This window comes from Astatotilapia calliptera, chromosome 10 (assembly GCF_964374335.1).
Source record: "Astatotilapia calliptera chromosome 10, fAstCal68.1, whole genome shotgun sequence".
NCBI classification, from domain to species: domain Eukaryota; kingdom Metazoa; phylum Chordata; class Actinopteri; order Cichliformes; family Cichlidae; genus Astatotilapia; species Astatotilapia calliptera.
Window position 1 is genome coordinate 3,890,107 of NC_137431.1, and position 72,089 is coordinate 3,962,195.

General features: G+C 41.8%; 2 protein-coding genes across 3 annotated transcripts; one reads left to right on the forward strand and one right to left on the reverse strand.

Annotated features, from left to right (window-relative positions):
• Positions 1 to 11,456: 11,456 nt before the first annotated feature.
• On the forward strand, positions 11,457 to 15,061 carry ckma (creatine kinase, muscle a). The gene is made up of 8 exons (XM_026181071.2): positions 11,457 to 11,734; positions 12,923 to 13,130; positions 13,254 to 13,408; positions 13,571 to 13,703; positions 13,796 to 13,967; positions 14,078 to 14,201; positions 14,295 to 14,484; positions 14,569 to 15,061. The coding sequence occupies exons 2-8, from the start codon at positions 12,938 to 12,940 to the stop codon at positions 14,745 to 14,747; spliced, it is 1,146 nt and encodes a 381-aa protein (XP_026036856.1). The 5' UTR covers positions 11,457 to 11,734; positions 12,923 to 12,937; the 3' UTR covers positions 14,748 to 15,061.
• Positions 15,062 to 15,159: 98 nt separating this feature from the next.
• Positions 15,160 to 49,267, reverse strand: mark4a (MAP/microtubule affinity-regulating kinase 4a). Of its 2 annotated transcripts, XM_026181067.2 has the most exons (18): positions 48,636 to 49,267; positions 46,061 to 46,258; positions 44,621 to 44,674; positions 40,793 to 40,841; positions 40,478 to 40,543; positions 33,461 to 33,531; positions 33,311 to 33,367; positions 32,644 to 32,880; positions 28,873 to 28,992; positions 28,691 to 28,790; positions 28,478 to 28,587; positions 27,601 to 27,787; positions 27,129 to 27,340; positions 26,335 to 26,438; positions 23,428 to 23,712; positions 21,350 to 21,432; positions 20,733 to 20,777; positions 20,431 to 20,633 (listed from the first exon to the last, which is right to left on the reverse strand). In XM_026181067.2, the coding sequence occupies exons 1-18, from the start codon at positions 48,687 to 48,689 to the stop codon at positions 20,569 to 20,571; spliced, it is 2,097 nt and encodes a 698-aa protein (XP_026036852.1). In that variant the 5' UTR covers positions 48,690 to 49,267; the 3' UTR covers positions 20,431 to 20,568. The 2 variants fall into 2 exon arrangements, with proteins under 2 accessions (XP_026036847.1, XP_026036852.1); XM_026181062.2 differs by lacking the exon at positions 21,350 to 21,432 and having other exon boundaries at positions 15,160 to 20,633.
• Positions 49,268 to 72,089: the final 22,822 nt, after the last annotated feature.

Genomic DNA, 72,089 nt, shown 5'->3' on the forward strand with positions numbered 1-72,089 from the left:
TACTTTGCTCCTCACTGTCTTTGAAAAGCAAGAGCTGACAAAACAAGTCCGGTAAATGCACTTTTATCTTTAAGTTTGGAACAGTAATCTGTCTAATCTATTTTGTGTTTTAGTTATTATATGGGGAAAAGTCCTTTGGGTCATCCATCCTTCCTGTTCTAATAAACCCAAATTTCAGGAACACCTTCTTTAGATCTGTTCAGTTTTAGCACCACTTAAACGGTCAAACTTTTTTGACTCAAAGTATGTTATATTGCAAGGTAAAGACCCCAAAGAGTTCAGACAAACGTTCAAAAAAATGTGAATTACATTCACTTCATTAATGAGGTGAATGTATTCAGTCATCAAAGGTGAGTGGCTATAACTGACTACATGTGTATACTGTATCATAAGTGGACAGACATGGATGTAAACCAAACTCTGGATATTATTAAATGTGAACATATCGTTAAATATTACATTTTTTGTTTGTCAGGTGTCTTGCTTGAAGAAAACACTTGGAATGTAAACACATTTACATGAGGGCAAACAGATTTCAAGGAAAATAAAAATGCTCAAATTTGAAAGCTTGTGAGTTACTTTGTTCATGTATCAGCTGTTTAGTTGTTTATGACGAGATGGATGCTGTCGTTATATTTTAGAATAGTTTTTGAGTTGAGGAGAATAAAAGAATATTTAACATTAATTGTATGTTGTTGTGTACTAAGCACAGATTAATTTAAAAAGTTTTAATTTATGAATTTTTTGAGCACAGGGTGTACTACGTTGTAGTTGCATAGAAATGTACGTTTAAGGATATAAAGAACTTTATTTAATGAGTTACAGTGAAAAGAAGTGCTTGGAAATAGTAATATAAACAGAAATTTACATTTTTCTATTAATGGAAAATATCAGTTCATGATACAGAAAATATACTGTAAATCTACAAAATTTTATGTTTTATCATTATCATTTACAGAAAAGTCCGTCAAACTTCCGTAGAAAAAACAGAAAGTGGAATGACAGAAAATTACCTCATTTGCACCAAGTGCAAATAAGTATCCTAATTTATATATTATTGCTCATAGAACAACAACATTATTGTCAATTTCACTAACTTCACACTGTCATGGGCTGGTGTTATGATGTTCTTGTTTGTATAGTTTAGACTTCAGTTCTGTTGATAGTGAGTTCTGCTTCCCTATTTAGTTCTCGTCTGTCTAGGTTCGTCCCGCGTCTGTGTCTTCCCCACTATGTTGGTTATGGTGTGTCTTCAGTGTGTGAGTCTGTCAAGTCCCCTGTGTATCAGTCTCCCTCGCGCTTTGTATGTTTCTGTCATGATCCTGGGTCCTTTTCTCTTCGCGATTTTGGTTCTGTTCTCTAATTGGTGTTTACCCTGTTCCCCCCCCCGTGTGTTCCTGTTTTATTGTGAAGGTCTGCGTCTTATGTGAGTGTTTTCAGTTTGCCTCCCTGGTCTCGTCATGTTAATCACTCCCAGCTGTGTCTCCCACCTGTGTGTAATCTCCCTGTGTTCTCTGAGTATATTTAAGTTGTATTTTCTGTCTTGGTAATCGCTGGTTCGTCTGTGTTGTTTCCCCTCGGTCTCCCTGCGTCTCCCCGTATGTATTTCTCCGGACCTCCCTGCATCCTCATTCTGGTTTGTCTTATTAGTTTACCCAGTTTAGGTTTCCGGTTTCATGTTTTGTCGCCACCGCTGTTTGTACTCACACCCCTGTAAATAAACACTCATCTGCACCAGAGCTGCCGCATTTTGGGTCCTATTTCATATTCCACACGGCTTGCCCCGGCAAACCGTGACAGTACGAACCAGCCACCATGGACCCAGCGGCAGTGAATTCGTCCGAGGAGCTCCAGAACGACATTGCGTACAATGTGGAGATTCTCCTCGGGCTATGGCTGGAGAACCCTCCAGAGGAGCTTCGTCGTGCCGTGGAAGGTCGGCTACAACGGCTCTTTTCTGGCCTGCCATGGCTTCTGCAGTCGCTTCCTCCGACCATGCAGGCTTTTCTCCGGCTCACACCGCACCTTCTCTCAGCCACTCCTGCCTCGCTGCCCGACTTGCCGGATGTGATCTTGCCCGGCCCGTCGGAGCCGTCTGCGGGGAGGAAACGCCGATCGCGCCGCAAGCGCACCACCCCACAGCCGGACGTTCGGGCTTCTAAATCGCCGGCTGTGGTGAGTGAGGACTCTTTTTCATTTTCGGACTGCATGACTGTTCATTCAGGGGCTGCGTTTTGTGTGGCGGATGTCAACGCGAGCTGCTTATCGCCTGTGCAGCTACCGGCAGCTAAGTTAGCTCCCCCGCAGCCACTCTCAGCTCGGTTAGCTCCCCCGCAGCCACTCTCAGCTCAGTTAGCTCCCCCGCAGCCACTCTCAGCTCGGTTAGCTCCCCCGCAGCCACTCTCAGCTCGGTTAGCTCCCCCGCAGCCACTCTCAGCTCAGTTAGCTCCCCCGCAGCCACTCTCAGCTCGGTTAGCTCCCCCGCAGCCACTCTCAGCTCGGTTAGCTCCTCCGCAGCCACTCTCAGCTCGGTTAGCTCCCCCACAGCCACTCTCAGCTCGGTTAGCTCCTCCGCAGCCAGTGCTCCTCTCAGCTCAGTCTCCTGTGCCTCCTTCAGTTCAGTCTCCTGTGCCTCCTTCAGTTCAGTCTCCTGTGCCTCCTTCAGTTCAGTCTCCAGTGTCCCCTTCAGTTCAGTCTCCAGTGTCCCCCTCAGTTCAGTCTCCAGTGCCGCCCTCAGTCCAGTCTCCAGTGCCACCCTCAGTCCAGTCTCCAGTGCCACCCTCAGTTCAGTCTCCAGTGCCACCCTCAGTTCAGTCTCCAGTGCCACCCTCAGTTCAGTCTCCAGTGCCGCCTGTAGCGCAGGCCCCAGTAGCTCCAGTGCCCCCGCTACCCGTAGCTCTGGCTCCAGTATCACCGGTTTCACTCATTCACTCCATGCAGGGAGAAAGTCTAATTTCACCTCAAGGTGCTTTTCATGGTTCAGCCGCCATTGGCACAGTTTGCCGCTCCAGGGCTTCCCCAGAGGCTAGGTCTCAGTCCCCGGCTGATTCTGGACCCCTGAAGTTTATGCAGCCACCTGAGAACTGCACCATGTCAGCGTTGCCTGGGCAGAGCCAGTGCTCAGTGCATCGCCAGTTGCCTTCGTGTTTGCCAGAGGACTCCATGACTGCTGGCTTAGTGGTGACTTCTGCTGGAGGGTCCGTAGGACCGCTCCGGCCTTCGTCTCTAGTCTCCGCTGGGGGGTCCGAGAGACCGCTCCGGCCTTTGTCTCCTGTCTCCGCTGGAGGGTCCGAGGGACCGCTCCGGCCTTCGTCTCCTGCTTCCGCTGGGGGGTCCGAGGGGCCCGTTCAGCCTCCTGCCTCCGCTGGAGGGTCCGAGGGGCCCGTTCAGCCTCCTGCCTCCGCTGGAGGGTCCGAGGGGCCCGTCCAGCCGCCTGCTGTAGCTCCATCATCATCCTCGCCTGCTGCAGCTCCAGGGCCTTCAGCCTCACCTGGTCCAGCCTCCGTGTCTTCAGCCTCGCCTGGCCCAGCCTCCGTGTCTTCAGCCTCGCCTGGCCCAGCCTCCGTGTCTTCAGCCTCGCCTGGCCCGGCCTCTGCCTGTGCTTCGCCTGGTCCGGCCTCTGCCTGTGCTTCGCCTGGTCCGGCCTCTGCCTGTGCTTCGCCTAGTCCAGCCTCTGCAGCCTCGCCTGAGTGCCTTCCGCACGGCCGGCCCCCGGACCGCCATCGCCTGAGTGGCCGCCATTGCCGTCCGCACGGTTGGCCCCCCGAACTGTGTCCACGTCGCCGCCGTTGCCGTCCGCACGGTCGGTCCCCCGAACTGTGTCCACGTCGCCGCCGTTGCCGTCCGCATGGTCGGCCCCCTGAACTGTTTGGACTCCTGTGCTGTCGGCCCCCTGAACTGTTTGGACTCCTGTGCTGTCGGCCCCCTGGCCGGCCCCCTGAACTGTTTTGGACTCCTGTGCTGTCGGCCCCCTGAACTCTTCTGTTTTGGACTCTGTTTTTTCCTGTGTTCTGGTGTGCTTCGTTTCTTTTGGTTTTGGACTCGTTTTTTGTTTTTGTCTTTTGGCCTTCCGGTGCTCCGGTTTTGTTTTGCTTCGAGCCCTCCTTCCTGGGCCCCCGCCGCCCGCCCTGGTCGGGTTGTTTTCTGTTTTTTCTGGCTGTTTTGTTTCTTGTTGGGCTGTCTGGGGCCAGCCTTTGAGGGGGGGTACTGTCATGATCCTGGGTCCTTTTGACCCAGCGTTTGGTGTTTTCTCTTCGCGATTTTGGTTCTGTTCTCTAATTGGTGTTTACCCTGTTCCCCCCCGTGTGTTCCTGTTTTATTGTGAAGGTCTGCGTCTTATGTGAGTGTTTTCAGTTTGCCTCCCTGGTCTCGTCATGTTAATCACTCCCAGCTGTGTCTCCCACCTGTGTGTAATCTCCCTGTGTTCTCTGAGTATATTTAAGTTGTATTTTCTGTCTTGGTAATCGCTGGTTCGTCTGTGTTGTTTCCCCTCGGTCTCCCTGTATGTATTTCTCCGGACCTCCCTGCATCCTCATTCTGGTTTGTCTTATTAGTTTACCCAGTTTAGGTTTCCGGTTTCATGTTTTGTCGCCACCGCTGTTTGTACTCACACCCCTGTAAATAAACACTCATCTGCACCAGAGCTGCCGCATTTTGGGTCCTATTTCATATTCCACACGGCTTGCCCCGGCAAACCGTGACAGTTTCAGTGTCTTTGTATCCTGTCGTCTCCCCTGTTTGTCATGTGTAATCTCGTCCATTTAAGTTCCCTTTGTGTCTCTGTCCTGTGTCGTGTGATGTGTGGGAAAGAGGACTCGAATGCAGCACTTACTGAGATGCGATGGTGGTTTATTATAAATGACAAAGAGGGGATGGCAAAACAGAAACTAAACTGGGAGAAACTAAACTATAAAATGGCAAACCTGAACACGAAAGGAGGACAGCAGGGAGAGCACACAGTGGATTCACGGAGAGGTTCACAGACAGTTTCTAGGAGACGAACACAGAGTAATGCAGAGTACACGGAGTAACACAGACGACGCAACGAGGAACACAGGCAGACACACACTATAAATACACAGAGGGACACTGGGAAATCACACACAGGTGGGAGACACAACTGGGCCTGATTAACCTTGCTCTTTGTTAAATTATAGTTTTGTTCCAAGTGTCTGCATTTGGGTCCTCCTCTCTCCACATGGTCTGCTAGCATAGACCCTGACACAGACACTATTAAAAAAACAACAACAACTTTAGACCCACCTATCTGCCCAGGTCTCAGAGATCTTCCAGGAATGGTGACACTGTTTTCCAGGGACTTGGCTGGTCAGTAGAAGTGATTTCACCTTTTCACCTCTAATCTGGTTTGCAGCATAAGTTACCATGGCAATAGGATCTCTGGCTGTGCACCGTGGCATCTGTTACTAGCATTGTAAGGGAAAAGGGCCTTTGGTGGGGCTCCCAAAGGAAAAACAAACAGAAAATAAAAATTCCAACAAAAATAAAAGCCAAATCTCTCTCTAAGGCTCGACGCACACAGGGAGATCAGACAGGCAAGGAACACAGACACAGTGACAAAGGTCAAAGAGAAATTTGAAGTTTTATATATCACACCCAGAAACAAGAGGGGCAATCAGAGGGAGTGGAAACACCTGGCAAACAAAAGATAGGCGACGACATTCCATACAATGAGACGCGAGGAAGATGCATAAGGATGGATGCCACTTTGCCACATTTGGAAGGTATCATTTGTGAAACCTGGAGCTCAGCATTTGCCAGCTTAGCATTTTAATACCAGACAACAGGGCCCTATACTACAAAGTTAATCATACCCAAGTAATCTGCTACTGACCAAGTTATGTGTTCAGCATAGGTGTTAGGAGACCTTGGTCGTTGACCCAGAGTTTTGAGTTTTCTTTACTATTGTACTTTAATTTTGCCTTTATTTATCATTTATAGTCTTTTCGTTTGTTTGTGAGAGTTCTGCCTTCTGGTTTCTGTTCTGTGTTCCTTAGTTGCTCTTTCTCCCCTGTCTGCTGTATCCCCTTGGCATGTCCGCATCTGTGTTATTTTTTTCTGTTTTACTTTGAAAGTCCGCGTCTCATGTCAATGTATCTGGTTTTGCTTCCCTTGTCTCGTTAGGTCTGATTTGTCCCAGTCGTGTTTCCCTCCTCTTTCCCATTCCCTGATTGCTCCCTTTGTGTATTTAAGCCCTGTGTTTTCCTTTGTCTGTGTTGTGATCTCCCTCATCCCACGCTGTGGGTTCTGTCCATCTGCCTGCCAGTTTAAGTTTCTGTATTCCCAGTTCAGCCAGTTTTCTGTTTTTTCTTTGCCATCCACCATTAAAGTTGCATTTGAGTTCACCTTTTTGCTCTGTGTGTCTGCACTTTGGGTCCTCCACGCCTGCCTGCACGCAGCCACACATGACAATAGGAGACATTAAGCTGGACATTCAATTCAATTTTATTTATATAGCGCCAAATCACAACAAAAGTCGCCTCAAGGCGCTTCATAGATACAGAGAAAAACCCAACAATCATATGACCCCCTATGAGCAAGCACTTTAGTGACAGTGGGAAGGAAAAACTCCCTTTTAACAGGAAGAAACCTCCGGCAGAACCAGGCTCAGGGAGGGGCGGGGCCATCTGCTGCGACTGGTTGGGCTGAGAGAAGGAAGACAGGATAAAGACATGCTGTGGAAGAGAGACAGAGGTTAATAACAGATATGATTCAATGCAGAGAGGTCTATTAACACATAGTGAGTGAGAAAGTTGACTGGAAAGGAAAAACTCAATGCATCATGGGAATCCCCGGCAGCCTACGTCTATTGCAGCATAACTAAGGGAGGATTCAGGGTCACCTGGTCCAGCCCTAACTATATGCTTTAGCAAAAAGGAAAGTTTGAAGCCTAATCTTAAAAGTAGAGATAGTGTCTGTCTCCTGAATCCAAACTGGAAGCTGGTTCCACAGAAGAGGGGCCTGAAAACTGAAGGCTCTGCCTCCCATTCTACTTTTAAATACTCTAGGAACAACAAGTAGGCCTGCAGAGCGAGAGCGAAGTGCTCTAATAGGGTGATATGGTACTACAAGGTCATTAAGATAAGATGCCATACATATGACATACATCACGTCATGAGTGTATACCCTGGTAGGAAGTGAACCACCTTTGTGCCACTGTATTTAGTAAGGCTTGAAACTAATGACTGCATTTAAGAATTTTAGTACAGGTGGACTTCTTTTGGCACGAGTACCTTGGTGGTCAGTAGAGCAAATGCAGATTTAAGGTTTTATTCTCTAGACCCAACCTATGACCCATCTTTGAAATAAAGCACATGGCTTCCCTACTTACCTCTCTTTTGTGAAAACAAAAGGTAGAAAGGACATACCTCCTCCACGATGGTCCTGGACTAGGTGTGGATTCATGTTGGACAGCACACTCTTTCATTTGGGATCATTAAACATGCAAAGGTCCATGGTCACGAATTGTACTGGAAGGTTCTGGGATCCTACTGACAGGCTCATTTGTTTAGAACAGAACCTGGAAGACTCAGTTGTAAATGCTTTGGTGAGCAAATGGAATAACTCTCTCGCTTCGCCCACTTCCATGGACGTTTGGTACACTTATTCATACTGCTTATTGCAGTCAGTGTTTGGGGTGTTTAGCCAAAGCAAAGGGACCTCGAGTCCTGTCTGTGATGGACAGACAACTGACTCAATGAAATTGAATCAGGGTTCTGGGTGTACACATGCTGCTCTACCAGGATGGACCCAGCAAACCTGGTATAATTATAGCCTCACCCATGCACGTGACGCAAATGGTTAGAATTTAAATGAAGAAAGGCCAACCAGAAACCAAGCGCTGCAACAACTGCGATACCTCAAACCTGGCTTCCATAAAATCTAATTTTTCCAGTTGATAATTTGCATAATCGTCAATCAAAATAATTATTTTTTAAAAATGGTGCAATTTGGGTTTTCTTTTGTGAAGTCAGGAAAGTATAGTATAAAACACATTCGTAACAATGTAGATATCTGGAAATTAAGTAATTAAGAACAAACACATTACATATTACATGCAGCTCATACTGTGGGCATGAGCCTGCTGGTTCTGTCCAGACAGGTGCTGAGGTTAATGTGTGAAAGAAGCTTTATATATAGCCTGCCATAAAGGTGCTATTTTTAGCTGCTTGCTCCATCATTGTATTTGGTTGCAAAGCATCAGAAGTTACTTTTCCAATCATGATTTCTTGAAACTGTTTTATTATGAATGAACTGCAGATAAGCGTCGACACTGGAATTAAAATGACCCATTTCCCATTCCTAGACCAAGTGACACAATTTGCCTCACCAATACTGAGAGTGTAGCATTACACGCAGCTGCAGCTTGACACTGTGCTGTTCTGACATGGGTCAGTGCAGCCAGCACAGATTCCTTTCAAAGGCTCATGCTGTTTCAAAAGTGTGTGCGAGCCTGCAGATTAATGCTCACTTGTTTGGACGTATTGAAAGAACAAAACACCAAAATTCCAGAGAAATGTAAGCAGCCATAACCGGTGAGCCCAAATCATAAAACATCTTGAAATTCTCATAACTATAATTTTGGACTAGAAACATACTTCCCTTCGGTTAGCATGTGCCCAAACACAATAGGTGACTATTTCTGTAATATGATGGTGATTCCAACTTGTTGTGACGCTGGAGGAACTCCATGAGCACCGTTTGTAGAAGGCAGCTTATGTGATGTAACCGCCCTGTTGCATAGCTGCTGTAGACCAGTATTATCCAGTAGCTGTGTGTAGAAGCAGCTAGGGTCTGCTCATACTGCTTCCTCCTGAAAATTAAATGCTAAAACCTGTTCTAAGTTTTACTAACACACCCCCACACACATATATATATATTATATATGCCAAAAATATATTTTTTTTACCTGAGGGAAAAAACAAACAACAAAACAACCCCAGCCACTTACAAAGTACCTAAATATTCTGCACAGACAAAAGTAGCTGCTCTAGTTAACAGGGACAGATTGGTATGTGGAGAGATAGAAGAAACCTGCACTAATTTGGTAACATCTGACTTGTTGAAGGACAGGCAGGGGACAGCTGAGAAACATGAGAAGTGGTTTCAATTCAGGGCAAGGGCACGGTGACCCTCCTCTACAATACAACAGCAGGCGAATTAGAGTGCAAAAATGAGAGGGGAGCTAGGAAAGCACGCATGCAAGCCTAAGGAGTCTGGGATGGTTGAATTGGATAGCTGGATATGTCCTTTCTGTGCTGTGGTTCACAGACATGGTGACATTGAAAGAGCAGCTGTGAACTGTCAGTTGCCAGTCAAAGATGGGTGGGCCATCCCACAGAAAGAGCTGCATTCTGGGATGCTCCTCTCTCTTGGAAAGATGCCGGTGTTATAGCTATGATGGATTCTCTAAGTCACAGGTGGCATCGATTTTCTTCCTCAACATTCCATCGCTCAGTATTCCCATCAAAGATTCAGCATCTGATAATTATCATATCAGTTTTGAGTCAAGGGTTTCAGATGTCTGTGGTGTGGGGCAGCACTGGTACCAACAACATCTCAAAACATACGTGAGAATCTTTCTCCCTTCGGTCTTCAGAGAAATCATGAAGATTGGGCTGTCACAGAAAATATTAACACACTCCCTTAAATACATGCACAGCATATTTGAACTACCCTCATTTTTTGGACTCTTGGGTCTTTAAGTTTCTAGACAGTGACACAGTTGTTGTAGGTTTTCCTCTGTACACCATTTTACCTGAAATATGACTGAAGTGCAAATTTTCATCATCATTTCATGGCCAGGTGAGACCTGTACCCTTGTTATTTCATGAAATAATAAGCCGATAAAGAATATAGAGTTAATTCCAAGTGTTAAGTTTGCATTTGTATTGTTTTGCTGAAGAGCAAAACAAAACAAGATCATAAAGATAGCAAAAAAGTTTAGAAGTGACCAAATCAACAATCTGATGACTTAAGAAAATAGTCATTAGGAAGAGATAGGCGCATCACTGTCAGACTCTGCAAACCACTGGCTCCAAGACAAGAAGAGAAAATTAGACTTGTGGAAAACATCTATAATAGGATACAAAGACCTGGAAAATGTATTGACATGAATATTTGAAATTATTTGTCTACCGAAATATCTGTACATAAGGGTAAAAGCTGGAAATCAATATTAGATGGTTGTGATCTTTGCAGCCCAACACGACACTGCAATAAAAGCAGGTGTTACTCTGTCATGGACATCAATGCATGGGCTCAGGAACAGTTCCATACATTGGAACACAGTTCATCATGCCATCCACAAATCAGGGAAAAGTTTTGTATTTTTTTCTACATGATGAAGAAATACTGTGTTGCACATAAACTGCACGAAATAAAAGTGTAGAATTACAGAAAATGTTCTGTTGGCTCATTGTGCACACAGTCCTATACTGCGAACCCACCGTAGAAATCATACATTTCTACAGTAGTTATTGAAAAGGGAAAAAATGGGAACATTCTGTAATTTAATTTTTTAAAATCTATTACTTAATTACTTTGGTTAGTATGAATGGCCATGGAGGAGGATCTTCATCGGCAGGAAAAGATACAGGAGTTGTTAAAATACAGTGAAAAGTTTATCAATTGTCTTCTCCTTCACATTTTCCAAAGCCACACTGCGGGCCAGTTACAGTCTTTGGGGGGCCTGTTCTGGCCCCCAGGCATTATGTTTGACACCCCTGGTGTAGATCAAAGAAATGGTAAATGGCCTGCATTTGTATAGCGCTTTTCTAGTCCCTAAGGACCCCAAAGCGCTTTACACTACATTCAGTCATTCACCCATTCACACACACATTCACACACTGGTGATGGCAAGCTACATTGTAGCCACAGCCACCCTGGGGCGCACTGACAGAGGCGAGGCTGCCGGACACTGGCGCCACCGGGCCCTCTGACCACCTCCAGTAGGCAAACACGGGGTTAGTATCTTGCCCAAGGATATTTGGCATGCAGCCAGGAGGCAGCCTGGGATCAAACCACCTACCTTCTGATTAGTAGCTGTCCTGCTCTGCCACCTGAGCTACAGCCACCCCAGAAGAAGTGCAATGATCGAAACCTGACCAATCACTCTGTTTGATTCAGTGTGTTTATGCCTTCCATAGCATAAACCAGCTTCGGTGGGTGGTGGGACATTGCTCACCATTAAGATGCGAGGAGCATTTCTAGATAACAGCCATTTGATAAGTGAAGAAAATACCAACTCTTTCTAACCTTCACACCTACAGTAAGGAACCCTGACCTCCAAAGTGTGTTTGACAAAAGTGAAACTCAGCTTATTTCAGTGGCCTTTCCCCATTACCACCCCAGCCTCACTCATGTGACCTCCTCCTCCCCTTTCACATGCTCCCACACTCCAACTACAGCTATGTATGGGCCAAGGGTTGGTGGGGGGGGGTGTGCGGAGGCTGACGGGGGTGAGGTTACAGCTGCAGCACCCGTCTTGAATGACTGAGCTGTAAATGTGTCTCTTTCATAAACTGTGCAGTATCAGTGCAGAGGCTCTGGCCAATGAGGCTGCAGTAGGCACTAAAATGGCCAAGCCAATGGCTAGTGTCTGTGTGGTATATAAAGAGGGGCCAGAGACCTCCAGAGTTGGGTGACCCCTATTTTGGCTGTGGTGAACAGGATCTGATCCCAAGGACTGTTACCTCTGTACTTGTCTGGTGTGCAGGTAAAGAAATGATTAGTTTTGTGGGGTTAAAGAAGAGCAGACGTGGAGATATGGATTGGGAGAACAAGCAAAGCATTTAAAATAGCACAAACAATTAGTTCTGGCTACTTTTTCTTTTAATGAAAAGCTGTGGACATGAAGTCCATGATGAAATCAAAGGATAATTGTGCAACAAATCTGGTACATTTGCATCCATATGATGCATTAAAAAAAGAGCTAATTTCATTGAATTGTTCTCCGTTAAGATTAAGCTTAAAGATCATGCTTTAACAGACAGGCTGTGGTTCCAGTGATAACTTGTGTCACTCCACTCTTTATTCTCGCTCTCTGCATATGATTTTCTTTTGGACAGTGATTTATGTGGACAGGTGCTTCGCAGTTTGATACATGTAGGAGAGACAGACTGAAGTCCCCCATGTGTCATCTGCGACTTTTGCTGTTTCAAAGTTACACTTTTGGAGCTTTTTGGCTGTAAACTAATCAGAAAATTGTCACATTGAAAGGGATTACTGATTTAAAGAACGGCTAATTTTGTAAATCAGTTTGGGACTGAGGTGCAGATCATATTTCATGTGATGTAACGAGTGCGTCATTGCATGCATCATGTACGTACTCATGTTGAACAGCTTATCAGGTAATGAGAGTAAGAAGAGTATATATTGTTGGATCGCAGTAGCTGGACAAGTGTGCTGCTAATCAGGCTTCTTTCAGCATTGTGACAATTATACTGTTGCAGTAATCCTGTACAGTGACACAAAGACCTTGTAGTGCTTTCAGTGAAAACACGCCTGTGCTGGAACTGACCAGTCAAGTTTTCATTTATGTGCATTTATGTGTCAATGTGCAATCAGGACAGTTGTGATTGTACGTATAAAGCTTTGCTTGTAGATACTGAGGACATAAAGGGTACACATTCAGATGTACTTGTGCTAAAAATACCCAGCCAACAGGCACTCCTCCCTGTACTCTGTTTCAAAATGACATCTGAGCTGCTGGAAATTGAGTGACACTTGTTACCAAGATTCCTCTGCCGACACCGCTCAAAACTTGCAGCTGTCACACAGAATATCCCGTATCTCCAAATGCTGCAGAAATTTTGTGACTATTTCGATCACCTCCACAATCTCCAGATGAAACAGTTTATTATCGTTCCAAGATTTAGTCAAAGGCTTTTCCCTCATTTTGCAGTGTTAGAAAGCAATCATGCCTTTCGGAAACACCCACAACAACTTCAAGCTCAACTACAAAGTTGAGGAGGAGTTCCCAGATCTGTCCAAGCACAACAACCATATGGCCAAGGTTCTGACCAAGGAGATATATGGCAAGCTGAGGGACAAACAGACACCCAGTGGCTACACTCTGGATGATGTCATCCAGACTGGTGTAGACAACCCTGGTGAGATATGTTTCATATCAGATAAAGAAATCTGTTTCATTCCTGATTAACATTAGCCATAAAAACTAATTCTTTCATTTCTGTTCCCCCTCCGAACACACACTTCTTACTTACATTCTTCAGGTCACCCCTTCATCATGACTGTTGGCTGTGTTGCTGGTGATGAGGAGTCCTATGAGGTCTTCAAGGATCTGCTTGACCCTGTCATCTCTGACCGTCATGGTGGATACAAGCCCACTGACAAGCACAAGACTGACCTCAACCATGAGAACCTGAAGGTACCGCAGATTTCATGGAGAAGTACCTTAACAAAAGACTTACTGCACAAGTCTTCAGATGTTGAACTGATTTAATGGTTTAGCACATCTGTGCATTGCTCCAGGAACTCTGTTATTTATTTATCTTTTTTCACCTGGGACTCAAAGTTTATTTGTCTTTAGGGTGGTGACGACTTGGACCCCAACTACGTTCTGTCTAGCCGTGTTCGTACTGGTCGCAGCATCAAGGGATTCACCCTGCCCCCCCACAACAGCCGTGGAGAGCGCAGAATTATTGAGAGGCTGTCCATTGAGGGTAAGTATTCAAAGGAAAAGGACTGCGTCTTTGAATTTAAGCATCCAGTGTCAGTATGGACAATATTATCCCTGCTTTGCTCCTAACTGCAGCTCTGAACAGCCTGGATGGTGAGTTCAAGGGAAAGTACTACCCCCTGAACACCATGACTGATGCTGAGCAGGAGCAGCTGATCGCTGATCACTTCCTGTTTGACAAGCCCGTGTCTCCCCTGCTGACCTGCGCTGGTATGGCCCGTGACTGGCCTGATGGCAGAGGCATCTGGTGAGCACTGTCATTAAGTGTTAATAGGCGGAATGTGAAACATTTTCCTTAGAAATCTTTTGTCTGCATTATCTGTGTGTTCCCCTAAATGTGAAACTATATCTGCTCAGGCACAACGAAAACAAGACCTTCTTGGTCTGGGTGAATGAGGAGGATCACCTTCGTGTCATCTCCATGCAGAAGGGTGGCAACATGAGGGAGGTGTTCAGGCGTTTCTGCGTTGGCCTGCAGAAGGTATGCAGATATAACAGGCCTCGGAAAGCCAGGATGAAATGAAAACAATTGTTCAGGATGTTTCCACGACTCTTCTTCTTTCAAACCTGCCAGATTGAGGAGATCTTCAAGAAGCACAACCGTGGCTTCATGTGGAATGAGCATCTCGGGTACATCCTGACCTGCCCCTCCAACCTGGGCACTGGCCTGCGTGGTGGCGTCCATGTCAAACTGTCCAAGCTGAGCACACATCCCAAGTTTGAGGAGATCCTCACCAGGCTGCGTCTGCAGAAGCGTGGCACAGGTAAACACTCATATGCTTGTGGACCAGCTTGAACAGCCCAGTGAAATCTCCACTGCGACTCTGACTTTTGCCCTTTCTCTTTAGGTGGTGTGGACACTGCCTCTGTGGGTGGTGTGTTTGACATCTCCAACGCCGACCGTCTGGGCTCCTCTGAAGTGGAGCAGGTCCAACTGGTGGTTGACGGTGTCAAGCTGATGGTTGAGATGGAGAAGAAGCTGGAGAAGGGAGAGAGCATTGACAGCATGATCCCAGCCCAGAAGTAGAGAGGGACAATCTTCCGTTTTTCTCGTGACCGTTCATGTGTAATCGAGCCAACTGATGGACACGCAGAGGAAACAGCCGCTCAACTAGAGACTCTTGACTCTGAAAACTTCTTTCTCTTCTTTCCTGCTTTTTCTTTTCTCTGTCCTCTTTTTTTTTTTTTAAGTTCTCCCGTGTTGGTTGGTAACATCCTGGGATCAGCCTCCACTGAGCTGGGCTTGCCTGGCGAATGTGGCATCACCTACTTTTTGTTATAAAAAGTAAAGATTATTGAAGCTGCTCATACTGCTCAATAATAAAGTGCCCTGTAAAACAACTAAACGAGTCGTTTTTGTCTTGTTGCAGTATAATCGACAGATAGAGGTTTTGGAAAGTAGTAGCTTTGAAAACAAGATGGCAAAATGACGGAAAAAATTGCCAACATCAGTGAATTTTATTCATCTTCAGCTCCATGTTCTCCTTACGCATCACACCCACTCATTTCAGGTTACAGTTTGCTTCTGATGGGAGGAATTAAACAGTAGAAGAGAGTAAAATTACTCATACAGGTCAAACTGTGTGTGTTCTTAAGTCTCTTTTGCATGTAACATTAACTGTATCCAAAATCAGTTTTGAAATGACAGTGAATGTTAAATACTGAGCCCCTCGGGTTTCTAATACTGTCATCATCCACCATTTAAACCATTTAGACCAGTGATACACCTTTTCCGAGCAGGTATACAAGCATTTACCCAAACGCTCACGTCACCAAAACCTCTTTTTGAGAATTCTTCACAGTAGAATCCCCCTGATTCATCCATCTTATACTATGAGTGAGTTGTTTAACCATAAGTTATTTGCTTTTCTCTTTTTTTCAACCCATTTAGTTCAAAAGTTCCAGCTGAAATGCTCAGCAAACAACCTGAAACGTTTCTATGGCTTGAATGCAGACAGGGACTTGGAAATTCAAGTTAAAACTGCACAATTTTTTCCAACTGCAGCTGTCCTCGTGCAGGATCTAAATCATTTTTCTTATGTACGAGGTGCACTCAAAGAGTTCACAGACTCCTGTTGTGCAGCATGGTACGGTCATGTGTACGTAAAAGATGTCAAGTAGGACTTTAAGAGACGTGATTCCACATTTTGTCACTCTATCAACATGAAAACCTGTGATAGACAAAGTTCTGTAGATAGGCTTTTGCACTTTGTACCATGGAGCTGAGGCAGCATGTGGGCATCTTTGACCCAACATTCAGACCCAGGATCTGGCATGAATTTGTCCCTCGGTGTCATATTATTGTTGGGTTTTTACCTCACAACATAAAGAGGCGAATTTGTTGTGATCTGGTGCTATATAAATAAAATCAAACTGCACTGAGTATTTCCAATGTAGAGTTCTATAGTAGCAGCCTACTACAGAACAATCAGCTCAAATGCACGTGCAAGTGTTTGGACCATACCAGCTCACCGCCTGCTCTGCTACACAGAGCCTCGTCTCTGCGACCTTGTCTTCTTCGCCGCAACAAGTCTTGTAATTCTTTGACTGCACCTCATACTCTACGCTGTGGTATGTTTTACGGCATATCCAAAGGCTTCTATAAACTCAAGATGCCCTCTTGAATGAGTGCTGAAGCTATCCTGTTGCAACAAGGTGGAGTGAAGTTACTGTGTCTCACATGAGCCCTTCTGTTACTTTTTGTGAAGGGGGGTGGGGGATATTCTGGCATTTCATTTAGCAACTCATATCTGAAAAGTGACTGTGTGTGTCTGCATTTCACAAAGCTTCCAGTCCAAGGTGTGCATCACATTTCATTTTTTCCAGTATAACCCAAACTCTGAACTCATGCAAGATTGCAGCTTGGTTTTGTTCCCCATTATCACTGACAGAAACTGCTTTAATCTAGAATTACTTCCCTTGCTCTAGCTATAAATAAACCTTGAGCTCTAAGATATATACTATATTCATATATTTTATATACAGCCATCAGCTGACTGATATAAATCCTGTTTTTTTTTAATGATATTATTCTAAAAAATAAATAAAGTACCTGTGCAAATATCCACAAATCGAAGTGTTTCACATTTAAGACATTGGCGCCTTCCAGTGGCTAGTTCTGGGTATTACCTATACAGGTACACTGGAAGGAGCTGATTCAAGTCAAAGCAAAGTGCATTGAGGTCTATATTACCTAATGCTAATATACACCACAATGAAAAACGTCCAGGGAGAGGACAAGGACAGACTCCTGATGTCCACTCTGGTGTCTGCTTCTCACCCTGAGGGGGAGGGCAGGTCAACATCGACTTCCCCTGCTGGGCTACGTGAAACAGCAAACACCATACTGGACTGAAAATGTAGAACAATGTGAGAGAGTGGATGATGGCTGACCATTTCCCTGCAATAAAGAAAGACGAATGCTCGACCGGATAAAGTTGGCGGTACGTATGGAGGCGGCGAACAGAAGGTCAGCGATCCCTGTAAAATGTAGGGGTGGGAATGGAATGGGGTGGGGCTGGGTGGTGGGGGTAGGTCACCATGAGCAAAGCCACAACTGAGAGACAGTATTAACAGTAAATCAGCAGCCAAACAATATGATCTCTGTAGCCTACGCAAATATCACAGTACATTATTCACTAAAAACAGGGAGGGAGAATAGAAAGCTCTCGCACTTTTCTCTCTCTCTTTTTTTTGTTTTTTACTTTTTTACATTAAATGTGTATTTTATGAAGGCGCTGGGAGTAGTTCACTTTAAAGGCAACTGGACTAACAAGAAGAAAACACTGTCCACACTGCCTTCGTCGTGCCTTTCCGAATACAGAGCGCTCCCCCCTCCCCTGATCCCCACGGTCATCAGTAATGGACAGAGCAGTTAATACACGTACCACAAGAAAAAGAAAAGAAGAAAGAAAAAGGGCGGGCGTTAGAGGAGTGCACGCCGCCTCTGTGTGTGTGACGGCGAGTGTGTAATCCAAGCGCTTGCGCTGCTGCTTGGCCGATCCACTTTTTGGCGTTTCCCACCGACAGAACTGAGGCGACGACTAAAGTGAGATCACGACTGAGGTGAGATCGCACGGCACAGAATAGAAGCGGCAGAAGAGCTGCCCTGCACTGAAAATACACCAGAAATACTGAATCTCTCTAAGTCTGTGGTGGGGTGAGTGACGGCCCACCTCTGCTAATGACAACTGACTTATTACAAGGCTGCTAAAGAAAAGTGAAGGTTGGTGAAATCTAAATGACTCGGTTGGGGGTCGGTCACAAATACTGAAGGACGTTGATTTTAGCCAATTTTAGCTCCTGTATTTATTATAGAGGGTCATTAAGGACAACTTACTGCACCGAATTATCATATGTAATAATTTAAGAGCGTTATCCCAGCAAACATAGTGAAATATAAATGATGGACATAGCCAGAGTGAAATCAGCAAATGGTTTTTAGCTTTGCATTCTGAAGCCTCAATGGTAGCTTTGTGGCAGCTGCCTTAATAGAATCTTATTGCCCACACATTATTGCAGTGGACTGCATACAGGTCATACAGACTAACACATGGATACAGCCTCTGTGGCTGACCTATTGGTTTTTGGATTATTCGGGCAATTCTATATTATTTGCCAGATTATTTCTTTATAAATTATCCAAAAGGTACCAATACCACAAACATAGTTCAAAGATCCAGTTCAGTAGCTCATATTAACAAAGATTGGCAGACACCAATGAGCTACAGTTGCACATCTGTTAACACATCTGTAAAGGGACTGTAAAGGCCAACACTGTTTCTGTACCACAGTGCAAGCATGCTATTAAGTGCTGTGAAGAAGATGAGAGTCTATGGAGATTGATTCACATTTGGAGCCTGCCTCAAGTGGCCACTAGAAGAACTGCAGTGTTTGGCACTTGAACTTCTTTTCATTACTGGAGGTTATAACTCGGTTACTACCGGTAATGGGAAAAGAGCACCATCTGTCTTCCCTTTTTTCAACCCACGTGATTGACAGCTTAATTTTGACAGTAACTGTTGGCCTTTTGACTTAAGCATAACGTAGTTTGAGTCATAATTTAGGTGTCATAAATTGGTTTAGATTTAGTTTTGACTGGTAACAGTTGCTCCACACCATTTCCAAAGGATTTTTTTCTTTGACATCAAATGCAAAATGTGTCCACATGTCTGATCTTCTCTTCCTCCCAAGTGCTGGATATTTTGATTCTCACATAAGAAACAGGGAGCATGACAGCTAGCTGTGACGTAGTTGTACCATTTCACAGTGGCAGATCATATATGCGCATCTAACCTTTCTACACTTCTACACAACTTCATTAGTTCTGATTGGATCTCATCTCTCCAGGATGTTTTCATATCAGTTTTATCTGTGGATGAAAGTGCATTTCATCACACTTTTTGTCCTCCCGCATTAGCTTTTATTTAGTTATCGCCTTGTTTATGTCTGAAAAAGCATTTTGTTGATGACTCTCTGTGATAAATGATCAGCTGATCAGGATAAGAAATGTTTCCCTCGTGGTGAGAATGTTTTGTCCTCTCTTTGTAATCAGCACATTTTTCCCTTTGGAACTATTTTTCAACCCATGTTGGATGTTTAGAATGAGCACTGATCTAACTCACCACTGAAATGTTTGCTGGGATAATAAAAGGAGGAAATCAGCTGGACTGATTTAGCGTTAAAGAAGGCTGAAAAATGGAGCTTGACCTTACAGTTACTACTGACCGACATTAGCTAAATTTGAAGCGTCTGCTCTCGTCACTCAGAGAAACTAATGTGACTGAGAGGCCATAACTCCGTGCTGCACTCAAGCTTCTGACTGGCTGTTTCAACGGCCCGTCAACCCCATCCCCTGACCTTAATCCGGCGTGTTTGTCACTGCTGTATTTACCCGACTCAAAGCAACGTAACACTGCGGCTGCTCGTCTGATTGCTGAGTTGGACCATTTCCTTGTTTGTGCATGTTACTATTTCAGCAGGATAACTATCGGTGAGGGGGGAATATTAAAAATTTTAAAAACAAAACAGTAACACAATGTAAAGGTGACATATAAAAAAAAAGTGTTAAAAAAAGGATGGATGAGGATGTCAGACAGACAGGAGGTGATTTTCTGCAGTGGTGAAAGTGACAGTGAGTAAAAACAATGACCAGAACAATAAATAACAAAATAAAGAGTCATTATGGCTAGGAGTAGCAATAAAAAATATTCAACTTATTCCATCTGATCCAGGTCCAGTGGGAGCAGTAGCTCAGGGAAGGGAAAGCTGAGCTGTGTTGGGTAGGGTGGAGAGAGAAGGGGGCAGGGGGTAGGAGGGTGGATGTTTTAGTCTGTATGACTTTACGGATCAGGTGTGTGTCTATCAGTGTGTGTGTGTGTGTGTGTGTGTGTGTGCGTGTGTGCGTGCAGGGGGGAGGTTAGTCTTGAAAGAGACAGAAGGAGACATCTTTTCTTTCGGGTCCAGCCCCTCACCTCTTCTCTGTTTTTTTGTTTTCCTTTTTTGATTTCCTTTGCGCACATACATCAACAACACTCACACGGAACCACGCACTCGTATGCAAACGCACCCTCTCGATCAAAGTTCAAGGTCCTTAGAGATTTGGGTGGCAATGTCCCGAAAAGCTAGCGGCGCCCCCCAGAGTCGCGTGTAGCGCACCCCGTTAGAAGTCTCAGAGGTGCCTGTGGAAAGATGGCACACCTCGGCCTCGAAAGCCACGCGGCCCCCTGCCACGCCGTGGGTGCAGGAGAGCAGAAAGGGGCCGGCGTGGTGGACCTGGCAGCCACATCCGAGAGCTGCCTCCCGCAGAGCCAATACCACCTCCGCAGGGTCCCGCCGCCCGCCGCCTCTCAGATCCCAGCCACGTCCGACGGCCCGGGGCTCGGACGCTTTTTGATACCCAGGTAGATGGCAACTGAGGAGAGGGAGGGAAGAACAGGAAGAAAAAGGTCAGACATCTGACATCCTCTCTGTTTCTAAACGCTATCGACACAGGCAGAACTTATGTACTTACCTTGTGACCGCAAATCTCCTGATTCCCTCAGATTCATTTGTGACCCTGTTGGACAAACAGGCATCGTAAGAGGTAATCCACCAGAGCACAACGAGCCTCATGATGAGACGGCATTAACAAGTGGATATTAAATGTGGAACTGAGCAAGCATCAGCAACAACAAGCATGTGATGTTGCAAAACAACTTGTCCTGACAAAGGCACTCCTCACTCACTCACGACTTCTAAAGCATGCAGATATAAACAGTTTCCTTCAGCTTCTGTGTTACGACGTTTTCATTTTACTTACTTTCATTTACTCAACTTCACATGGAGAAAACATTAAATGATTTTTACCCCACCAACCACAAACTGGAAACACTATTCCTACAGGTATACACGGGATGCTAGTGGATAGTCTTTATAGACGATGACACTGATTCTTCCTTGATTGCAACCATGCTTGAAAACAAGTGTGTGGGACCTGGACAGAATGAAGACCATTCACGAGGCATGCAGACAAGCAGTATGAAAAAACATCAGGCATTTCTGAACTTGAGCAAATTCCAGTGTGAGCAGGCAGACAGGAAATGGGCGGCACAGGCAGACAAGAAAGAAGAGCGAGACATGGAAACTTACTAACTGTTTTTGATCCTTGTGGAAGAGTACAACCCGAGACTGATTTGTTTGAGCCCTGGCGCTTGGACGGGTCAAGATTGACCCTGATGCCATGACACGGAGAAAAGAGAACGAGATAAAGATGGAGAAAAAAGAGGGAGTAAAGGGTAAGAGCAGGGGATTTGGGGGAGGAGTAAGAGAGAGTATAAGTGAATCACAGGAAAGCAAGTGGTGGAAAAAGAGTGCAGCGCTGCAGCTGATTGGCAAGGATGAAGCTGAGGTTTGATAAGATTAGACATGTGTGATTATGATGACTGGGAGGGAGAGGGGATAATCCGGGGCCGCAGCAGGGCTTGCTGAAAGGCCTGGGTGGATAAAATGTTTTGATAAGCATGGATCCATCCCAGGCTGTGCTCAAGATGAAACACAGAACTTTACATCAACTCTACATGACTTTGTTTCATGCATTTGACGTCCTTGGTTTGAGTTCATAAGAATCTTACACCAACTGGAACAGCAAAGAAAGCCATAAACAAAAATCAAAAAACAAAAACATGTGAGAGACACTTGTGTCCTTTTTTCAATAACCATATAAGAATATGGAAATTGAATAAAAGCTATGTACATGTAGCAAGGGCTACACTATGAGGTAGTGTAACAGATTCATTATTAAGACTGTTTCCTACTGTGCTCAAAATTAATAAGATCAAGTAAAATGGATGTCTCATGTCAAGCTCTGTAGTGAGCCAGCACAGAGGTTTTATCCTTTTTTGTTCTTCTGCATGTTTATGGATTAACACAACTTCAGTCACGAGTGAGAAGCAGCAGTCCAAGACAAACGGCAGCAGCTGTCTTGAGAAGTGAAATTTCCCAAGAAGTACTCTCACCCAACGTCACATTAACACAACATAATACCAACATAGCGTTAGCTTAGCATACAAACACGTGTATATTGGGGGTGTCCAAATTCATAGGCTGCATCCTCCCGAGGGCCCGGCCTTCACAGTCTAAGTGGGCCGGGTCCTCCGAAGGCCAGGTAGGCGGAAGTGAGCAGCTGTGAAACTGGACGGTCTAGCCTTCAGTTTTGCGTCATCGCTGCCTCGGTGGAGTTTAATAAACTTGGCCGTCTGCTCCTTGCTATCTAAAATATAACAGGACCCTGGTGTAAATTCTCGATCATCTCACACTTCTGTTTAATCAGTTTTCCCTTTGACATTTATTCAGCTGTAATCTCAGCCAAACCGATTTACTCATGAACAAATAAAACACTGAAAGCCAAACAATAACATCCTTCAACTCTGGGGAAAAGGAGCACGCATTTGGAGGAGTCTATGAATTTGGACAGCCTTCGTCGCCTTGCTGTGACGTAATCGGCCTACAAATGTGGCCTCAGGAGGATGCAGCCTATGAATATGGACACCCCTATTATCTTCTTAATAAGTAGTAACTGCTAATGTTATAGCAAGTGGTTTCCACAAATGTATGATGCAGGGAGAAGCTGTGAGTCTGCTTCTGTTAAAAGTAAAAAAAACAAAAACAAAACAGCTCCAGCTTTCTTAAAAAGACTACAGCTTTTGTAGAGTATAGCTTATGTCAGTGCTTAAGGATACAGGTAACAGAACTACACTCACATACTACAAGCTACTGTGTTCAAAGCCTAACCAATGAAAATTTCAAGTCATTCAGGAAACAACCAGCTGGTTGATTTTACTTGAATTTGTAATATTTAAAAAACTTGAAGGCGTTTGGAGGTGAACTGGAGCACAGCTTTTATAACGTGCTTCTAGTCTTTATGCTAAGGTAAGCTAATGTCTCATAGCTCATTTATATTGAAGGAATACATAAGCCATACTATTAAATGTTCTCATCTCGAGCCATTACTTTAAACAATATCATTCTATTGATTATTTATTATCCTATCACTTGCAGAAGAGGCGGCTTGTACAAAGAGCAGTTTTCCCAGGCTGTAAATACTTTCCTGGTTAAATCAAAGAAGTTTTGATTTCATCGCCTAATGAAGACCTACAAAGCTACAGAAACTGTCATGTTTCTTGTATTCAGCAGTACTACTATACAGATCACACGTAGTGCAAGTCTACCTGCGAGTGAGTTTCGAGGTCAGCTTGGTGAAAAGGTTGGAGGTGGCCCTGGTGCGGGCATGGGTCAATGGGCTGGTGTCGTGGTGCGACAGAGTGGGTGAAGTGGGCGGGGCCGAGTAGACCGGGGGACCACGATCCCTCAGCTGTCCCCCGTGAAAGGTGCTGCGGATTGTGGAGCCTCGAGTCAGGCGGCATCGGTCTGAGGAGGAAGATGAGCCTGTAGCTCCAGCTGCAGAAATGCTGAGCGTGGAGGGAGACGCTGCCGGCATGCGGTGGCCCAGGGAACTGGAGCGAGGAAGAAAAATAAACAGGATTTAGTCTTTAGTCTTATTGACTTATAATTTTTGATAATCTGGCCTTTGAGTCTGACGTCATTAGCCGTTTCCGGGTCCAAACTCCGCCTCTAGTCCCAAAATCAAACAAACACTGACAAACTGTCTAAATTCGTCTTTAATAAAATGATCAGTGTAGCTTCTTCACAAGGTGTAACAATTAAGTTTAACATCCAGGCATCCATGAAAGCAGGATTTATGGAGTTTAACGGCGTTGGGAGTTAGCTCGCTAGTTTCCATCTAAAGACGACATAACATGTTCTGACTCAGGGATTTCTGAAAAAATTACACAATTAGAAAGTACAGCAGTGATGTTTGTAAGGTTACTGAGGGGGGACTAGCTGGTATATAATGATGTGCTACGTAGTGGCTAGCTACACGGCTATGGTTAGCATAACATAAACACATTAGCACAGTGAAGCTGGAGGATGAATGCTAACTTTTTTCCACTTGATAAAAGTTAACGTGAGGGTTCCTGATGGTTAAGGACAAACGCAATCGCATTTCAGGATGCTGTAAACGGAACAAACTCCAGTCAGGAGAACAACTGAGATAATCCATCCACAACACAAGGTTAGTCATTAATACAGTGGTTTGCAAAAGTATTCGGCCCCCTTGAACTTTTCCACATTTTGTCAAATTACAGCCACAAACATGAATCAATTTTATTGCAATTCCATGTGAAAGACCAACACAAAGGGGTGTACACCTGAGAAGTGAAACGAAAATCATACATGATTCCAAACATTTTTGTTACAAATAAATAACTGCAAAGTGGGGTGTGCGTAATTATTCAGCCCCCTTTGGTCTGAGTGCAGTCAGTTGCCCATAGACATTGCCTGATGAGTGCTAATAACTAAATAGAGTGCACCTATCGCTTACGGATATTTGCCATGTTAATGCAGTTATGGCGTTAAGGTCATTTTAAAGAGATTAACGCTGACAGCACTAATTGTAAGGTTTTAAAAACTGAGCTTTAAAACATGCTGTTGATGAATAGTGGTAAAAAAAAAAAATCACAGTTAATTTTGCAAATTGGCCACATTATCAACAAGACAACCACGTCATGGTTAAAAGGATGTCGTATTCTTTTCAGAACGTACCAATATGTTGGCATCTTCAACTCCGTCTCCACCATCTCCAAACCATACATCACAGCAGGTCATTACCATCTTCTAAACCTTTTTACTCTTGCTGCTGTCCCACCACACACCTCACTGTCCTCATACATGTCCTGCACCACCCACATACTTTTCTGCCACTCCTGAGTTCCTCATGCTGTACCACAGTTCCTCTCTTGGCACCCTATCACATGCTTTCTCTAGATCCACAAAGACACAGTGAAGCTCATTCTGACCTTCTCTATACTATATCCCAAACCAAACATCCCATCTGTAGTGCTCACTGTTCGTCACCTGTCTTCTTAACCTAGCTTCAACAACCATAGTTTCATGGTCGACCTTTTCCCTCTACAGTTATTACAGCTCTGTACATGACCCTTGTTCTAAAAAAAGCATACCAGCACACACTTCATTCCTCGAGGATCCTTTCACTCAGACTGTGTTAAACAATCTGGTCTCTGCTAGACGTTTTCATATCTCCGCAGGTATGTTGCTTAGACTGATCCCCTTTTCATTTTTCATCCCCTTCAAGCTGCCCTCCTTGCTAACCCCCTTCATTTCTTATTTCACTAATTTTCCTCCATCCTCTCTCTCCCATTTTCTACATACATCAGCTCCTCAATATACTCTTTCCATCTTCTCAACACACTCTTGTCACTTGTTAGCCCATTTCCATCTCTATCCTTAATTCCAGCTCTGTCTCACTGCATAGCCGATTGATACAAGTCTTTTTCTCCGTCCTTAGTGTCCAGCCTCGCATGCAGCTAACTATAAGCCTCATCCTTTGCCACCTCTCTCTTTGCCTCTCAGTGCACCTGTCTACTTTCTTCTTCTTCCTGACTACCTACTTTTTCTTTGCTAACCTCTTCTTTTAAATATTGTCCTGTACTTCATCCTGAACCATCTCAATCCTTCTTGAACTCTGCGAAACGCTCTTCCTTCATCAAATTCCACCACTTAATCCTTGCCTCTGCCTTTACGCACTTCCTCTTCTTGGCCAAAGCGATCCTATAGACCTCCATCCTGACACAGATACAGTATCAGCCAGCTCTCTCCCTTTACATTTACAGCCCTCTCACCTCCACATTCCTGCCTTCTTTTTTCCTATTGCTGCCTACCAACATGCCTTCCACCTCTCCTCTTCCTTTGTCTTTGGTCAACAGCACCACATTGACTGATAGCCTACTGATTTGGTATGGTAATCTCTTGCTTTAGGATCTGCATATTTGATTCAGCCGAGATTTTATGCTGGATGCCCTCCCTGGCATAACCCTCACCCTCACCAGGACACTGACTTGTGGTGCCCTGTGACTCAGTTCGTAAATATTATCAGAACAAAGGACTAAAAACCCCAATCCAATCCACCTTCCTTTGAAGGTTAATGATACCAAATATCTGCTACCCGCTTAAAGTCTCTGTGAATCTGTACGACTACTGACGACACAAAGTGGTACCTGTTGTCTTTGCCGTTCTGCAGAAGAGAGTGTCTATCAGTTCCTGAACGGTCGGTGCACACATATGTATTCCGGCGTGTCATGGCGCTTCCGGGGATGTTATTCTATCCGAGGAGAAGAGTAATTTCAGAACACATATTAGCTTAGAGAGTTGTTGAGGAAATTAAACTGTGATTCATACAGTGAAGCTGTACTGTAATGCAAATCCATGACCTGTACTGAACTTTGACATTTTACAAAGATATCTGTTGGAGCTACATTGGAAGCAGACAGGACCACGGCTGAGTGAATATAAAACACCTAGAATGCATTTTTTAAATGTTACAATATTTATTACAATGTTACAATATTTATTACAATTTACAGACCTCCAACAAACCATTTTAACCTTTTAACAACATGAAAACAAGATTTGTATCTAAAAATCTACCTTAAAAAAAGGTAGACAAAAAATATATATATAGTTTTAAGGATAAAAAAGCCATAGCTTCGCGATTATGTAAATAATTATTTTAGGCCTTTCCTTATTTTCCATTATATATACACATCTATACATATATATACATATAGACATATATATGTCCTTCTGACTATACACAGCACAAGGTTTGTGTTTTTTTAACTTGTCTAAGAAGCTATACAACCTTAATGACTACTTATGTGAGTGCTAACAGTAGTAAAACTATACTTGCTGAGGAGTAGTGAAGACCAACTTTCCGATTCTTGCAGTAAAACCTATGCTCTTGGTTCGATGCCCAGCTTTCTGCTTCTTGAAGAGTAAATGTGTCACTTACCGTGGTGGCAGTCATGTCTTTGCGACGGTCTGGGATTTCAGACTTGTTGGGGTTGTTGGCACTGCTAACCATTGGACTAGAGGGAGGCAGGCTGCGGCTCCCCATCACACTGCAGCTAGCCTTGCGCGGAGGCATCCTTCCCTCCCGCAGTTCTCGGTCGCCCGTGCTGGTTGGGCTCCGCTTGGGGTGCATGACGGGCATGGAGGGCCCGCCTTTGTTGTGGAGGACAGCAGAGCACAGACACATAGGAATTCATATAAGGAATATTCTGTGGATGACTGGGTGAAAGCAGAGCTGTCACAACAGTGCTCACAGACCTAAATAAGACCCTCATTTGAATAACTGCCAATTAGAAAACCTTCCTTGTCATATCAGCCGAGACCCAATGACAGTTTGTGGTCACTGGACAAGGAGGAAGTTCGTGGTTCCAGATTTCATCACAGCTCAGAAAGAGTTTAGAAAAGAGACTCACAGAAGTCACTGTGTCGTCGCTGCCTGTGGTAGGTGGAGGCACTACGCTGAGTCTTGCTATGTGACGAAGAGGTGGAGGAGGAGGAGGAGCCAGTGGCTGAGGAGTGCTTGTTGGTCCCGTTGGTGATAGGGCTGGGTCGTACCCTCGCCAGAGACAGGCTACTAGCAGTGCGGGCGTCACTGCCGTCCTATAATGTCCCAGTGATATTGGACAGAATGATATTAGAAAGTGTGACAGTGCAGAGGGTTTGAAGAGATAAGGAGATGGTATGTAGTGATTTCAGACACAAAGATTGGAGTCAGAATTTGGAATAAGGGCTCTGAGAAGAGATATGAAAAAAGAGATTTTTGAAAACACACAACAAACAATTAAATAATATTAATTTTGTCCCATTGGACCCATTGATCCTTGCCAGATACGGTCTGCATCGATATGCACTGCAACATTGACTGAGCTAAGTAGAATGTGTGGCTATCTGGCTTTATGTTGTTTATCTACAAGCCTGGTAAAGGCATCATACTATTCTAAACTAGGCAAACTTAAACACTGATGCAAACGATTCCAATTTCTGCTGATCCAGCACTAACATCTGCACCACCGTACTGGCTGGAAAGGCGGTGCAGTGGTTAGCACTGTTTCCTCACAGTCCAAAGGTTCTTGGTCCAGTGTCTTGCATCCAGTGTGCATGTTCTCTGTGTGCGTTTAAACCAGAAACTTCATCCTCAAGTTCAAAGGTAAACTGTTGATTCTAAACTGGTTATGTGTGAAGATGGAAGGTAGATAAAGCACTGAAGCGCTGTGTGGAAAAGGTTAATGTACCTTATAGTCAAATATGCATAAATAAATAATACAGGTAAGATACATCTACAGAACTCACATCGCCTTTGCGGCCAAGCAGTAGGTAGGTAGCGGTGACCTCGTTATATTTTTGATTAAGCAGAGAGTCCTTGATTTCCTCTGGAGTGAAGCCCATCCCGACCATAACCTCTGAACCAAAAAAATAAACAAAGATGAAGGTAAGAAAACACAGATGACCTTGTATCCTAATTACATAGAGCTCAGTGGACAGGCTGACAGCCCACTGACTCACCGATGCGAGCTGGATCACTGTAGTCCTCAACAGGTTCTATATGAGGCTTCAGTTCATCCCCCTCGTACCCTGCATTTATCCACTTGTCCTTCATGACTTGCTGTAGAAGCGGAAAGACAGAAGAGCTTCACATTAGCGGGAATTTCACAACACGTCTGCTCTGTTAATTGTGCGACGCTCACCTCAAGTGTGCAGCGTTTGGCGGGATTGAGCACCAGGAATCGGCGAAGGATGCCTTCACAGTCTGTGGACATATAGAAGGGCACGCGGTACTTTCCCCTCAGCACGCGCTCCCTCAGTTCCTGTTGGCCACATCAAATACATGTTTTTCCATATTTCCTTCAGCATAATACGAGAAGAACAAGACCAGGTCATTCATGTTCATTACCAATAGTGACATATGTGACAAATGAAATATACATCGGTCTCTACCATTCCTTTAGTGGAGCTCTGGGAGGAGGGAGGCATTCATTCATTGCCAACTATTAAATTTGAGATAAACGTTCTATTCTTCATTTTTTATTCAGCATGGCCGACTGCACGGAGTAATGATATTACAAACAGAAGACTGATGATGATGCCTTAGTGTACAAACCATCTGAATGGAGTCCTTCCATGCTGCCGAAAGTCTAGCTACATTTGCCACATCCTTTCCTCTGACAGCTGTTTACTTTGATTCTCCAGGCATTATGGTATGTCAAAAAAGATGTTGCTGAAACGGTAATGGCTGTGAACGGCTAAAATCTGCAAACATACACTAAATGAAACAGTAGATAAAATCACATAAATGAGAAGAATTTTGAACAGCAGTCTTGAACTCAGCAACTTTGTACTATTGTTCAAACTCTTTTTAATTTTAGCAGTATGTACATATTTTTGGACATATTAAATAACTAGCCTGCTTTCTGAGAAATGCATCACCAACAAGAAGCACTCTGAGAGCCCAAACCTCCGCCAAGGCAGCTCTCTGTCTGGGCAGTATTTTAATGAAATGGAAATAGAAATGGAATTGGTGAGGTCAGAGGTCAAATGTGACATCATATTTGGATGCAAACTACAAGGTGAAGGCCTGTTGAAATCATGTGTGACATCTCCAGAACATAATGTCAGCATAAGCAAATATGCACATTTGTTTTAACATTTATGATTCTTTTATTTTTATCACTTAGAGAAATTAGAAAACGTCTGAAATGCAAAACGCAAGAAAGATAATCGTGTGCTTGTTGTTGCTGCAATGTGGAAACTGCACAGAGTACAGCGCTCCACTTGCTGCATGATGGACAGACCAGATATCTACAACAGTTGTCAGCATTTTACAGCATGCAACAGTTTTTAGAGGCCTCAGTAGCTGAATGGCAACATTTATATTTGTCTATTAGCTGATTAAATATGGCCTGAATACACCACCATTTTAAATCCTATCAGTTCAGTAGTTTGATGGCTTCCTAATCAATCCTAACTTTTGTAATTAAATGCATTTTGACTGTTTTGGCATTTATGTCTGATATGTATGTGCCACCCACACTGTCTACATTTTAATAAACATGCACCAATCAGCCACAACACGGCTGACTGGTGTGCCTTGTGCTGCCAAAACCTCTGACATGTCAGGGGATGGATACAGGACCTCTGCGGGAGTCCTTTGGTTTCTGGCACTGGAATGCTACTTGGGCATCCTTTGTGGATCCTCCAAACAAGCATCTGTGGTTCAGGATTATTTGGTGCATTCAGAGGATGCTTGGCCAAATTTGAATCAGAGGATATTGCATGTTCAGTCAGCAGCTAATTGTCCTGTTTTTGAGTTATGTTTGAGGTATGGGAGGTGGTGTGGGATTTGGAAGTGCCAGGAGGGCTGTTTGGTCTGCAAATAACCCACTTCCTACCCATTTAGGTGGGTGGTACTAGTCAAAGTTACTTTCACATAAATGCTGTGATGCAAGGTTTCCCAGCCCAACATTGCATTGTAACTAGCAGTGTTGGGTAAGTTACTTTAAATTAGTAACTTAGTTACATTACTAGTTACTTCTATCAAAAGTAACTCAGTTACTTCAAGTTACTTGTTACTTTCAAAGTAACTAGTTACTAGGGAAAGTAACTTTGTTTTTACTCAGAATTCTCTTGTTAATGTTGCTTCCATAACTGGATACCCAGCAAGATTGCCAGTCTTCTAGCTTGTTTACTTGCCACAGTGCACTGTGCCACCTACCAACAGAAAGGAAAAGATAATGTGCATATTTCCACGAGAGAAATCCCACGCCTGGACCGTCGTTGACCGCCGCCATGACTCTAGCCTACATCACAGCGTCACGTGCGCTTTTTACATCCAACACGAAAACTGCAGTCGTGGTGCTTTCGATTGTACTCAGAACTCGGAAATTCTGCCTTCTGAATAGGAAGATGTAGGTAACACCAGACTGCAGATGAGCTGCATACACCATTATAGGAAAATCATAAAGCCTTTGAATGAAAACAAACGCTATTGTGACAGTGATGTTCACTGTGTTGATGGTATATATGCATCAATCTATCAATCGTTTGTAGGAAGATTCAGATAATTATTTTTTTAAAAGCTAGACATTTTAAATGAGAATAAGAAAGAAAAGTATTTCTTTGTGCCCCCCTTTCCCTGTTAATGCCCTACCGGCCCCCCTGGCAACACTTTGCTAGACCCGCCCCTGCACAGTTACCAGCTGTCAGCTACCTAAAAAAGGATCCTGGTGTTATTTGTCTCTCAGAAACAGTTCATAACTTCCCTTCAACTCATTCATGTCACCTAAAAGGTAAACCTGTTTCTCCATCACCTGTTCAGCTCTGATGATTCAGTAAGGACATCTCCTGGTTTTATCTTCATGTTTCCCTCTCACCAGATAACCAAACCGACATCATGACCAGCAGCGTTACAGCTGTGGCTCCAGCAAACATCAGCTGATACTAGAAATTAATATTAAATAAATTCTAACAACAGCTGATCAAGCTTAAACATGCTGCTGTTGTTTAACGCGACCTCCGCTGGTTTCCTCTTTCTGGCGCAAAGTGAGCGATAAACAAACAAGAGAGCCGATCAGCTGATCATTGATCAGTTTCATGACTGAAGTAGAAACAGGAGAGGGAGGGTGAGAGAATGAGAGAAGAAGAGGCAGCTGTGCAGCGTAAAGACAGAATAACTCCAGCTTTGTGTCTTTTTCCATTCTAGCTGAAGTCTGGGACAAACTGTTCCTTTTCACCTCAATACGAAACGCATGATATTTTCCCTGGATACGAGACGATTCTGTTTTTTTACGGGATGGTTGGCAACTCTACTAACTAACCTTATGAATAAAATAAAGTTCAACATCAGTAACATCATAGCACCCGCCCAGCTGTATATAAACTCTGTCAAGCTAGCTAGTGCGCAGTACGAGTTATTGTAACTGACTGTAAAAAGTCAGCACAACGAAAATAAACTCCACCTAAACTTGGTTTATATCTGACCCAGATAGACTGCAGGTCATAACTTCTTACCTGAAGTTCAGTTCACCTGACACTCGGACCGGCGGCCGCCTCGGGTCTCTCCTCCTCCTGCGTCCCCTTTCCCTCATCCACCTGCTGGCCTCCACCACTTGCTAATGTTACTGAATCTGTGGAAGCTCCGCGACAGCCACCACACGAAGTAACGAATAACGAGCCTATCTAAATCCCAGTAACGATTAACGCGTTCCTGATTTTGGCATAATAACTAGTTACCGTGCGCGTTACCACAATAATAACGTAGTTACTGTAACGCGTTACTTAATAACGCGTTAGTCCCAACACTGGTAACTAGAAGATCAAAGCTATTGAATAAATCAGTGATTTTAATGTTGTCGTGTACTAATGCATGAAAACCTATTGCTGCTACAATAAACCACCAAGGAAAACTCAAGTATCCCCAGACAGACAAACAGACGGATAGTTTCCTCCAGCCTTCCACTTGCCTTCAGATTCTGCCCATCAAAGGGCAGCGAGCCGCTGACCAGCGTGTAGAGGATGACTCCCAGACTCCAGACGTCTACCTCAGGCCCGTCATACTTCTTTCCTTGGAAAAGCTCAGGCGCAGCATAGGGCGGTGAGCCACAGAACGTGTCCAGCTTGTTGCCCAGGGTGAACTCATTGCTGAAGCCGAAGTCGGCAATCTTGATGTTGGCATCGGCATCCAGCAGGAGGTTCTCTGCCTGACTCACACATCCATTCACGCAGAGGAGGAAGCAGAGACGGACAGCAGGATGGAAAGGACAAGGAAGAACAGGAAAGATGGATGGGAGAGAAAAGAGAGTACAATGAGAATAAAGTTGTACTGAATACAAAGAGTGCAAACAAGGAGAGGGAAGTTGCACTTGTGTGTTATCCACTAATGCACAAGTTCAACTGGGCATGACTTATAGTGTATATATGTCACTGTGCCCACTGTGCATTTGCACATTCTACCCTCCCATACACTCATCAGTGTGATTAAAAACCCTTTACAGAGACATAGATTAAGACTTGTCAGAGATTACAACTTTGAGTTCAGGGTAATCTGTCAGTGAAATAAATTTTCTAGTCCTAGACTAGCCTTAATCCCCCTCTGAAAGTTGCCCCAGACATTCCTCTGAGGTTCCTCACCTTCAAATCTCTATGGACAATGTTCTTCGTGTGGCAGTAGTGGACAGCAGAAACAATCTGTGGACATAGAAAGACAGACACCCTTAAAGTACCGACAAGAAAATGCAACAACTGGTGTAACGTTGACACCGAGAGGTAACGTATTCATACTTGTCGAAATTTGGCTCTTGCTTCAACTTCCTTCATTCTCCCATGAGACACGAGGTAGTCAAAAACTTCACCTGTGAGGAGCATATCAGCACATCAGTCAGGTAACAAAGCCAGAAGCTTTATGCTGTTAGCTAAGTAAACACTGCTGACGTACACAGTCAATTTTAATCACATCAGCAGCTTTTAATATTTAATAAGATGCAAGCACTGTAAGTTAATTTTAATATCCACAAATCATGTAATTGCATGAAAACATATAATAAACAAATAATACATGCAGACCAAAGGAACAGTTTGATATTTTAGGAAATGAACGACTGAGGCATAACAGAAGAGGGTAGCAGCGACCTTGGCTCCATCCGAAGGTGATGAAAATCCATGTGAGAATAGTTTTAAGGTTTATCTTGTTTGATAAGACCAGACTACAACTTTGGAAAGACTAAATAATACTTCCTTCTGTATGCTGAGGCGTTGCGATGCTACAGTACTAATAGGCCTGGTATGCACATTAGCTTAAAGTGGCTAAAATTAGCACATCCTCCTAAAAAGATGGCTGTCTGTAACAATGACTGGATATTTCTCAAAGATATTTTAAAATATAAAATGCATATACGTGTCTTGTTTCATGGTCAAACTGACACAAATTCACTGAAATGTATTTAATATTTCTGTTAGGCGTTCCCATTTGCTTGTGTGACCTGTATTCACATGGCTGCCATCTATGGCAGCCTCCAACTACTAACAACACGAAGGAACATCCATAACTACTGAAGCCATACAGGTCTGGTTATGTGGGCCATAAAAACTTGATAAAAGTCTTTTCTGCACCCTACTTCAATATCACAATTATCTCACTTCCCTTTTTTAGAGACAGAATACCTCCTGACGCCTTCTAACATATAATGAAATAACATAACAAACTGCTTAATCCTCAAAACAATCAAAACATTCAGTTTTAATACTTTCTAAGCTCTTTTGTGTGTGACCACATCTATGAAAGCAGAAGGTTTGGCCACTTTTTACGTGATATAAAAATGCCACATCGTGATATCATTGCTATAGTTAACACCATGTGTATATCTTCAGTAGTGTGCATGGTAACAAGGTAAATCTGGGAATATCTTTTTAATACCTAAAAAAAGGAGCTACTTCAACAAATCTGAAAGAAAGCACAGTACTTGGCAAAATATCCAAGAAAACTGTCCCTGCAGTGGAAAAAAACAAACATATTTTACCACTTGAGGCAAAAACACACCATAAAGTACAACCAGGCTATGAAGGAGGAAATACTAGCAGCTGGTGATGTGTCACCCAAAGTAAACATATGACTCCACTGAGCGTCCCTGGAGCACTCTCTAGGTGCGCCCCATACGACAGGAAGAGCAAACAGTGGATGGAAATTACTGATGCGGTGAGATGGAGGAAAAACAGGGCTTTATGCAAATTGTTAAAAAGCTTGACCGAGGATACAACATCAGCTGGCAGACAATACTTGTCAGTTCTATTAGGTGACAAAATTAAGCAACTCCTGAGGAGTTACAGGGTTTACTTGTTAAGTGTTAAGCAGTTATTTTATCATTTTTTACACATTTTACTAAGGAAAAATCATTTGACGGAACTGAACGTGCTTTATTGATGCACAGAATTCAATGAAGCTATTTGCCGATTAGACTGATGAAATCCCAGCGGTGACAGGGATTAGGGCCCCGTTCCCTGGAGTCTACACGCTGGTGGTGGAAATGAAGATGGATGCTTTGATAGAGTCTGAGTAACATGGGAGATGCAGAGATGGCAAGAAAGGTGAATTGCATGAAGGCCTCTGCGAGGGAGAACGATCGGTGAGATTTAAAGTAAGCAGAGCGGAGGCTGATTCGGCTGAAGAAGGCAGGCAGAAAGATGATTGGACTGGACCACAGCTGCTGCAATGAGCTTGAAAGCGTGGGAAAGTGGAAGTGATGCAATGCTTAGATTAGCCACCAAACACCTGGGAAGCAGACAGATGTGTGACTACAGAGCTTCCTTACTGAACGCATAAGCTTCATTTCTATTGGAAACACCACTTTTACACTTCCATTTGACTTATGCTGTGTCACAGGCAATAATACTATGTTACTACTATTACATTGCTCCTGCTGCAGTATTTCAGTAGATTTACACTTAAAATGAGTAATTATGTAATCAATGTCAGCAGGGAAAGGATGGAAAATGGATTGCTAGATGCAAGCAACAAAAATGTTCACCGTTTTCTTTCAATATTGTAAAAAAAAAAAAAAAAATCTGATCATATATTTTATTGACATACTGTGATATCATTTTGAATTTATATCATCTACCCCTTTTCCCAGGAGTGCATGCCCCAGCAAATTCCCCACCAGTGTTAGACAGTACAAGGCTGAGAGAAATGTGAAAAACAAGACCAACAGATTCTACAGGACTCAGTTAGCATTTTAAATGTTAAAGTTCAGTCCCAAAAAGAATGAACGCATGGCTTGTTTGGAAGGGTTGGCAAGAGAAAGCCTCTTTATTATAAAAAGACCATAGGACTTCTGGAACAATGTCCTTTGTACAGATGAGACCAAAGTGAAGATGTTTGGCCTGTCGCTACATTTGGAGAAAACCAAACAGCATATCAGCAAAAACACACTGCATCAGCTGTTAAGCCTGATGGTGGAGGGTTGATGATCTGTGCTTGTTCTGCAGCCACAGGACCTGAACAACTTGCAGTCACCAAGTCAACCACGAAATCCTCTGAATGCCAGAATTTTAGAGTCAAAGGTCAGTTTGTCTGACAGTTAACGTTAAAAGTGAGTCATGCAACAGAATAATGATCTCAAGCAGAAAATCTACAAAAGATTCAAAATGTTGCAATGGCTCAAAGTTCAGATCACAACCTGACTGAAATGCCTGAAAAAATCCAACATTTTTAAGAAGCGTGCACCAAAAATCCTCCACAAACATGTAAGAGATTTATAAAAAAGTCCTGCAGACAATGATTCATGAGAATTATTGCAGCAAAAATTGATTCTACAAGCTACTGAATCATGGGGTTTATCATGGGTTTTTCACAGGACTCCACATCTGCTTTCCTATATCTGCTCGAAAAACTAGCTGTAAATCTGTAAATATGCATCATAAAAATACTGAAAAACATAACCCAAGTCTGACCACTAATATTTCTCTACAGTAGCTTAGCTGTTGTTTTAATACTATCGTGTTTGTGCACTATTATGTACTCTTAAACATGCTGCAGGAAAAAGCATATTATGGCCTTCACAGGCATTTTACACCACTACGACTCCGTAATACTTGTTTTTTACCCCCTGACTTAAAGGCTTGTAAAAAAAACAAAACAAAACCCCACAATGCCTCTGACATTCGCCAAGGTCACAGTAAAAAAATGATATGGTCTCAGACACAACACAGAAAAATGGGATTGGTGACGAGAAATTGACACAAATAGAAACCAATGGACGCAAACAGGAAAGGGATAGTGTACAGATACGTGTGCTGGCGGGTATTAATGTGTCTAAAGTCTGTTTAAAAGCAACATTATTACTGCACTGAGGCTGCTCACTTATTTATGTTGAGGTCCCATATGCTATTAACTTTAAATACAGAGCAGCTATTAGCGCATAGCCCACAGCCATCTTTTTAAAGAGTCTGTCTATCACATATAGCCATAAAAAGGTTTAGGCACACTATATTCCAATATGTCATAGTGCCTGAACATGACATATGCATTTCTGGACAGCTATCACTTGAGTTCAATCGCCCACCAAAATTATTATATTTCACAATTTTAGATTAAAAGATGTGATACTGTAGTTTTGGTTATTTAGATGTTATTTAGGCTTCTTTAAATTAGCTTTGTTACAGAAGGAACGTTTCCTTTCATTTCTTTTGAGTTCAAGATCGACAACACTGCCATTTGTACTATACGTATAAGGTTACAGCCTTATAGAATAGGCTGCTTTGTTCTGCTAAGGTAAGCTAACTGACAACTGGGTCTCATAAGATACTGTGGAGATGAGAGTGGAACAGACTTTCTCACCCTAAGAATAACATCTGTTTTCAATTTTTTGAGGGTGTTAATGCAATAGCATTGAGGCACATTATTTATTGCTCATCAGATGTATTATTCTTATTGGGTGTGCCAGTGCATCAGCATGAAGGCACACTATTATTAGTCAGATTTACTGTTGAGTATGTCAGAACACTGAAACACTGAGGCACATTAGATATTAATAAGTCAGACTTATTTTTATTATTCTCCTTCTTCAGCCTAACTTTTTTTATGCGCGTCTCTATATCAGGATGGGAATGTAACGACAAATTTTTGCAAATTTGATAATAATAATTATTATCATTATAATGGGAGAGGATACTGAAAACGCAGAAACCCAGGCCCAGTAGTTTAAGTTTATAAACAATTTTTTTTTTTTTTTCTGGTGTTTTCCTGCCACAGTGTGATGATGCCATCCACTGTAAATAAATAACCAGAAAAAAATGCTTTCTTTCTTTCTTTCTTTTTATTATACTTATATAAAATATTTTTTAATGTGAAGGTGTTTTTGTCCTCTTTTATCTAGTGTTTTTCCCATTATGGTTGGACTTCTCTGGTTCTCCCACCAAAGTCCAGCCTCCTGCAACTGCCTTGCTCATTAAGAGCGATTCGATTAATAGCAAATTCTAGCTGAAAACTCGGAAGTGCAGGGTGTCTTTAATCATAACTAAACATAAGCAAACATGCACTTTCATTGAATTTCTGCATGTAGCGACATTTTTCTAGTCAGGAATTTATTTTCTTTTAATATGACACCAATGCAGAGAGTGTCTACCAGGCACTGGAAATACCCCAGGAGCTATTGATTATTTTGTACATATTTTTACATATGTAGTGTACATAAATTCTCTGAATGATGAGAGACAACGTCAAAGCGATTTTTCAAATAGTGAAGAACAAATCCAGCCGAAGTGAATGAGTGTTTGGAAGGACTTAAACCCGTTGACACTGTGTTTCTATAATGGATCAATTAACTGAGTCTGACAGATCTCAGTCTTGCTATTGATATTTCTCAATGACCAACTTCAACTACATCCCAACAACATTTTTATCAAAAATACAACATAACATTGCCAAAACACAAGGTTATGATTTACTCTTTCTATTGTGAAAATGTATTATCGGCTTTCATGTTTGTAAAATTGGTTGTGCGCAAGCAAGAAAACAACAACTGTGTGGATGTAGCGCGCCACATAATATTAAAGCAAACCAGGAAGCTATTGTTTTCAGACTCATAAGGCATGAAAGCAGTTCTCACAGATGGAAAAAGTATAAATATTCCTCAATTAAGTAGAAGTACAAATACTTGTAAAGTTAAAGTAGCAATTGAACTTAAAAAGTGAAAAAGTAAAAGCTCTGAAATGTACTTGAAGTATAAAAGAAGGCGCACTGACATTTCATACTATGAAGCATCATAATAGCTACAGATCCATGGATTGCACTAGTGTGTTGCTAAAAAAAAACCTAAAACCTAAAAAGTTCAGCAGTGCCCGCACCAAGACTGAAGCTATTGTCAATGGTGTGATACTGCTACATTCAGTGGAAGTCACTCTTGAAGCTCTTAATGAAATCCAGTACGGTGGCATTTCTCCGACTTAAGTAACCATGGAACAGGGAAAATATTCCCAATCATACTTTGACTGGAAGAATGGTGGCGTGCAAACAAAATTAACTGAGGTTAGAAACGCCAAATGAGACAGCAGAAACCATTGCACAATACCTCCCTGGTACCTCACTATAATTTTTCTTATACAGATGAGACATTATTTCTGTAACATTATTTAATTCCAGAGGTTTTTAAGTTATTTTTTTTGCATTTGTTGACTTGTAAAAGCCTATATGACATTTTCTATTTCACCATTCATTAATCGCACAAAGAAGGCATCTTTTAAATATGTTAAAATTTTCTTTAAACAAACAGTATTATTAAAATTCTTCATGACTGGGCCAAATGTCCTCTTTTTGGAAATCAAAATATGGTCACCCTACACTACTGACACACCTGAATCAACAAGACATAAGTTATTGATATTACATGAGCTATCAAGGATGATTACGGTCAATGAATCTAATCAACATTCTCATCTTAAATTGAATTTGATGTCTGATACCTGCGATATAACCTAACATTGACCATGAACACTAGCTGCTCCAGTCCAATATGGTACATTACTATAAACCTCACCACAGTTAGCAGCTAGCTTCAAGTTTCCAGTCTATAAAATGTCACTGAGCACTCCTTATCTTTAAAAATATTCTCTCTTCTTCCTCTCCTGCCCTTTCATTGTTACACATTTTTCTGTCTCTGCGTAAAGTTGTTTCACATTCTGTCTTTCCTGGGAAATACAGCCTCTGTACCGTTAGCTAACACACACCCTGTGTGACTAGCCAAACAGACACACAGAAAGCTAGCTTAGCTTTGTGTAAATACTAGAAAGGGGAAAGAGCCACTCTGGCTCTGTAGAACATACCAGCCATTGATTATATCTTTGAGAAAAATCCCTTTTTTGTGCATATATTAGATACATGAAGTCAAATAAGAAGGAAAACCAGGGTATTCTTTCAATTCCATCTGCTAAATAAGGCTAACTGGCTGCTTCCACTATATATATATATATATATATATATATATATATATATATATATATATATATATATATTTCCTCTATTTACATGAGAGTGAAAATCAATCTTATTAAGCTAATATTAAACTGAACCCTTTTTTAACCTGTTCTGTGGATATGGATGAAAAAAGGAATCAGTGTTTTTAAAAAATTGTACCACTTTTATTTTGTTTTATTGCACATCCTAAAGAAAGACCGCATCTGTAAAATCAGCCACATAGTGCTCTCACAAACAGTTTTCATTTTGGAGCTTAGATGCCAAATCTGCAACCCTATACATCATTTGGGCTCCATCATAGCTTTCCTGGACATGATGGTTGATGTACCTACCTCCACTGGCATATTCCATGACTAGGTAAAGGGTCTTATCCGTCTCAATCACCTCGAAAAGCTGCACTGTAGCCCAAAACAGAACCAGATCAACATCAAAACACAAAACAAAAGCTGTTAATGTTATAAAAAATGCACAGGTATCTGTCTGGCTCTCTTAATATGGAGGAAAGTCATTAGTGCAATGGGAGGTATTGATACATGTGAGATGTCACTCTGCACTTCAGTCAGTGACTGCTTAAGAGCTCAAACCTTTTTACTACTGGCTGCGCCCACACCTTGTGACAAAGTATGGTAATGTGTACATTAACTTACCTATGTTTGGGTGATTTAAGCCTTTCATTATCCGTACCTCCCGAAAAAGCTGGAAGAAGAAACAAAATTTACATTTCATGATAAATAAAACCTCAGTGGAATTAGGTGCTCAGGAGAACTGGTTTCAACTATGGAACCAGTCTCTATACAGTGGTGGAGAGGGCATTTCTGCATTCACTTTGTAGAGATCCATGTCAGTTAAACTAGAGTTTCCCAGAAGTTTTATGATCCCAGAGAACCATGAAAATGTCAAGCAATTATAAGTAGGCTGAGCTTCTCATTTGAAGCATGTTGCTGTTAATTCCCACATGTGACACTGAATACTAAAATAGTTGAAATGTCAGTAGAAACTGAGCACAGTTAAACACTTCATGTAAACTATTTTCTCCATTTCATTTAATTCACTTTTAAATTAAAATAACAAATCTGTCATTTTCTAATTGCACAATTTAGAACTTTTTAAAGATAAATTCCAGTTAGGGGCTCACATTTGTCCATTGCATGTTGCTCTTTGTATATACATATACATATCATGCTCATTTCCAGCCATACACTTTATTCTTGGACATCTCTAAAGTAGCTCATCATGATTCACATTAACAAATTTTTTTTTTAATCTAATACTGTATGTTATGAAGGTGAGGCTCTCCCTAAAGTGTGCAATATTAGCTGCATACATCTTAATGACCCTTACCTAAAACCACGATTTCGTTTCACATGCAGATTTAGTAAGTCTGTCGAAGGGCAGCATCCAGTGCTTGCGAGCACTTGCCTTGACAATTCGCCAGTTTAAAGGTTCCAGAAAATTTTAAGTAACATCATTGTCAGGAGAGCCCGAGACAAACCTTTCTCAACAAACGGGGAGCAAGTGAAGCAACTACAAATGAGGATTGCAAGATACTGTAGAACTGTTGACTGACATATTACCTGGTAGTGAATACATTGATGGGTTATCTAGGTAATCACAAACAGGCAGGAGTTAGCTTTAAAGCAACAGGCAATGAGTGTGAGCGTTAGAAATGTGTTTACTGAGAACTCAGCATCTATGCAACCAGAAACCCTTTATAAAACAGAGGTGCTGCCCAGCTGGTCAGTGGCATGAAAAAAATTGCCTCACTTTTCAAAATTGGAAATTATAGCCCTTTTGTACAGTACATGTACAGTCTGTGATGTAAATAACGGTGTGCCCTATAATGCCCACAACGCTTTTATAACAAAGAATTTATAACTTATCTTGTAATGCATCTCTTCTGACGTGAACAGAGTACACATATAGTCATTCGTCTTTATAGTACAGTAATGTGCAATTCATTTTACCACAAAAAACCAAAGAGGAGCAGACAAATGTATAACAATCCTGATAATAAAATGATTTTCATTTTAAGAGCAAGCAAAGCCCACACAGCAGTGTGATGAATGGAGCCAAATTCAGACCAACATCTACTCTGACCCCCCCTCCTGTCTGTGATACTGTGAGGCACATATTTGTACACTTCAGTCAGGGGCTTTAAAATTGATGCCAGCTCTCCCAGTTCCATGAACATACAGTAACAGTACCACTGTCATAACAAAAGGCAGTTGGTGGCAACTCTCTTCCATGATGTCAACTACAAAAAAAAGGAAGAAGAAAAAAACGATGGTGCGATAAGCAATTCTATTCTTTTTTTTCTCACTCCCCTTTCCCACATCTCCCTCCATCCCCTCCTCCTCCTCCTCCTTCTCCATTCAATTCCTTCAGCAGTGCCCCAATATCACTGTTGCCATAGCAACCTAGGTATTAAGACCAAGCTCCTTCCCAGCTTCTCCAGCTGTGCTAGAGGGAATCTTGGGATGCGTAGCGCTTAAGTGTCTTATCATCCAGGCCATCCCATTAATTCCTTGCTCATCACAACGAGGCTGAGAAGAGTCAGATCCATCAAAACAATAAACAAACCCCCAACACTGCAAAGAAACAGCAGGTCTATGTCAGGATGCATGTGAACAGTGGTTATAAGCTTCCTGGCCGTAGCTAGGACAGAGCAGAAACGCGCTGAAATAGAAATTTCTGCTTGGATGTGATGTGTCTTTAACACACACTTCATTTCAGACAGGACTGTCGTATAAAGAGAAGACAATTACTTCCATCTGCAGCAATTTATATTTGGCGGCAAGGCTCTGTTCTGTGGCCTCTCCACCAATTCTATGCACATGTATGGAAGGCAGGGAGAGCAATAAGACCCCATAGCATTGTAAAGTAGACGATGGATGGCACTGATGAAGTCAGAAATAGCCAGAACAAGAGGAACTGGAATGGTGGTGAGCTGCAAAGTGGCACGCACCTGTAGCAAGTGCGGACAGGTTGAAGCAGCTCGAATATCTAAACGAGATTGACCAGTTACATACATACAAAGGTGTCAATGATGTGGGATGTCACTGTTAGCTTTTGTATTCTGCCTGAATTAACATGCTTAAGTTCGGACTTTGTTATCTTTCAACTAATCTCTACAAAACCATCCACATTGTGTTAATATGGCCTCTTTTGTGTGTTTAAATCTAAGGACTTTCACTAGCCCACAGGTATGTGAAAAACTATAACCAGTGGCCAGGTGTTGAGTTTTCTCCCTAATTGGTGAAAATTCCTTCACCTCTCTCGTCTCCCACAATCCAATCCAAAAAAAGGTGCACCCAGGAAGATGGCATGACATGGAAGTTAGGATTACAGCTCCTGAACCGGATGCCATGAAATAAGCACCAGAAATATGATTTTAAGAATGAGGATTGCAGGAAGTCAGTGATCAAAATCTTCCAGGACATTTTTGCAATGGTGTTACCCTCCACATTAATGTAAACAAGGGGTCCTATCCTATAGAAGTAGTGTCTTGTTGACTGCATCAAGCCAGACATGCAGATGTCTTCAGTCAAATGAAATCACACACATACTACACACAAATAAAACTGGATTATTTCGCCCCTGATTTGATTTTCCCTGGTCTGTTCACGTCTTGTGCACAGGCAGAGGAGCTTGTGCATGTTGTGATGTTGAGACTTTGGCATTATGTGGATATTATAGGATGCAGCACATGTCACATGCATTTTCTGAGCTTCTATAGACATTTTATTTTTCTACATCACACAGCTACATGAGGCGCACATTTTGAGACACAACAGCTTTTAATTAATAAAATAATGAAATCTTCAATCCATGTCTCCAGCTCCAAGTGTCTATAAACCCAGCTCCTGCTCCATCTATACCAGACATCCATGTATAACAAGCCATACAAGTATCTACAGTTCAGACTCACATCTCAACATTCTGCCCAGCAGGAACAAGAAACCAGACTGTGCCATGCACCCGACAGACACCAAGGACAGCTGATTTTGTTCCAGTCCACCTCTGAACTGCTACAAAATCTTCTGTTTTCTTTGTTATGCATAGAAACAAGCTTTTCATGGCAATCTAAGAAGGTATAGGTTGCGTGACTGTGGTTTATGAAATAACTCAGTCCCTCTCAGGCCGGTGATTAGCCCGGAGAGAGACAAGAGTTGATCTCTGGAACAGAGGTCTCCTCTCACTCCCATCCAGTCCCTAGCACCTGTCAAACAGCATCACATCCCATGAGCCCTCTCTCTATCAGATGCTGTCTCATTCCTGTCCCTTGTGAGAGGGTGGAAGCAGCTGAGGACAAACCTGACCAGCCTCTAAACCCCCAACAGAATCCACCTCACTTGAATGCTTTGTTTCTGCTTATGAAGACAAATAACATCAAACCAGTGTGCGTTTCTATTTTGTACCTGAGCACATAACACATATATTCCCTCGTCTCATTAGTATCAAAAGGAAAAACTCACCTTTTGTAGGCTGGTTGGGTTCAACTGAGTTTTGTCAATGATTTTTATTGCAACCTGGAAGAGACATCAAGGAATTTTTGATGAGTGAAAAAAAGATAGCACCACTCTTATATGATGCTGTGAAGCCTTTCCTACTGATATAACTGACTCATATCTAAGAATTCTTTTCTCAGCACTCAAGAAATGCAGAAAAATCTCATTTTGAGAGGCATATTTAAATCGTCTTCTACAGCAAGTAAACATGGACTGAGGCCACTCGGAACATTTACTTCCACAAGCTGTTGTCACGCGAATTTGAGCGGATTTAATCCCTACTGACTAGAACTGGTGCTGCTAAACCAGGCGCTGCTAAGTAGATGATGAAAGTTCTTTCCGAGCTTTGTTAAATACATAATTAATCATAAAGTGTCATAAAGAAAACATGTACTACAAATTATAAAAACATGTATTAAAAGTTATTATTCTCTGTCTCTCTTCCACAGCATGTCTTTATCCTGTCTTCCTTCTCTCACCCCAACCGGTCGCAGCAGATGGCCCCGCCCCTCCCTGAGCATGGTTCTGCCGGAGGTTTCTTCCTGTTAAAAGGGAGTTTTTCCTTCCCACTGTCGCCAAAGTGCTTGCTCATAGGAGGTCATATGATTGTTGGGTTTTTCTCTGTATGTATTATTTTAGGGTCTACCTTACAATATAAAGCGCCTTGAGGTGACTGTTGTTGCTGTATAAATAAAATGGAACTGAATTGAAAAACTTGTTAACTCTTATCTTATTAGACGTAATGCAATTATTTAGTCGTGTGTTTAGATTAGGTTGTTTTTACCCACAGTTTGAAATAATTTCACTTCATAGTTTCCCAGTTTCCCTTAAAAGGACCTCGTATGTGTTTCCTTATTTCCTGTCATACATGTAGTATTGCAGTGGTGCATGCTCATGTTAAACATGGCTATAGTTTAATATAATGAGTCCACTGTATCCACAACTAACGCCTTGTGAGCACATTAGCCCCTCCTCTCTGTTTGTGAGTGGCAGCCGATGAGAAGAAAGGTGGCTTAAACTGAAGGACTTCGCTGAGGCACATGCAGTATATATGGACTATTTTGAACTTTGAGTCATCCAAAGAAATTCTACTTGAGTCCAAGAATAAAATATGGAGCTTGAAGCTCAGCATTAAAGATACAGAAGATAAGTCAATCTATTTGTGTTAAAATAGCTGGCTCAAAGAAAAGTACACAAATACATTTTAGAGAAGGACTAATTAGGAGGCAAGGAAAATTTACTTTTTAGAAAATATAATTAAAAGGAGGGCTCTCATGAAGACATACTACTGGATTCTTAAGATAATATTAAGGACACCAGCACATCGGCCAAGTGTTAGCTTTCATTTTTTACAGTTATATCCATCACTCACTCCCACCTTTGATGTCTGTTTCTCTTGTAACTCACCTCCCTGCCCGTCAAAATGTGGCGGGCCAGCTTGACCTTGGCAAAGTTTCCTTTGCCGATGGTCTTGAGCAGGCGGTAGTTGCCTATGTGCGGCTGTTCGTCAGAGCAAGAGGCAATCGAGTTCCTGCACCGGGCACCCAGAGAGCGGCTGGACTGGCTGGTGGCCTTATCTGAGCGGCTGGCCCCCAGTGACACATGCTGGAGGAAAATGAAGGGGAAGAGGTTAGGTCACTGTGCCAACAGCAATATCACACAGAGCAGCAGCAGCAGGCTGGAAAAGGACTTAAAGGATGATCTACAACCTCAAACGACTGATGGGCCTCCAGAAGTAAAATAGCATGCATTAGTTAGTGCCTGCAGCCTCTTCAAGCTACTCATAAACTCTGTCTCCAAACAATAAGACACCTCTCTCTTTTAGTAGCTAAAGTGTTTGTCACATTGATCGCTGCACAGTGTAACACATACTGTGTAAGTGACAAAAAACACATTGGTGACAACACTTACAATAACCAACCCAGCTTTGTATATCAAATACTGCTAAGCTCATAATGACAAGTTGGTGCCATATCCCATAATCATTCCAACAGATGTTTGACCCGTAATGACAAAGAGCAACAACCTGGAGCTGATCTGCATGTGACTACATGTCCCTCGTTCCTGGGCTAACAGCTGTATTCCAACACAACATACTGTTTCCATTTTGGGCTCAGCATCATCTTCTTCAGAGGTCTGCTACTTCACTGCTGAGAGATGTCTTCATCCATTTTGACAGGGGATACAGGTAACGCTGTTGCTAGAATATGTGGTGGCCCTGAAGCTTTCACAACCCTGTAAACAGTTGATCCTGGACCCCAACACTTTAGAGCATTGCTGTGCAGTTCTGATAGTCTCAAGCTTGAGTCACAGATAATTTTCAAGCGGAAAACGACAACATGCAATCACACAAGCAAAGCCTGATGCAGCACAGTATGAAACAGCTACTTGTCATGTGACAAACAAAGGGAAGATATTAAAGAGGGAAACATAAGAACAGGTGGTAGTGAGTGGGGCAATAAAGAGGTATCACCTTTCACTGTTTGTAAGAGGAAGAAGTAAAAAAACAACAACACAAAAACAAAAAAATAGGGAGCAGATGCCGACACAGTGGTCCCTGGCCAGCCCTGGGCCCTGAGGCATCACACTTCCATTCCCCCCCAGCATGTCATCTTGCTCTTAGTTTCACACGCAAACACAACCACTCATAGCCTTAACCCCCACCTTCCGTTATTCCTTCTCTTGCTTCCAGTCATGTTCCTATGCCCCACCTTGGTGCCAGTCGGGATCCAAACTCCACAATCAAACATCTCCAACCAATACCACGGGCAGCACAAACATGCATGCGTGGCGAGCAAGCGAGTGCATTAATCCCCCTGCGCTGTTCGTTGCACATCAAGCCAAGCCTCACCTGTGACTGCCAATATGGCAAGACACCGCTTCATCCGCTCCATCCACTCATCTGTCATCATCGTATAATCGAGATGCAACAGTAACAGCTCCAGATCACTTCTAATAGATGAATCTCCATTCACAATCAATCATACACCTCGTAAAGTCACACACTCCTGCACATTCACTTCCACACACACACACATCCACACATCTATTGGCTTACCCATCCTTCTGTGCTGAAAGCTCTGCTAACAAACAGATGGGGTTGGGGTGGGGGGAGGGGGTGCAAAAGTGTTGAGGGCAATGAAATGACATAATGCAACATAAATCAGTCATGCGCCCATTTAGATATTAGATGGATGGATTCCACATATGCAGAACCTGTTCGGTGTCAGCTTGCTTCTTTTCTGCAGGCCGTTTCTGTTTTCCACAGCATACAATGTATGGCGCTGTCTGACACCCACTGGCTCTGGGGTTGATCGCTTTGTAGGCTGCGCAGCAATGGACTGCACATCATTTTACGCAGTAATCCCCTGGCTTCAGCCGAACAGTCCAGATATTCTCTCTACGTTTATTTTGGCCTCTTGTGCTGCTCTCGTCCCACCCATCCAATTTCTAGGGAACACACACACACACACACACACACACACACACACACACACACACACACACACACACACACACACACACACACACACACACACACACAGCAGCAGCAGCAGCAGCAGCAGCAAGGAGTATAATGTGACATCACTATCTCTCCAAGCCTTATAATAAGAGGTGACGGCTGGTCTTCAGGCTTTCTGCGCATATCCGCTGAGCGTTATCGTATGCGGATGGACTCATTCCGGGCTATTTGCCTGCCATCAGCTCTTTCCCTGCACAGACACCCAAGGTTAGCCTTTTTTTTTTCAAAGAGCCTGCTCTGTTTAAATATCCGTCCAATATCAGGACAGCAGAGCCTCAAACGGGAAAAACATCACCATCTACGACCCCCCTCCCCTCAACCACCAGCACAATGAATAAAACCACAAACTGCCCAAAGCCACACATATGCAGATATCTTTTTTTCTTCTTTTTTTAAGGGATGCACGATCTATCGTCTGCAGGCACACAAACACAGGCTGCAGACTGGAATTGCACTTACATGGTCTCCACTACTCCTGTCGTTTCCAGACGGTAATGCAGATCGAGAAGACATGTTGTTTTCTTTCTCCTTTTTTTCCCTGAGTAAGAATCACGGTGTGCGCGCGCGGATGAGATTTACAGGCTCCACAGACGGAATAACATCCGCAGATATGACCCACCGTCCCAAATCAATCTGCCTCTTCTCCAACCGGCCGAGCCACGGTCGAGAGGAGACCTCTGCCTATCATGGCAGCAATGGGTATGTGGAAGGGGGGTGTCCTCAAACAAGCTGCATGTTCCACCATGCACTGTCAAGAAAGGGAAAAAATGAGCGGTGCAGCAGATGCCGTGTAACGCAAATCCCGAGCACTGAAGAAGTGCTAAAATGCGGTGATGTTTGGACGGAACCCAGCGTCTCTGTGGCGACTCTCCACCCCCTGCCTCATCCTCATTTCGCCATACAAAACAAACACAGCTCCCTCTGGATGTGTGTCATCTCCCTCTGTCATAATACCGACCGACAGAGCCCGTCCTTAACCCCACAACGCCAATGCAAGCCGCAGCACGAAAACGCGGCTTTACGGTGCAGCGGAGGGAAAAGGCCGAAATGTTCGGAAATCGGTATTCCAGGTCGGTGAGATGCGCACCACCGTAAAGTCAGGAAGAAGACACAGGGACGAGACTTCCGGTCGGTTTGGGGGACTGACAATATGAAAGTTATGTTTGATGTTCGAGACAAAACGACTCAAATATCTATTATCTGATCTATCAGGTGATCACTTTCAGCCTTTGTGTATGAGGGTAAGAACCAGGGCCCCTCCCTCCGGGGGCTTTAATCTGAATGCACACTAAACCTATATTGTGGTCAGTTGTTACGCTCCATTAAATACCTTTGTGTTGTGTCTTTATGTAAAGGAACACACAAAACAGCATCAACATAAGGAACATATGCTATAATGCAGTAATGCTCTCATATTGTGTATCGTTTCCAAACAATTATCTCCTCCTAATGTTAATGATGGTGAGATTAAAATAACAATGATGACGATAAAAGAGGTTGCTTGGGTCAGGCGGAGGCCGATGATTCCCTAAAACATGTTGTTACATATTTACATTTTTCTTTTTGCTTTCTTCTGGCACCTGGATGTTGTTTTTACTCAGAGTTTCAATGAGTGGTTAATTCATTTTAAACCTTTTTTATTTTCACGTGTGTATCTTAATCGGTCTCCATAAAGAGCATTAATGTAGCTACAAATTAACCAATAATAAAGCAGGCCGTAGAAGTATCACCCTCTCGTTGTGCTAACTGGGGGTCAGACCGAAGCGCTCCACACATCGACCAACTTCACCATTTTATTTTGGAAACTCAATTTCCTAACTTCCTGCCTGAGCTGTCTAACCGTATTGCGTTTGATGCGACTTAGATGCGCCACATCAAAGATGCTGACAGGTCCAGCACAACATAACCCACTACCGGTTATACCAGCGTAGTTTTGTGCGTAAATGAGCATAAACTATCCAAAGATGGCCGAAGTGCAAGGCTTCTCCATCCAAAACAGTGATTCATAAAGCGGTTCTCTGCCTTTATAAGACCTGGTGTCTGGCTGGGGCCTGCACAGGGAGAGAGATAGTGTTTGCTGTGGGAGCTGAGGCTCTTCTCTCTGTTAGAGCGAATGCCTTAAAAGGCAGAGGCATCACAGAGTTAAAACGTGAATCCCTTTGTGTATAATGTAATGAAATCCCCTGAAACTTAACATAATGGGTGGAAAACTGTTTTGAAATTGTAACCAGGCAAATGTTGTCCCCCCCCCCCCAATAAACCTCTACACAACACTCCTAAAATTACACATTCTAAACATTTTAGGGATCCAGAAATAAAAGTGCCAAGCTACTTCATATCCACTCATCAACTCTGGAATAATGATACTTTATTCTTCACATTGTCAGTGAGGTGCTTCCTGGTTCCCTCTAGGCTACTGGCTTCATATGAGCACGTGTGTATATGTGAGTGTCTGCACACACACACACATATACATGCTTTGCATTCTGTCTGATGGCCAGCAGGAGGTGACATTTATGGTTGCAGAACATGTCTGACTATATAGAAGTCTGTGATTAAATGGCCCTCAGCTCCCTTCATCTATCACCTCAGTCAAAGCTTTTCTGACTAGTTTTTTGGTCTCAGTTGCTGGTTTCAGTTCTTACTGAATACAGTATGATGTTTATTTTGTAAATTATTGCCTCCATTAATTTCCAGAAGGATGATAAAGAAGAATACATTTTGCCTGCTGTGTGAACAGAGTGCCTCAGTTTAACACTTGCTCACGACACACTGTTTCAAAACATATGGAATATAACGACGATGCTCCACTCAAGGCTTTAAAAAAAGAAGTTCACAAAGCAGCAATGTTTAATGTCTATTCTATGGTCCACACTGGGTTTGTGGTGGAACACACCAACACACAGTCATGACACTACGACCTGTGCAGAGGTACTGTGACTGATGCCTTATCTATCTGTCTGTCTTGTCTTGCACTTAGTAAAAGATGCACATGTGCATGTCTACAGCTCCCTAAAACTAGGAATTAAGAAGCTATGGCTAGTTAGCCTGATTGTCTCTTTTGCTGTGCTTTAATGGCATTCTGTTATTTGCTTAGGTAGAGATGCCTTTTCTGTACTCACCAAAGAACTCTATAATAAGTAACTTTTGCATCCGTTGTCATTCAAACGATCTCCTTGTCGTTACTCAAATTCCAGCTTTATTTAAGTGTGAGGCAAAATCAGGTTTTCTGAAACACAAGGCTTTTCCCTCTATTTCCTCCACCTCAGATGCTTTATTACACATCTGTCAAGTTGTTTTTTGTGTGGCTCATGCCTGATGGCTTATCTTATGTTTCTAAGAATGAAGGCCCCTGTTAAAGGTGCCATCCAGACTTTAATTAAATTGTGCTTGCCCTATTTTTGTTAAGCATATAGCCATTCCTGAGAAACCAATTTATGTCGTTTCCACTGACCCTCCTACAACTACACTGCGATCTTCCTAATAGTAGGCTACTTTCACAAGATGACTTCTTACACACTCTCCCCAGACTTCCAACAGAGAGGGTCTTCATGCAGCATTGCATTAGGTTTAAACTTTAGGGAAAAATGTCAGTGTTGAACAAGTGCTGCTGGTTTCTCCAGGTGTAAATTCATTTAAGATGGAGCGATGCAAAGGAGAAAAATGTACTAGATAATCAGTTTTTTCTGTCTGTGCAGTCATATCGTTATAAAATATCAGACTGAAGCACTTAAATGAGCTTTGAAAATTTTGTCTGTGAATCTGCCACTTCTGGCATCAGTTTCCCTCTACTTTCTTTGAACTTGATTCACAGCGATAGGAGCTCATTGTTAAATTAAAAGGTAAATGTTACTGTGGACTACACTGATTTAAGAATGTGAACACCTAACCGCTGTGCTAGGACCTGTATGAGACTGTAATTGGACACAAGACTGCTTGGAACTCAGTGCTAATGTCAGCATGCTAACAGTGAAAATGCTGAAATGCTGATCAGTCTAATGTCTAATGTTTGTGTGTTGTGCCATCTAAGATTAGTATGTTAGCATACTAACACTGGCCCATGTACACATGTAGATGCTACACTGGTCACTGGAATTATGTCAACGCAGCCACCATGTTGTTACAGAGCCTTGTAATGCATGCTAATCTAGAGAGGCAGAAATGTGTAATTAAAATTATTATAACTGACTCACTGAATTTTCAAACAAATTTCAAGCATTGTTTTTCTTTTTAAATATTAAAAAATGCTTATATTATGTTGATAGTAATCATAATGGTTCTTTAGTGTAATGTTTAAAATTAACATTACAGTTCTTCCCAATTTATAACTGAGCAACAGGCAGTATTAATCCATCATTTAAATGGCTTTATGGTCCAGTCCTGTCAAAGTTTAGCTTAAACGAGAGCTCCAGACAAATCATTCAGTCTCCTTTCCTCAGTGGCTCTTTCAATCTGTGTCTGTTTGGGAACCTGCACACAAAATAAATCCAGTCTGTGCTGCGCTGCATGTTTTGCTTGAAACAATCTACAGGGTGGGCCATTTATATGGATACACCGTAATAACATGGGAATGGTTGGTGATATTAAAGTCCTGTTTGTGGCACATTAGTATATGTGAGGGGCAAACTCCTCAAGATGGGTGGTGACCATGGTGACCATTTAGAAGTCGGCCATCTTGGATACAACTTTTGTTTTTTCAATAGGAAGAGGGCCATGTGACGCATCAAACTTATTGGTAATGTCACAAGAAAAACAATGGTGTGCTTGATTTCAACGTAACTTTATTCTTTCATGAGTTATTTACAAGTTTCTGAGCACTTATAAAATGTGTTCAATGTGCTGCCCATTGTGTTGGATTGTCAATGCAACCCTCTTCTCCCACTCTTCACACACTCATAGCAACACCGCAGGAGAAATGCCAGCACAGGCATCCAGTATCCGTAGTTTCAGGTGCTGCACATCTCGCATCTTCACACCATAGACAGTTGCCTTCAGATGACCCCAAAGATAAAAGTCTATGGGGGTCAGATCGGGAGACCTTGGGGGCCATTCAACTGGCCCACGACGACCAATCCACTTTCCAGGAAACTGTTCATCTAGGAATGCTCGGACCTGGCACCCATAATGAGGTGGTGCACCATCTTGCTGGAAAAACTCAGGGAACGTGCCAGCTTCAGTGCACAAAGAGGGAAACACATCATCATGTAGCAGTTTCAAATATCCAGTGGCCTTGAGGTTTCCATTGATGAAGAATGGACCCACTATCGTTCTACCCCATATGCCACACCAAACCATCACTTTTGCTGTTCCAACTGTCTTGGAGGGATCCGTCCAATGTGGGTTAGTGTCAGACCAAGAGCGGTGGTTTTGTTTGTTAACTTCACCATTCACATAAAAGTTTGCCTCATCACTGAACAAAATCTTCTGCGTGAACTGAGGGTCCTGTTCCAATTTTTTCGTTTTGCCCATTCTGCAAATTCCATGGTCACCACCCATCTTAAGGAGTTTGCCCCCTCACATATACTAATGTGCCACAAACAGGACTTTAATATCACCAACCATTCCCATGTTATTACGCTGTATCCATATAAATGGCCCACCCTGTAGGTATATATATATATATATATATATATATATATATATATATATATATATATATTTTTTTTTTTTTTTTTTTTTTTTTAATTTTTTTTTTTTTAAATTTTTTTTTTTTAAATTTTTTTTTTTTCTAAATGTTAACTGTCACTGCACGCTGTGTTAGTGCCATAAAAAGATAATAAAACATAAAAACAGATAGCAGGATAGTGTCCTAACAAACACCATTTTCACAACTTATTATTAATGTAGCACTTTAATTAAAATATTCTTTTTTTTTTATACTTTACCCATGATAACTAACTTTAGCTTGATTTAATGTCAGGACAGTCACTTAATATTAGGTCAGAGTAAAAGAAGTTATTATATATTCTATTATATTAAGTTGAACAAACTAAATTACACATGTTCATAATCATAAAATGTTATAAACAACTTCCCCTCTAAGAAACCTGCTTAATTTAGTCAGTTTTGTCACCTGAACAATAGAACAAACTTTTATATAATCCAAAGACATGCATGTTAGGTTAAACTGGTGATTCTAAACTCCATGGTGATGTAGACAGAGTTGATAAAGTGCATAGAATAAAGCCCTGCAAGAATTTGTGGTTAAATGGGACTTATTTCACTCTAAAATTCAGTTTTTAAATTATAATTTCTTTGTTTCTGGGGAAAACAAACTACAAGTTGTTGTGTTTAGATCGCTGTCTTGCCTCTCACTCTATGGTAGCTGGGATAGGCTGAAGCTATCCTGGTATAGGTACCACATGAAGTAAGGACTAACAGACAGTATCACAAGTCATCATGTCTTCATCAAGTTTCATGGTACTCACCATGAGTTGTAATTTTGCATCTGTACACTGCAACAGTGAATCAAACAATCAGAAAAAATGAAAAGTGCAGGCTTTCAGCTTTAATACAAGGAGTTTAACAAAACTTTACATTAACTAATATATCCATTTATACATAGCAGCCTATTTCGTTATTTTGTTCTACTGAGTTGAGATCAGGTGACTGACTTGACCATTTAAAAATATCCCATTTGTTTCCTTAAAAAACTCTTAGATTACTTTTGCAGTGTGCTTTAAGTAATTATCTGTTTGTGCTGTTAATTAGTGCCTGACCTGTTTTTACAGTAGCTGATTGAATCTGCACAGAAAGCAAGTCTCACTTCAGCGTTCATACTCCTTCTATTCACAGTAACATCATCAATAAACACCAGTGACCCAACTCCACTGGCAGCCATACATGTTATAACACTGCCTCTACCGTATCTGACAGATGAGCGGTTGAACATGGTCAAACATGAGCTGTTTCTCTGCTTCAATCATGACTTTTTATCATTACCAGTTCATCTGGATTTCATCGGTACAAAGAATTTGTTTTCAGAACTGTGCAGATGCTTTCTGCAAAGTTTTCTGTTGAACTCTAATCTGCTCTTCCTGTTCTTGAGTGTAACCAGTGGTTTTCAGCTTGGCTTGGTTAAATATTGTGGAGTTCACCATGGAAATAATTCTGTTTTCATGTCCTTTATTTGCCTTTTGTAGGCTTCCATCCGTTTGGTATTGCTGGTCTGGCCAAAGCATTCTTTCTTTTTAAGAATGTTCACAATTTTTGATTTGACCACTCTGAAAGTTTTTGCTGTCTCTCAGATTGTATTTTTCTTAATGGTGGTCTCCTGGGCTTGCACTGGCATCTCCTTGGGCTTCATAATTAAAATTACAGTTCAAAGCTATAAAATTCAAATTCGATGCGTCAGATATTATGTTATTAGGAGGCTTAGATAAATGTCACTAGAATGAATGCTTTAGGGACTAGTTATTTTAATTGTCAAGAAATAACAAGGGAACTGGTCTTACCTGTCCATCAAAGTGCTTGTAAATCAGTTCTCCCATCACTTTTGAATCTCTCAAAATAGGGGATTATGTATGAAAATGTCAGTAATTAACAGTTAACACTTGTTTTTGTACCATCCTTTGAATTAAGGCTGAAAGTCTGCACTTCAATCACATATTGACTGATTGATTAAAAATACGTTTGGTGGTGCAGAGAAGCAAAAGTACTACAATTATCCAGGAAATTCTGAGCCTAAATGTGTTTGACTCAAAATCACAAAATCTCATGACACTGCAGGAAAAGTGAGGGGATTATAGACGTCCCTAGAATGAATAATCTGGGGGAACTTTGACTGTTTATACAAAATTACAAGAGAGTCAAGCCAAGTGTGGACAGATGACTGGTGGAACAAGCTTGGCATCCTCAGAGCTTTGCCACTAGCTTGGCTAAAATTCAAGATGAATTGTGTAAATCCATTAGGTATACCCAATATACTCACTCACATTGAAGGAAAGAATACATTTAGATAAACACTATAGAGTGCTTGACTCATCATGGAATGATATCCAGATCGCCCAGTCCTGGGAATGCAGATGGCACAGAATAGCACAGCTATGACCTCTGTAAAGACCATTAAGTTCACAGGCTCATTTGGACTGATGACAGATATTACTGTTTGATATTAGTCCATCACAGCTATATCAATAGTGATGCATACGATCCCCAATATAATCCAACATGAAAACTGTTTTTCTTACAGAGCATCATGAATAAAAAGATGTGTGAGGTACTTTAGAAATGTTTCCAGAGTTTGTCCAGCTGTCTTAAACTTGAAATGTCTCCATGTTCAAAATGTGCCATAGATTAAAAAAAAAAAAGTCACATCAGCTTTGTGAAGTCTTCTAGTTTGGTCAGGCGATGCTTTGCAATAGCCACCAGAGGGAGACAATGTGTAGCTAATGTTGTTGCCAATAGCATGATATGATACACTGTAAAAAAAATCCTAATATAAAAGTATTTTACTGTGTATTTTACAGTTTTGTACTGTTCTTCTAGAATATCATTAAATTCACATCAATAGACTGTGATTTCACATTTCAAATGTAAATTAACGTAAAATCACTGTAATGTAATAAAACATAATTTTCTTGTTTTTTAAATGTATCTCTCTTAGATTGTTAAAATACTTTCACAAATGCATCATGATTTCACAAATATTTGTTCGTTATTTGAAAGATTGAACTGTTAAATTCAAATGTAATGCTATGGAAAAATATATAAAATAATTCTCATAAACTTTTTTTACATCAAATAATTATTATCATTTTCATTATTTAGGGTGATCGTGGCTCAAGAGTTGGCAGTTCGCCTTGTAATCCGAAGGTTGCCGGTTCGAGCCCCAGCTCGGACACTCTCGGTCGTTGTGTCCTTGGGCAAGACACTTCACCTACTGGTGATGGCCAGACGGGAATTATAAAGAGGAATTGTAAAGCGCTTTGAGGGTCTCAAAGAGCGCTATATGAATGCAATCTGTTATTATTTAAGTTAACTGTATATTTCTGTGCATTTAAGCATTATTATACATATTGCCGCATTCATTGACCTTGTTTATAGGTAATTTCATTGTTTAATCACATTAAATTGTTCCTAATTTAATGTTTAAAAGCACTTGAAAAAGGCAAAATCCCATGTAAAATTAGGGCAACAAATTGTATTTTCATTACTGGAAATAACCATATTTTTATGAGTAAGTTATTTTCTGTTATTTTACGGTATTATTTTGGTGCCCCAGCTGCCGGAATATTACTGTTTTTTTAAGATGTTTTTTCTAACAGTGTATGGCTGTTAAAAGATATATAACAATATGTGGACAAATCAGTTTAAACTTAATGACAATGATGTTTCATGATTCACTGATATTTAATATATGCTTTAGAATAATCATTAGTTAGAATTGCTGAGGTTATGACATAAGATTTATAGGTATGGAGTCAAGAACTGTTGAACATATTTAACTTAACATCATTCTGCTGACTGGACACAAGAAACATACAAAGTTATAATCAAACTGTGTCCACAGGGTTCACACATGGTATCTATGCTAACCTGGCATCTGTCTCGCTCCCCCTCAACTGTTTTTTTCTTTTCTTTTCCAAGATCCACAGACAGCGACCTGTTGTGCAACAATGACGTTGTTACACAACAGATTTACTGATGAGCATGAAAAAGATATGGTTCTTATGTCAGAGGTCACAAGTGCGAGTGGGAAGGGAGAAGCAGCGTCAGCAGGAGACAGGAGAGGATGTGGAATCATTAGACTCAAGTTTTACGTCTCTGTTGATGAATGATGGTGCTGAGTGAGGTCAGGAAGAGGTGACGCTGGCTGATATAGCCTCATGTGCACTCACAAGACACCCGGATTTTTTATTTTATTTTATTTTTTTAATTTAAGGTGCTTAATTTTTAAACATGTGTTTGGGATGTGTATTACTGGAGCTGACAAGTATAAAGGATACTTACTCATATTCAGAGTAACCACATTACTGTTGACCCGTATGCTCAGAGAAGAACTTCTACAGGCCAAAAACTGCTACTGATCGAGAGTAGGACGCAGCCTTATTATGAGTCAGGCAAACAATGATGATACTTTGATAAAAAACAAACAAACAAACAAACAAACAAACAAAACAAAACTGCAGCCCCACCAAAAAGCCCTTAAGATAGTTTAGGTAACATCATGCACACGGACTTGCCTCGCTCTTCTCATGTCATATACCACAAGCCTTCTCAGCTTGGTTGTATTGTTAAGCATCTCTGCCTGCTCTTTCAAGCCCATCATCCTACTAGAATCAGATCATCATGAAGTCAGGATATAAGGTCCTATGTATAGGGACATAAAAGTGATCTAGTCCTTACCGGGTCTTAAAATTAGGCAAAAAAGCTAAATAAGCTGAGATGAGCACAATTAGATGCAATACCTTGAAGTATTTGTTTACTGTATAACTTTATCAGCGTCTCACATTATTGTTGAAGAATTTAGACTCACTCTTTTTTTAATATTATTTCAATTTGTTGAGGTTTTACAGGCATTTGTTTATGTACAACTCTCTTAAGGACTTTGGCTGGACCATTGCAGCATGTTGACTCTTTTTCAGCTATTCTGTTATTGCTGTGCTTGGAATCTTTAGTCTTTGGAAAGACGTTCCCACATTCGACTCTAGAATACTTTGGTATTCAGAGAAATTGATGGTTGAATCAGTGAGTGAAAGCTCCTATAGCTGCAAAACAAGCCCAAATCATCATCCCTTCACCACCATGCTTTATAGCCATCAAGGTGTTTGTGCTGATATGCTGTGTTTGGTTTTTAGTAAGCGTGGCTCTGTGCACTATGGCCACACATCTCTACTTTGGTGTAGTCTGCCCAAAGGACACTGTTCCTGAAATCTTCTGGGTTGTTCAGATTTAAGTTACAATTGTAAGATCAGTGCTGATGTCTTTCATCCTTGACACTGTGTTAACACACACCTTAATATTCCAGACCAACAAACTGCCAAAACATCTGTTTTTATAGAGGTGCTCACACATGCTCATAATCTGTTAATCAATAAGCAGTAGATCCTATTCTCTTAAGTTTCTCACACATTGCTTTTGCATTTTCACTCAGTTTTTGCTTTGTTGCAGTCTCCTAATTTTAAGCCCTGAGAATGGGCAGAGCTTCTGGGGTGGAGCCAGGGTACGCCCTGGACACGTCGCCAGTGGAGACAGTCAACCATTTGCATTTACATCCACAATTTAGACTTACTAACTGACCTAACCGCATGTCTTTGGAATGTGGGAGAAGGCCGGAGTATCCGGAGAGAACCCACGCAGACTCAGGGAGGACATGCAAACTCCACCCAGAAAGGGTGGAACTCAGGACCTTCTTGCTGTGAGTCAACAGTGCTAATCACCGCACCACCGTGCTGCTTCTTTTGACCATGACTGCATTTATGAAATGAGCTGTTCAAATGTAACCTGCTTTATTTTCAGCATACTTCATTGTCTTTTCAATGCTCTGCAAGGGACATTGGAGGGAAAAAAATGAAGATGTTTTGTGAGATCCTGCAGAGAAAGACTTTTCCCTGCATTTACCAAACTTTCATTGGTACCTGTGAAGCTGTCCAGAGTACTGCAGTTGGTTGTTAGTGGATTCAACTAACATTGCACTAAGAACTCTCTTCAGATGTCTCTCACTTGCATAAAAACTGTGTCTGCAGCCAAGCACAGGTTTAATTTCATAGTTCAGGCCAAATCTATGAATCTCTCCCACGGGTGTGTGTCCTCCATTACTGTGATTGTATCCAAGGTTTCAATACTGACATGGAAGTGCATGGACTTCAATCAAAGGCTTTTGCAGGATCTTCAGGGGTATTCTTTTCTTTTTTTTCTCCAATTTAATTTTGTTTGTTTTTAGTTAAAGTCCACGTCTATTTTATAGCATTTTTATTGTTTTGTCACTGGAGCTGAAAAGCTTTTCATATTTCAATCATTTTAATGATTTAATTAAATCTGACATGTGTAGCCTCACCAATCAAATTAACATTTAAAATGTGCTTGAAAAAAAGTTCAGACTTTTTAAACTGTCTTTTGGAAACATTGTTTTTTTTTAAAAAGGCCGTCATTTAATTTAGTGAAAATAAACATTGTGCATGCAGAAATCTTGGTAACATTAATTTCTTCTTTAAATGTTTCTGAAATGTTCTTGTTTCATTCTTCTTTGGGTTATCACATTTTTAGCTTCTGCTTTTCAAAGTTTATTGTGCACCAAAAAAACATCTTAATGATAATCAGTATTGCTGGAATCAAATACAATGAACAGGTTGGACTATAAGTCAACATAAATAACTCCCCATGAATGTGAAAACATTACACCCAGTGAGTTCTGGTGCACAGGTCACGCTCATGTTTACCCTTTTTTTCCACCTCCATCTGGGATCAGATAAGCTGTCTTTTGGGGTCTAATGTTGTGAGTTTGCGCTAATTCCTACCTCAGTTTTGGGTTTCCTGCAACACCTCTTCCTGATGGGGTACAGGACACAACGTGCTTACGTAAATAAGCCGGGGGAGAAGGCACAAGGAGCCAAAGGTGAGACCCTGTTGCCATATTTCACAAGAGTAACCATTGTTTAGTTCCAGAGTTACTCCTCGCCATGTAAAGCAGTTTCCGTTGTTGCAAATGGCCCGAGCCAATAAATTTGTTGTTAACAGCAGGAACAGGCAACTTACTGGCAGGTACAGGACAAAACAAACTGGGAGTCTATCACCTCTGTTTGTGGGCAGAAACACCAGCAGACACAAACAAGCCTTCATCGGGAAACTGCTCCAGAATGTGTTAAAGTTTAAGTGACCGTTTCAGTTTTTTGATGTTTCCCAAATGGTGAATTTGGAGCAGAACATAACAGAAACACAAACAGTCCAAACATTTGAATTTCTTACAGTTGTGTGTTATGTTTCCAGAGACTAAAGGTGAGGCTTTCCTCATAAATACAGCCTTTAAGGATGTCCGTTTGTCCACCCTGTTTTCCATGAAAAGAGCCTCACAGTCACTCACTGTCATATCCACTCTCTCTTCTATCTTTTGCCTTCCACCTATTTTTACCCTCTTGTGAGTGTCAAGTTCCAAAATCGCTGCAAATGTCAACTAGCAGATAACAAGGGAGAAGGCTAATGAGTAATTCTGCCAAGGAATAATTAACACATGAAAACAATCGTTATTTTTATGAGAGTTTTGTGTCTGAGAAAAACTAAATGTGCATGGTACCTCGGGGGAATGTTTCGGATCATCAGTCTAAATGTTTCTCTAAATTAAACAGTGCATTTGAATTATTTTAAGCTTGCCCTTTAATTTTACTTCCTTACACTGACTTTTCTGCACTTTTTAATATATCCTTGCGTGTAGAGACTCCGGGTACTGTTATTGTCTAAGCTGAAATCATTAGTTCATATTGCAGGACTACAGACGTTGATTTTGCCATGGCTGTGTGATGTGGGTTTCCACCACACTGACTGAGACTCTTGTAATGTTTAATAACTTCCGGCCAGTGTTCACGACTGAGGCTGTTCTATAAATGTGAAATAAGCTGGTGCAGCTGTGAAGTGTACAGCTCTCAGCCTCCTGACAGGTAATGTTGTGTACAAGCAGAGCAGAATTTATGGAAAAATATCTGATTAATAAAAGAAATACAGCTGGAGATTGGCTGCTAACATGGAGGGTGCATGTACTTGTGCGTTTATTGGTATTTCAGTCTCCTGTGAACTTCCAGATACAGATTGGGTCTATAAGCAGTGGTTGAGCCTAACTTTTATCACAGGTGTGGTGAGCCTGAGACCATTAATTACATTTGCATGGCACAGAAGCAAAATCATTATTATATTCGTTTTATTTTCTGCATGGCAAATCACTGCATGCTGAACAGTCAGCTAATCTTGTACAGGGTTGATTGCAATGTAAAGGTACACTATGAGGACTCACAGTGAAACAGCTGTGACTGTCAGTGGACTATAAAACATGGAATGAGTGTAAATGTGTTTCATCAGCCTGTCAATATGTTATGTTATATATATTCAATTTAATTCAATTTTATTTATACAGCGCCAAATCACAACAGCAGTCGCCTCAAGGTGCTTTATATTGTAAGGCAGACCCTAAAATAATACATACAGAGAAAAACCCAACAATTATATGACCCCCTATGAGCAAGCACTTTGGCGACAGTGGGAAGGAAAAACTCCCTTTTAACAGGAAGAAACCTCCAGCAGAACCAGGCTCAGGGAGGGGCGGGGCCATCTGCTGCGATATGTATATATATACAAATTTAACAGTTTATTTTCATATGCCCTCTTTGCATCTCAGTGCAACATTTTCTTATTGATGCTAGTCACAGAACAGACTAGCAGAGGTAGCTGGAGGCTGTTTTCCAGATCTCTTCATCCACCTGCAAAGTCCTTCTGCAAGTTAGTCTTGCCATTCTGTGGCCACTTTGAATATCCATCCATCCATCCATCCATTCATTCGCTTCCGCTTATCCTTTTCAGGGTCGCAGGGGGCGCTGGAGCCTATCCCAGCTGTCATAGGGCGAGAGGCGGGGTACACCCTGGACAGGTCGCCAGTCTGTCGCAGGGCTAACACACAGGGACAGACAACCATTCACACTCACATTCACTCACACATTCACACCTAGTGGCAATTTGGATTATCCAATTAACCTATCCCCACAAGCTGCATGTCTTTGGACGGTGGGAGGAAGCCGGAGTACCCGGAGAGAACCCACGCAAACATGCAAACTCCACACAGAAAGACCCCGGCCTGATGTTGGAATTGAACTCAGGACCTTCTTGCTGTGCGGCAACAGTGCTAACCACCGTGCCACCGTGCTGCCCACTTTGAATAATCATTTTTAAATACACTATCATTTCTATGGTCTCCCTCTGAGGCATAAGATCTGTATTTTTTTAGATGCACTTGTGAAATATGAAAAAAGAAAAAGTTTGGGAAGATAATGTTTAAGTTGAAAAAAAAAAAGCTTTTGAAAATGCTCTTTTTTGCTGTTTGCACAATTCTCCCATAGATCACAATTTGGGATTTTTGGACTTATTACACAGCAAGCAGCTGTGCGCTCTTTGTTTTTTACACCTTATCTTTTTATGCCAATTGTTTTTGGAAGACATACCGACACATATTAGAGCGGAGGAATATCCCAACTTTGGGATAAATAAAAGTTGACACTTCCAACCACCATTTGTCGACACGTTTTGCCTGTGCATCTGTAACTAGTCAGACAAAACAATACACATCTAGAGCCGCACTTATAGCACTGCCAAAACACAGTCTCGTAGTTTTTGAGGCTTATAATTCACTTTCATTACTTCTGTTATTATGATCATTACCTGGAGGGCAGAGGTCTTCCTTCTGCTTATTTACTCAAGTATCACTGCTCGACTGGCGGTGATGCTGAGCATCCTGCCAGGTCTGTGAGGTTAGGGGATGTGCTTGCATAAATACAGACAATCGGGGCGAAAAAAGCATCCCCTTGTTTTTTTTTCTCACTATTATATGGACGTCAAAATGGTTTAAACAAAGGAAAACAAATAACTCTACAGGTTGGGATGTTTACAGTGTAAGTGGCTTCAGGCCAAAGCTAAATATTTATATCCATGGATCCACCCAGTGTCACTTTTAACACTGATCACATGGCTCAAGAGTAAACGGAATGAATTCTCATGCTTGTGTAAGGACTGTTGACTAATTTTAAGAAAAATACTTTAAGATATAGTCAGAGTTTATTTTAGATAACGTCCCCGCTTTGAACAAAGGTGAACTTCCTCTGAGTCCTGAGAACGATGATTTAATATGACCGCTGCGAAACAAACAGGCTGGTGTGCCGCTTCAGCGCAGCGTGGATTGAACGGGCACACACAGGCAGGGTCCTGCATTCCCCCCCATCGCTAAATAAAGATCCACTTGATGGATAAACTCTGATAACATAAATCAGGATATCCCAAGAGGAGTGACGAAGTGCACCATTGTTTTGGTTCAAGTGGGCAGCCATCCTGACAGACGGTGTACACTGGACACGGGAGAGGACAGGAGGTTCTCTCTATTGAGTTTTCCTTGATGGGTCAGGTCAGAGGCAGTTTTTCACACGTAGTTATGAAATCTTCTGACGACAGAACTGTCTTTTGTGTTCCGTTTGAAGGAACAGATGTTTTATAATCTTCATAAACAGGTATATGAATATGCAGAATGTGTAGGCGCTGGGTAAGGTAAATGTTTGCGTTTGCAGGCCGCATCTCACTGACACTCGAGCAGACTTTGTTTGCGCAAACGGTCTGAATGCAGAGCAGTCTTTACATTTTTGGATGTGATCATGATATTTAGATTGAAATATAGAAAGCTTGTTTAGAAGTAAAAGTGACTGAATTCACATTTTTACACCCAAATTTGAGAAATTAGTCGAGCATAACATTTGCACAATAAAACAGATTTTTCTGTTCAGGGATGCAAGTAAATATATGTATTTTTGGCAGCTTAACGAAAAATGAGCAAACCAGTAAACATATAATTATTTCTAAATAATTAAATATGATTAATAAATATGATTATTGATAATAAATATGATTATTTGTCCACACTGATGGATTAAATACTACAGAAACATTAAAAAAGGATTTCTTTATTTTTGTTTTTGTAAAATGACACCCGGGAGTTTTTGAAAGTTTGTCTTCTCACCACAAACAAGAGAATTTCCTAAATGTTGAACTATTCCTGTTAATTGTTGACTAAATGTTGAAGAAAAGTATGATTTTTGTGTGCTGCTATACAATATCACCTACATGCATCTGCTGTTGGTTCATTCCATGTCTGGCTCATTTGGCCAGTGTTAAACATGATAACTTGACAATTTCTTAAATAGCGCTTTTCTACCCCTGCATGATTTCTCATTTTGCCTGGAGCACCTCTGTTGTGTTTGTATGTGCTTTGTCTCCAGGGGCCACTGCAGACAGTAAATAACTACTTGTTACAACAAAGTCATGCAGAAGAGCAACTGTGATTGACCCTTGAAGCAGACAACCACATCAGGTGCTGCTACAAACAGGAAACTGAGGCTACGATTTGCACAGGCTCGCCTAACTGCACCATCTCAATCATCATGTCAACATGGACCAAATCTCTGAGCAGTGTTTCCAGCATGTTGAATCTATGCCCCGAAGAACTCAGAGAGTTCTGAGAAATGGGTCGAAGCGACCGAGAGAAACTACAGTGGTGCCTTGGAGTTGGTGCAAGTAGAACTTTACTGCCATCGCCTGCTTTTTTACAGCGTTCAGAAAGAATGACACCAATAAAGGAAAACAAAGTGGAGCTTTCTTCTCTTTAATCCTTTTTAGACTCTAGTTCCTGAGGGCCGAGAGCAGGAAATGTAATAAAAAGTCACCTGATGACGGATTCAAGGATGATCTGACACTCGAGAGTTGACCATTTTCTGCGGAAATTCATGAGATTCTTGAGATGTTCTGTTGAACAGTCAAATCCAGAGTACACACTATAAATTGACATGGCTATTGTAAAACGGTCTGTGTTAATTCAGTTGTTTCCTGCGTTTAAAGGATGCTGTTTGCACAAGTGCATTAGCACGTGTCAAGGAGAAAGTCTGCATCTACAACAGCAGGAAAAAAAACCCCAGTACTTCACGGTTAAGGCTGCCCCAAATTCTGTTCCTGAAAGTTCATTTAAAGCTTTCTGAAAGCTAAATAATATCTATGGAAGCTATTTGGTTTCGTGTTAAACATGCTGTTAAAACTTTTGCCCTCTGAGCAGAAACAAATCAAGATTTATTTCCGCGGATCAGACCAGCACTTCAGTAAGCAGTCATATCAGTCCAGACTGAGTTATGAGCACTCATTTAGAGAGGAAAAAACAAACACTGGAATGAATTGTCTAGACTAAACCAAACCCAGTGCCCGGAGCTGAGCCAAAACAAATGCCATTCTTGACATCAACACAATCTTAAGGGGTGTTTTTTCTTCTTTTGCTTCTTTTTTAATAGAAACCAAACAGAGTGCTGCTTGAGAAACAAAAAGAAAAACTTCTAACTGTCAAAAGTGCATGACAGTGTGAACAAAGACAGGGTACAGCTTGCTTCCAAAAACAAACAGCAAATACAGCCAGATGGATTTTCCATTGCAGAGCTGTGTTAATGAGAGGAAGCAGAGGAGTGCTTCCCAGGGATTGCATTGTGAACCCGTGCACCACTCCACCTTAACTGCTTGATCGAGGGAAACCTCCTAGAGTTTGGCCCTCATTTTTACCTGCCCTTCTCAGTCAGAGATGGTAATCCCCACATGGGATCACTTGAAAACAGCCGTCCAGCATCCGCTTTCAGCCTGCTATATAATAGGATGTCTGATAATGCTCTTAGGTATATGTATGACTCAAAAGCTGAACTGCCAAACTTAACAGTTAGTTGATGCCAACTCCACTTAATGTTCTTCCTGTTCTGGCCTACAAATTCGTGGAACATATTTAAAAAAAAAATGCACAGTGCAGTCCAAGGTCAGAAATATCCGAGAGCTATTGTGGGTAAACATCTTGAAGAAATATTTAGATATGTCTGAAATCTTTTTTTAACACATGTATGAGTCTTTGTTGCATTCGCAGTCTTGGAACTGATCATACAAAGTCTTAAATCAAACACATGTCGTTAGCTTGAAGGTGGTACACCTCTCTCCGGCTGGTCATGATGGAAACCAATAAAAGTGGGGCAAAGGAGATAAACAGCCCACTGTTTATCTTCCATCTGCAATAGAGTCTGTTGTCTATCCCAACTCTTATGAACGCAGAGGCGGGGTACACCCTGGAGAAGTTTGCTAGTGTGTCAGAGGGATAATGCATACAGACACACAACCGTTTGTGCTCACAGTTACACTGACAGCAAATTTAGAATCATCATTTAAACTCACATTCATGTCTTTGAAATGCGGGAGGAAGCTAGAATGTCCGCAGGGCTCTCTCCTAAAGACCAATAACAGGAAGAAAAAAGGACCGCATCCAAAACTTGTTCGCACTTTGACTCTGTTTTGATAGAAAGGTGAAAACCCAGTGAAATCCTAACTCTAACAGGTTGTCTAAAGAAATAAAAAGGACAAAGACGTGTGTTCAGAGTTTCATTTTTGCATTTGTTAACTGATGGGGAACATTTCTCTAGACTCACCTTTAATCGGGATTTCTTTGTTTTTTTGACATAGCTGCTTTGAAATCCAGTGATGATGTTTCTTTCGTAAATTCTATGTGTAAAAGACATTCTGCATATGAAAAAAAGTATCTCTGGCTCTCTTCCACAGTTTGTCTTTCTTCCCATTTCCCTCCTCTCATCCTCAGCAGGTTGTAACCAGGGTCTGGTTATGCTGGAGGTTTCTTCCTGTTAAAAAGGAGTTTTTCCTTCCCATTGTCGCTAAGTGAGTGCTCGGAGGAGGTCATGGGATTGTTGGGCTTTTCTCTGTATTATAGTAGAGTCTTTACCATATAAAGCGTCCTGGGGAGACAGTTTTTGTGTTTGGAAAAGCACAAAAACTGTGCTATAGAAATTGAATGGAATTTGATTGACCTGAAAAATTTCTAGTAAAACTTAAACAATACTTTAGTTAAACCACTTGTATTAAAGCTGAAAGTCTAATCACAGTACCACAGTGGCTGCGGTACTGTAGGAAAGCTACAAAAAAACCCCCAATTTCATCAGACTACCACCCAGTAGCGTTTTTTGATACGGGCGACACGGGCGGTTGCCCGGGGCGGCATCACGCCCATTTACTCGTACTCATGCTGCCCGACGTCATGCCAGCGCATATTGGGAAAGTCATAGGCACCAATCGGTTTTCTATCGCCCATTTGCTGGGAGTAAAGGCGCCCTTGCGACGTGCGCCTGCTGCTTGCGGCGCAGGTAGGAGAGGGCAGGGCGGCGGGGGATTCTCTGGCTGGCTGGAGCAGCATCTAATAACCAACTCGCAAAATAAAACAAAATAAAAACAAACCAAACACGAAAACAACAGACATTATAAGACAGACTTATAATTTGCACCGCTGTTTTTTCAAAATGCCGCGAAAAGTGAGCGTGAGAGCCCTCGGTGCGCCCGCTTCAGGGGCGATTTTGTTGACAATATTTGCTGTTTGTGTGACACACTACTAAAAATATAAAAGCATACAGTACTTGGTTGAGACGTAACACTTTAACAACAAAAGTATAGATAACCTCCCCCCCTCCCAAAGTGGTTTGTTCCAGCTCGCCTCTCCCCTGCTCTGGCTCTAGCGCCCTTTCTGCCAGAGCGATGGTGGCTGAGACACAGCAGAGCGGAGGTGTAAGTGCCTGGCTTAAAACAGGACATGTTGGCTGCATTTAACCTTCAGTTACTCTTTATATAGTTAGGTAGGAGTCAGACCATGTTTCTTTTTAGCTGAAAAACATTACACCAGGTAACCTGCAGTGTTGAAAACGTGTTTTTCCAACTACGGTTGCCACCCTACAATCCGTCCTGCTCTGTAGTAAAATCAGCGACCGTCCTGTTGCTCCCATTGAAATGTATACAGCCTATTTAAAATCTAAAACTTATAATTGTCCGTAGCCTACTGTTGTTACCACTGTCCTGTTTGAAATCTAATGAGAGAAACTGGTTATTTTCTCATATGTGCATGTGCTGATATTGAACCCAAGGTACTAACTAGCTAACTGACTGGATGCCCATTAACCTTATAACTCCTGTTTTGTGTGTGTGTGTGTGTGTGTGTGTGTGTGTGTGTGTGTGTGTGTGTGTGTGTGTGTGTGTGTGTGTGTGTGTACAGAGAGACAGCCAGGTTAATAATGGATATGAGGAGTTTTTTTCAAAAAAAGGAGCCACATTCAGGTAAAAGTGTAAAATCAAATGATCCATCGATAAAGGATAATGTTGGATCAGTGTTTCAATATTTATATCTTTTATTAGATGTTCATGTGGTTTGGTTATTTGCCTTTTGGTTTAAAGTACACTGAGAGAGGACTTTTTTATTAGTGATCTTAATAGTTTTTGTTTTTTTTATCTAATTGAATACAATCTATTTGTGTATGATTGTCAGTCCAAAGAGGGAGAGAGGAGAACATGAGGAGAAAGTACAAGGTCAGGAAGAACCAGGTAAGAAAACAGGCAGGAAATACTAACAGGCACAACACAAACTGTTAAACTGGCAAAGAAAAAAAAACTAATTTTACTCGTACAATCTGGAAGTTGTGTTCTCCCTATATTAAAGCTGCTATACAGAATCTGCTAAACAAACTGGGTTGTCAGCCCTGACACTGCATTACCATATTGAGCTTCAGTCAGAGGAAGTCACGGTTGCCAAAAACTTTTTGAAGCTCAAGAGTGAGGCTGGTGCCATCCCAGATATGTTTAACATTGTGCAATCTTCTGGATAATCAGATCTTCCCCACACTGAAAACTGCTATTCAGGTTGCCCTAACAAACCCAGTTAGCAGCTGTAGCTGTGAGAGGTCTTTTAGTGTCTTGAGTCAGCTCCATACAGTACCTGGCTGAGAAGGACCATGGGTCAAAGCTGACTCCAGCAACTGGCTGTGATGTCAGTTGAGAAAGATGCTTGAGAGACTTGACCACCAAAATGTGATAGACAGATTTGCCAACCTCAAGCTGAGGCGACATAGGTTAAAAGAAAAGATCTGCAGAGCAATAGTAGCATCTGCAGTAAAGATCTTTTCATACATTGTATACATTGTACCGTAGGCCAAGGTGTCTCAATTTTTCTAATTTTTTAATAATATTTTGTACATTTCAAGGACTGTGGAGTGTATTTTTATGTATCTGTATTGTATTATACATACACTTTAAAAGTGAGTCTCTGTCCAAAATATGCACTCAGTTTACTTCTTACTCACTGTGAGCATCATTCATTATTCTCCTGCAGTATTTAAGGTTAGGATATATATATTTTTTAAATTCCAGTCCATTCTTCATTAGCAGCATTTAAATAACCTTTATCAAATTTGATGGTTTTGTTACAAACTTTTCAAAAAAGTGTTTTGCTTTTCTTTCACAAATGTGGGGATTAAATTGTGTTAAAATGTACAAAACAGTGATGTCATGTTTTGTGACGAGGACCTAGGCACAGAGAGACTTGATGAATTTAAGAATGTTATGATTTAATAAAGAAATTTGCAGACTTGCACAGAGATGGTAAAATTATGATGACTGATGACGGAGACGAAGAGGGAGGAACAGAGGTTTAAATGCACCAAGGAGACAGTCAGAGGGAACTCAGGACAACTGGAGACATTTAAGGATGCAGGGACTGACAGAGACAGGGAAGAAGTCTCATTGTGACGAATAAAGTTTATCTTGCCTGGATGGGCAGCTCTCTGGGTGCTCAGCACCCCCAAACCTGTGATTCTAGAATCGCCCCTGGCCTGCTTGCGGCTGAAGTCAAAGTAAACTTTATTGTCATCTCCGCTACATACAGTCCAGTATATAGAGAGACGAGACGACGAGGCTCCAGTTACAACAGTGCAAGTAAACAAACAATAAATATAATTAGAGTAAGAAAATAAATATACACTTTAGGACGAGGGGTGAAGGGATCAATAACAATTTAAAATTTATATTTGATGATTTAAAGTCTCACACACAACCCATCGAAAGGGGAAGGGGGCCGGCTGCTTCCAAACAGAGCACATTTCATTTATAATATTGTAAATCCAAGCCCATTATGTATTCATGATTTGAATCCTGGGTTGTGCGAAATCTCAGAAATAAACACTAGACAAAGTGATTCTGTGAACTAAGGTGTAGGTCTATGAGGTTATGTTGTGGTGATCCTCAGGTTGGGGGGTGATTGTTCATACTGGAGTGCAAAATTAAAACCAATGGAGGTTTGGACAAGAAAAGTTCAAAGCCATCAGGTGCTCAGTTTAGAAAAAAGAGAAAGGAAGAGGAGAAGAAAAGAGCAAAAGATGCAGGTAAGCAGATGTGTCATTGGATAATGGCAGCTCATCCTGAAACAATCAGAATCAGAATACTTAACAGTAACAGACTAAACTCCAAACATTATGTAACATTATGTTACAGATTTTACACATTTAAGAAATAGCATTAAGATATATATGCTATATATATATATATATATATATTAGGGGTGCAACGATACACAAAATTCACGGTTCGGTTCGATACTTTGGTGTCACGGTTCGATATTTTTTCGATACAAAAAAAATGTTCATGCATTTTTAATTTGTCATTTATTAAAATTATAAATATATATTTTAACTCAAAAGTACAGTTTTTAAATTTAACCCTAACCCTTGTGCGTGTTTTTTATTTTGACAGCGAATGCGCACCTGCGGACCACTTATGTGCAGCCCTGGTTATTTAGCTCGTCATATTGCAGCCACAGAAATTATTTTGTCCATGAAACCATAAAGCTGCACTTTCTTTTTGCCTTATAGTCTGATTTGTCATAACTTTTCCGTTTTGTGGTAAGCTTTTCTTTGGCTGTCACTTCTTCACCCTGACCTGTCTTATTTGGCTCAGCAGAACTGAAATATATATCCTGCTGCTTTTACACACTCACTCACATAAGCTCAGTGATTCTCTGCGCGATCAACCTCTCACATGTTTAAGCTGCGGGAGATTTCACTTGTCATGTTTGCATAGTAAGCTAACGATTAATAAGACGATGTCAGAGGAATTGGTGCACAAATTATCATCACTCACAGATCAGTGCTGTCGCTCTCTATACACAGTTCGCACGATTGCAAAGTGAAAGCAAAAAAACAAGCGCAAATTCAAACGCAACTTCAATATGTCACATATTGACAGTGGCTCACCGATGCCAATGACATAATTACCCAGCTACATTTCTGAAAGAATGCAAAAGCATTGACATATATTTTTCCTACAATAGCCCGACGGGCA

Excerpts from the sequence above, each read along its gene's own strand:
- ckma (XM_026181071.2), top strand. The coding sequence starts at position 12,938 with ATGCCTTTCGGAAACACCCACAACAACTTCAAGCTCAACTACAAAGTT. Across the intron at positions 13,131-13,253 it reads GACTGGTGTAGACAACCCTG|GTCACCCCTTCATCATGACT; the intron begins GTGAGATATGTT and ends TACATTCTTCAG. Across the intron at positions 13,968-14,077 it reads CCTGATGGCAGAGGCATCTG|GCACAACGAAAACAAGACCT; the intron begins GTGAGCACTGTC and ends ATATCTGCTCAG.
- mark4a (XM_026181062.2), bottom strand. The coding sequence starts at position 48,689 with ATGTCTTCTCGATCTGCATTACCGTCTGGAAACGACAGGAGTAGTGGA. Across the intron at positions 27,341-27,600 it reads GCGACGACACAGTGACTTCT|GCGGGCCCTCCATGCCCGTC; the intron begins GTGAGTCTCTTT and ends TCCACAACAAAG. Across the intron at positions 23,713-26,334 it reads CAGAACGGCAAAGACAACAG|TTCCCTGGGCCACCGCATGC; the intron begins GTACCACTTTGT and ends TCCTCGCTCCAG.